Here is a 52019-nt window from a genome sequence, read left to right on the forward strand (position 1 = left end):
GACGCTGGGGCTGTTTACATTCCCCTGCTCCGGTCCCAGAGCTATTGCAGGACAGTTTCTTTTCAGCATCTCACCAGGCTGCAGAGTTTGCAGGCTCCCTGCTCGCGTTGCTCCTGCCCTGTTGCCCGTGGCACTTCCCTCTGGGCGCTGCCGCCACAGCTGGCTGGAGACGGCCGACAGCCCAGTGTCTCTCGAGGAGCAGAGCCCTGCGCTGAGTCTGCTGCCCCGTGTTTCATGAATGGAGAGCCCTGAACGGGCGTGCGGGGAGCTGTTAGCCCTGTGGCCCCACGTACCTGAGCTGACCAGAATCTGTGATCCTCCAGAGCTGAAAGGCAAACTCTGGACTCTGGGGGCTTGGAGGGACTGCAGTTAAGAGACATCTGGTTGCATCATTAGCCAGCAGCTGCTGCCAGCACCCAGTGAGTTGGGCGAGAAGTTGCCCAGGAAGACTGAAAAGGAGGGAGCAGGGAAAAGGAGGGCGAGTGGCACAGTCCTGGTGAGGGGAGCAGCAGGGCATGTGGGGAAGGCAGTTGGAAAGACAAGTCTTGATGTCCTCTGTACACTCAGCTAAAATCTCACTTCTCCTGCTGGAGAAGTGCAGCACAGGTAATGTGGAGAGGGGGGGTCTCTCTGCGTGTCCCTGAGCAGCTGGAAGGAGACTGCCCTGGTTGTCCGCAGCCGCTGAGTGTTGCGGGGCTGGAGCTAGACCCTCTGCCTTCCCCTCCTCTGCAATGGCCACAGATCGTAGCTCTGTTTGAGAGAGCTGCCTCCTGCGTGCTGCACCCTGCTTCCCTAGTGAGGCATATCCAGTTCATCTGGGAGACGCTTGGCTGTGGGGGCTTCCCAGCTGGGTGCACAAGCAAGCGAGGCAGTCGGGAGGACTGTGGATGGTGCTGCAGGCACACAGGGGAGCTGAGCAGGGCATGAGCTGGCCAGCTGAGCAAGAGAGCAGCACATACATTTTCTGGACCTACAGAAGAGCTGAAACTTGGCTCACCTCCTCAGACAGCTGCCCAGGGTAGCATGCTGCTCTGCTGTCAGGGATGGCTGCTGGAGTCACCTCTTTCCCTGTCCAGGTGCAAATTACCTCCTTCAACCCAATTAATTTTGCATTTAAGATAGCTGTCCCCTGGGGGGCTGAATTTAATCCCCCAATCCCTTCAAGTACTAGTGTAAGGGAGATGGAGGCAGGAGGGAGGCTGGGTGAGAGTCCAGGAGTGCTGGAACATTGTGTGCTGGGAGGCTGTTTGGATTAGAAACTCTCAGTGGATCAAGTGGGCTGGATGAAATGCCAGGGAGGGGAATCAGAGTTTGCTGAACTCTAGTAATTGGACTCGTCTGTAACACCCGGATAAGAAAAGTGAGCTGTTCGTGCTCAGTGCAAATGAAGGGAAGGAACCAGCATGCAAATGCCAGCAGAGACACAACCTTGTAAGAATAACAAGGCAGGCTGTCAATACAGAAGTTACTGTCAAGACTGGATAGGCAACAAGGGAAAAAGCGGTGTAGGGTTGTCTTGTCACCGGGGGCCTAAGCCACTTTCTGAACACAAGTGACTTTGAGGAGCAGTTAAAAACTGTGCAGTGTGTGGCAGTGGGGGGGACACAAACCACGGTCCAAGGGGAAGGATGCACCACAGGTATCTCTGGTTTAATATGACTGCTCCTTGGAAGGTCCATGTTCAAAGGCCAGAGTTAAAAACATGGGAGAGGACTCAAGTAAGAAGCTATTACAGCCACAGTAACAGATATGACTGTGCAGCCAGGGAGGCAAAGCTGTAAAGAAGCAGGAGCGAACGTGCTGAAGGGCTAGAAGTCCAAACTAGTGTTTTCCGCATGCTACAGGGAAGAAAATAGGTCACTTAGTAAGTTAAAGGAATGAAAATGGTGGGCTGAACCAAGTGCTGAATGCATGTGTAAAATGTGAGCTTCTAGGAAAAAAAGACAAAAAACGCAAACAAAGAGCTGATGATCAAAAGCAGGTTTGTGAAAAACTGGAAAACTCAGCTCCGTGGGTCTGGATAAGCACGCAAACGTTGCCTGAGTCATCGGCAGTTTTAGCGTGCTTGAAATTCGTGGCTGACTCTGCAGGTACCAGAGCAAATGTTTTCCTTGACTTCGTACATTTTCCTGGTAACAACTGTCCCTGGAGCTGGTTGTTCTCGGTAAAGTGTAACTTCTGTAACTGTCCCGATGGACTAGGGGAAACGGGCTGGGTTTGCTAAGGGGTCCTGGCCAGGCTAACGCAGCCCTTTGGCAGGTGCCCAGGGGGAGAAACAGGACCAGTTTGGTGCCTCAAGTTAGCAAAGCGTTTGATACAGCTTGCCAGCTCGAATGTATGTACACCTGTCCCTGCCTGAAAAATACCTGATGGCTCATCCTTACGTCAGCACGAGCGCCCGTAGGCAGATCGGACTCTCAGCCAGGCCTCCGCGATACCAATACAGTGTGGGATCCCTACAGGAAACAAGTAGGCGGTTCTGAATCCCTGGGATCATCTCTGCTGCCAGCAACTTTGCCGTCCGTCCCCCTCCTTTGTGTAGCCTTAAAATAGAGACCGAGGCTGGGAAGCGGGATGGGTTTTTTTTAGGGCTTGCTGTGGAGGCGACCCACACTAAAGGGCCAAGTGGGCCACACAGCCTGGACTGCCCCTCGCCCTCCCTGACCTCCGGGGAAGGGAGAGGAGGCATGGGAAGCTGGCATTAAAATGCCTCTGCTGCATATGAAACCTCACCCGCCGGCTTGTAAGTCTGCCACAGTTCCCCAGATCTCCTCTCAGGACGTAAGCAGCTGGCAGCAGCAAGTTCAAAGGCCAGGCTGGTCAGGAAGAGGTGAGGGAAGCGTGGGAAATAACTGAATATCATGTAGGAAAACAAGCCTGAGTGAGGGCCGAGGGAGCATGGTGCCGGGCCGGCCAGATGTTGGCCAGGCACCATGCGCCACAGCTGGCAGTGCTTCACGAACGGCGCGTCAGGCCTTCGCACCTGGAAAAAGCGTTGGCTTTGCTCAGCGCCGCGGCCACGAGTGGCCAAAGCGGGTGAAAAGCCTGCCGGCACCAGGCGGGCGCCGTGCCGGGGCGCCATCGCTGCCCCTGGTGCGCAGCGCGGCCCGGCTCGGCCGCGGAGGAGGCGATGCTGTGGGGCTGATGGACGCACCTCCCTCCAGGCTGGGCAGCGGGTTCAGGGACACTCCCGAGCAAAGCTGGCATCGCCGCTGGCGCTCCAGGAAGCCGGCCCCGGGGGTGAAACAAAGCACGGCGCAGCCGCTTTGTGGTCACCGAGGGGGCCGTGACACTAGCAGTCTGGGCCGCTTCCTGGTCACCGGCCAGCTCGTGCAGTTCCTCCGCCTGGGCGCTCCCCGCGGCTGCAGCTGGGCGCCAGGCTCACCGGCGCTCATTGTCTGCCGCGGCGCTCGCGCGAGCCGCGTGGCGGCTGCCAGGGCTCGGAGCGAGGCAGGGATGAGCCATCCCTCCACCCCCGGCCTGGGATAGGCTCCGGGATGCAGCCCTGCCGCTGCACACGTTCGCGCCTGCCAGGGTGAACCGGTGCAGAGCCTGCGTGTGCAGTCCCGGCGCACGTCGTCCCGCGTCCCCCTCCCCGCCGGCAATGCCAGCGAGCAGAGCTTGGAAGCAGCCCAGGCTGCTGCCCCGTCCTGCACAATAGAGGCGACCGCTGCTCCCCTTCTCCTCGCATGTTTGCCCTCAGAGCCAGGCAGAGTCCTGCCGTCCCTATTATTTTGCTTTGTGTCAATATTATGACAGCTAAAAGCAGGAGAACTGCATCCACATGATAAGCAGGCAGAGGCTCTGGGCTGGGCGTGGATTGTGTTAGACTTTGGCAGGGCAGAAAAGTGCCTGGCAGCCCCTGCCCACGGGCTCCTTGGTCAGGAGAAGCGGGAGACAGTGGGGCGACAGGCTGGGGCAGGGTGACAAGCGATTTTTGCCCATGCATCTCTGCCCAGGTAAGCGCTCCCTGCCCCTTTCCCAGGGGAGGTGGTACGCACGGCAGATGTGTCCTGAGGGGAGACAGCCACAGACTGCTTTGCTTTCTGATGGAAGAGTAACCTACCTCTCGACCCAGTCCTGCTTCCAGGGAGAGAGGGGCTGCTGAGCCCCTGTGGGGAGAGCCCCGTCCCTCCCACCCTGCCTGGGCTGGGGGTTTTCATCTCCGCCGGTGGCGGAGGGCCGTGCACCCTCTCTCCGGGTGCCTCACCCTGCTGCAGGGCTGTGCCCCGCTGCGAGCGGCTGTGCCAAGCAGTGCCGTGGCTGCCCACCAGGCACGCAGGCTGCCTCGCGCCACCCTGGCGCTGCTGCATTGCGGCCGGGCTGGTGGTCACTCACCCTCCTATCTGTCACCCTCACTGCTTTGCCGCCTGCCCGCAGCTTCGCCCGCGTGGGAACATGGCTCTCCCCCGCCCCGGGCTCAGCCTCAGCGTTAAGCCAGACGCGCTGAAAGCGGAGGCATGCAGCTGGGCAGCAGCTGGTGCGGCAGCCGCCGGACCCACTCCCGGGGCAGTGTCCAGCCCCGGCCGTGGCCCCCTCGGGAGCTGGGGCCGTGGCGTGCCGTAGAGCACGGGGCCCCTCCAGCGGCAGTGCGGCGTGGGGAAGGAGCAGGTTGGCGGAGTGGACGGAGCACAGCTCTGCCCCGGGCCCAGGTCTCTGCGGCAGCTGGCGGCAGTTTCAGCCAGCCCTACGGAGAGGCTGGGGGTCCCCAGCGGGGGCCGAATCCACCCCGAAGAGCAAAAATAAACAGCGGAGTTCCTGCCACGTGCAGCTGGGGCTGAGTCACGCCGGCCACTTCCGGCTGCCCCAGACGGCAACAACAGGCGCTGCGAGCACAGCGCTGGGGGCGCGCGGCACAGCCCACTTCCCCCCATTGTCAGCGCCTCCTCGGCAAACAGCCCCCGCGCACCTGGGCTGGGGGCCGCTGCGACGCCACGGGAACCCACGGCGAGGATGAGGGAGGTGCAGCACGGTCGCCCCCGCGCCGGGGCGAAGCCCCTGCCTGGCCGTGCCCGCCGCTGTCTCCTGTTCCTCGGTCCTCTCCCACCGCCGCACACAGGTACGCCTGGCTGCGGCCTGGCGGTCGCCAGCCCTCTGCCTCCTGCTTCCTGCCTCAAAGCCCTGCTCTGCTGCTGAGCCATGATCTGCAGAAATTTGAGCTGGTTTATCTCGGGGCTAGATAGGAACTGGCGTCCTCCCATTGTGATACAGGATCGTAGGAAAATAAGAGCCATATCACAGGGCTAGAGAAAGCAATCAAATCTAATTAAGGACATCAGTGCTCTGGGATAAAGCATCAGCCTGAGGAGCCCGGCGGGCTACATTTTTGTGCTGCTTTGACCTTGGAGAGTCTCGTCGCGGCACAGTGCAGATTGGCTGCCAGGAGGCGGTGGGAGCTCGGAGTTGCCTCCTGCCCGGTGAGGAGCAGGGCCCCAGCGGCCCGGGGGTGGCTTCGCCGGGCACCAGACCACACGGGTTTTGCCACTTCCCCTGGGCGGAAGCCTCCAACCCTGCTCAAACTTTGTCTGGTGTCGTAAATAGCAGCAGCACAAAAATAGTGACCTGAGGTTTCGGGGGCTGTTCTCTAAAGGGTTAGCGGTGGTGCAGGAGGTCCTGGACACTGTCAGCTCGAGAGGAAAGCAGGTTTTCATTGACCTGTTTGCATTGGAGATGCTGAAGGTGGGATTTTGGAGGGCAGAAGATGCCTGTGAGGGGATCTTGATCCTAAAATGAGTGTGTCATAGAAAAGAGGACTTGGCGAGAGCTGCAGCGCACAGCCTGCAGCGAGTGGGGGGCGGAGGAGCGGCTGCCTGTGCTGCGCTCCTTCGGGGCTCACAGGCAGCCCGGGCTTTGCCTTTGTGTCCCATCCAGAAGACGGCAGGGCTGCGCGGCTGCAGCCGGGTCCCGGGCCCGCTGCCCCAGCCAGAGCCGCGCAGGGATCAGATCGCCTTCTGCCCCTGAGCCTCGTCCCTCTCCTATTCCCAAACCCCAGCTCTGCTCCCCGGAGCCTGGTGGGAGGCAGCCTGAGAGAGGCAACGGTGCTTTTATAGCATCGCACTGGACAGCCAGCCCCGTCCCGCGGCTGGGGAAGGGTAGGCCTGGCCCGGAGAGAGCGTGACAGGCTGGAAAGCGAGCGGCTGCAGCCCCAACCAGCTGCATGTTTCTCCCGTTAGCAGGAGGATGTTGCTGGTCACAGGTTACCAGTGTCCAAATATTATTTCTCTGCTCGTGTCTCTGCTCCTCGCGGCCCAGAAAGGGGATGCTCATCCCAGGAATGTAAACTCTGCCCAAGGCCTCTGAGGAAATAGCTTCGGCCCAGGAACAGGACTGCACTCAGCAATTAAGGGCTGGTCTCCCTGGCCGCACAGCTCCTGGGGGGAGCCCTTTGCTCCAGCGCCACGGGCTGGCCTTGTGGCTGAGAGGTGGCCCCAGGGGACCTTCCTGCAGGGACAGGCATGAGGCCCTCTGTGGTCACGGTCTTTGCAACAACAGGATCCAGCCTTTTGAGCAAGCTGGCAGCGTGCGCTGCTCAGGGCAGCCCTGTGACGGGGCTCTGGGATGGAAGGAAATGCTCCCTCCGCTCCCGCAGCCCCCAAAGCTGTCCTGGGACACCGGGGGCTCACCTGGCCCGGGGGGCAGCGGAGGGGGAGGGCGGGTGGACGGGGCAGCTGCAGGCGCTGCAGGGAGGGCTTCACCTGCTCTTTGCCGCCCGGCGGGGCGGCATCCTCAGCGGGCAGCAAGCCCCACGGTGGCAGCCTCAGGCAGCGGCAGCGCTGTGCGGCCGAGCAGCGGTACCAGCGCCCGGGGGCCAAACGCGCTGGTGCTTGAGCCACCTGCACGGCCCTGCGGCGCTGGGGACAGGCAGGCAGTCGGCGTCCCCGCACTCCGGGGCAGACCCAGGCAGGGAAGCCCTGGAGCAGCTCCCCGCTCTCCCAGGACGGCCGAAGTGTGAACGCTGGCAGGGAGCGGAGGCAGTTATGCATGTCCCCGAGGGATCGGGTTGCCTGCTGACATCTATTCGCCCCGCATCTGCGGGAGCTGCAGCTTCGGGTTGCCTGCTGACATCTATTCGCCCCGCATCTGCGGGAGCTGCAGCTTCCCTGGCTGCCCGGGCTTAAAAATAGAACAGCAAAGGCCACCGGGCTCCTCCGTGCTCGCCCGCAGCAGCGGCTCTGGCCTGGCCGCCCCAGACCCACTCGGGGGACTCGCTCGTGGCCGGGCGTCCCCACCCCCCGGCCGCCGCCTGGACCGTGGCCCGGGGCTGCCCGGGCTCAGGCGCCCCGACCCCGCGGGAGCCCGGCGAGGCGGCCAGCGCCGCCGCGGGGACGCGCCGAGCTCAGGCGCAGCCTGACGCGGAGCCGCCGCCGGCGCCCGGTCCCAGCCCGTCGCTGCCGGTGCGGGCGGCGGCGCCGGGCACCTGCTCCCGCCCGCGGCCGGGGCGGGCCGGGGCGGGCGGTGGGGGGGGCGGGGCCCGGGGCGGGGCGGCGGCGGTGAAATAGGGCGGCGGAGCGGGCTCGCTCCCATGGCCTGGCGGCGGCGGCGGGGCGGCCGCTGCCCGGCGGCGGGGCGGCATGGCGTGCGCGGCGGCGGCGGCGGCGGCGCGGCGGCGGCGGCGGCGCTGAGGCGGTGCCGGGGCGCGGCGGCAGCGATGCGGCTGCTCGGCGCCTTCCTGCAGCTGCTGGTGGCCGGGGCGCTGGGGGCGCCGCCCGCCCCGGTGAGAGCCCGCGGCGCCCGGAGCGGGGCCGCCGCCCCGAGGGAGGGGGCCGGGCGGGCCCGCGGGGACAGCCCGCCCCGGGGGAGCGGCGCCGCGGGGGAGCCCTTCCCGGCGCTGCGGAGCGGGGTCCGCCGTGTCGCCCGCCCCAGCGCCCGCCTTTCCCTCCCTGCAGGGCCCGGAGGCGCGGGGAGCCGCCGGCTCGGAGGCGCCCGGTGAGTTGGCAGCGGCGGGACTCTCTGCCCCCGTCCGGGCTGCGGGACGGAGCCGCCCGCCTGTGCGGGGCAGGGCGAGAGGGGCGGGCGGGCGCCTGCCCCGCGGTCGGTAGCCCTGGCCCTGCCGGCGGCCCGCAGCGATGCTGTCGGGGGCGGCCCTCGAGCGGCTGCAGGCTGGAGGAAGCGGCCCCCCAGGCGCCGGTGCCCCCTGCGCCCCTCGGGGCAGAGGCGCGGACGAGGCAGTGCTCGGCTCTGCCCTGGGCTTGCAGCGCCCGCGGTGATGGGGGGCTGCTGCACTGGGGCCCTTCCCTTGGCCCAAAACAGCGGCTTCACCTCACCTCTGCTCTCCCCTGCTGGGAAGCCCAAGGGAGAAGGGGGCAGCAGCAGGTCTCCGGGCCGTGGGGTGGCTTTCCTGTGTGCTGTGGGACAGGACTGCTGCCCCTTCCAGGCCTGGAGAGTGGGCAGAAGCGGGGAGCCAGGCTGCAGAGCGAGGAGGCGAGTGGGACAGACTGAGGAGAGATGGAGCTGGCAGGCAGAGGCAGAGTGCCCTTCCAGGTGGATGTGGTGACTGCCAGTGCGGTGATGGGCTTACTGAGGGTGCAGGGGGGTCGTCTGCATCCGACCCTGCTGTGGCTGCTGCGCCTGCCCCCATGAGGTCCTGCTCCGGCGCTGAGCACTGCATGCCAGGGTTGGGCTGGGGTCGGGCTGTCCAGATGCCTCCTTACGCCCCTGCGGGTCTCTTCCAGTAGTGACCTTTCGGGAGATCTGGAACCGCAGTTTCTGCCGGCCTCTGGAGCAGCTGGTGGATGTCATTACCGAGTTCCCCAACGAGGTGGAGTACATCTTCAGGCCCTCCTGCATCTCCCTGCAGCGATGCGGCGGCTGCTGTGGGGACGAGGGGCTCCGCTGTGTCCCTGTGGAGATGAGCACGGTCACCATGCAGGTGAGTGCCGGCTGGGCGAGGGCCTGCGCAGCAGCTGGGGAGGTGGGCTCCCTGCCAGGCGCTGCGAGGCTGAACCTTGCAGCTTCACATCCTGAGGGCATCGTAGCCGTGTGGATAACAGGGGTTGGGGGAGTCCGGCCTACTCAGGACTACTAAAACTCGTGCCACACCGGCGGGGTGCCTCTGCCAGCTTTTGGGGCTTGTCCCTGAGGGCAGGCAAGGCTTTTGGCAGTACCAGCCTTGCTCCCTGCTGCCCTGCCCTGCCCTGCATGGCCTGGCTTGCCGAGTGCTGTTGCCTTGCTGGACCTTCCCTGGGCCCTGCTGCCGGGCTGGGGGAGATCCTGCAACCGGGGGCTCTGCCCGCTGGGGCGAAGCAGGGAAGGGCGTTCCTGCCTCCCAGCTCTGGGTGCCGGGAGATGCCTGTGCGGTGCAGCCAGCAGGTGTGTGCTGGATGCTGCGATCTGGGGGCAGGGCGAATGCGAAGGGCTGCGCGTGCTGAGTTTCCAGTGCTGTTGTGAAGTGGTGGAAAGTCCTGGAGTTCGAACAAGCTGTGAGTTGGCTGCCTCTTCCCCGTGCACGGAGCTGCTGTCTTCCTCTCTGCAGCCCTCTTGCTGCCCTGTGGCAGACTGACCTGCCGTCACCGCAGGGAGCAGGTGAAGAGCTCTGCTTTGCCATGGGTGATGGACTGGAGGGTGCTGGCAGTAAATCACTAGCCCTTTTGACCCCTCAAGGGTCAAAAGCATGTTGGAAGGCAGGGCTGGAACTTCTTAGCAATCTTGAGTTAGGTGGAGCAGAAGCCTGAAATAAATAGGAGGCAATTCCCGAGCTCCAGGGCTGGGCTCCCTTCTGCGGTACGGATCCAGCAGATGTGTGCGGGATGGCAGTGCCAGGTTAGGGGGTGCCCCTGTGGGGTATTAGAGGCATCATGCCACAGAGGAGTGTTCCCAGGTGTCTGACCTGAACTCCAGGCTGGTGTGGGCTGACACATGACAGGGCAAATCCTGTTCCCCCAGGCTGGGCAGCCCTGAGGAGGCTGTGGAAAAGGGGGCCAGGAGGAGGCAGCAGCAGTGGGAACGGTCTAGAAGACATTACCTAGAGGGGTTATTTAGTTCAGAGAAGGAAAATGTGCCAAGTGGTCAATTAGGTGAAAGGTTTCCACGAAGGCAGAGGCAGGAAATCTGCTCTAAGGTTGAGAAGTCCCAAGAACTTAAACTTCAGCCCTGAAGGCAGGGCAAGGCACCAGGAGAGGTCCTGAGCTGCCGGGCCACCAGACCTGGCCCAGCCGCCAGCGGAGGCTCAGCTGCCGAGGTCCCAAGAAGCAGGTCGGACACGCATCTGCCTGAGAGGCTGGGGTGACGCGAGGTGGAGGAGGCGAGACAGTGCCTTGCGAGCCCTTCCAGCCACGTCTGCTCCCGCACGCCAGGAAACAACCTTTGTTCCTCTTCCAGCTCCTGAAGATAAAGCCAAGCGGAGAGGCGCCCTATGTGGAGATGGCCTTCACCCAGCACAAGCGCTGCGAGTGCAGGTAGGGACCCTCGGGCTCGTTTGGTGCCACTGCTCTGGCTGCAGGGGCACAGCCTTGGCAGCTTGTGTCACTGCTGTGCTTGCGTGTCCCAGGCACCCGGCCTGCGTGTGCAGCCTGGAGAGAGCCGGGCAAGGCCAGCAGCCTCGGCGTTCGGCATCGGTTTGGGGCAGCTTGGCCCGGGTGTGGGCTCAGTGCAGAGCTCCAGCCCAGCGCACCTGAGCGTGGCAGTGGCTCAGGGAGGAAGCTGGAGTGCTGGGCTCTCCATCCCAAATGGAAATGGTGAATCTCCACTTTGAGGAGGCCGTCCTGCCTGGGAATGGGGACTTGGGGCTGACCCACAGGGGGGGATCTGCACGGACAAACAAAAGCTTGAAACCCCCATCCTGGGCTGGCGCAGACGCACAGCACCAACCTGACCAGGCACGGATGTGCAGCACTGACCTAGCATGGGTGTGTGGCACCGACCTGGCTCGAAGTTAACCTGTCGCGGTGCTGACACCGCTGTGTGAGCGGCACGAGCTTGGGCAGGCTGGGCTCTGCACACGCAGCCCAGCGCTGGAGGGCTGCCCGCAGCAGGAGCAGCGCCGGCCCTTGGTGCAGAGCCTCTCCAGCACCACCTCGTGGGCCGCTCTCCTGTGCGGCGGGTTCCTGGCATCTGCTCTCCGTCACAGCCTGAGGACAGTTTATTATTGCGAAAACTGGGGAATGAGTGTCCTGTCGGGCAGCTGCTGGATGCGATCCTTGCCTGGAAGAGCCTGAGGATCCCTGTGCTGGTATTCCCCCTGCAGTTGTGAGCGTGGCTGTGCTGGAGTGGACCCACGACCCTGTAGCTCAGCGCTGTCTCTAGTCCATCCGTCAGTGGATGTGTGAGGAGGAGTGGGAACCAGCACATGCCTTGCTTCCCCCTGCCTCCAGCTATTCTCCCTGCAGGGAATTTCCTGAGCCTGTTTTGGTTTTCCTACTTAGGGTAACTCCCAGTGGATCTCTCACAAGTACTTGTGCAGTCTGCCTTTGAACCCATGTAAACTTTTTGTCTGCAGCTCCCTTTTGGCATCTCTCAAAGCAGCTTTCCTTATCCTTATGTTGTTCCCCTTTGAATTTAACAGAAGCATGGTGGAAATTCTGGCGTTGGCTCCTGTCGGGAATAGCGAGTCCAAGTATGTCATAGCTGTTGAACTGCTGCTGAGATTTTTTGAAGCAAATCCTGTGTGTTGCTTGGGACCCTGCATTTCCATATACCGGCTGCTCTGTGGAAACAGTCACTGAGAGCAGTCAAAAACTGAATCTGTGCTTCATGTCCTGATGGGTGAAATGTCATGGTCCACATGGGGGTTGCCAGAGCTGGTCATCCCCTGCCCCTGTGCTGTCTGTTTTCTTTCTGCATATTGCAGTCTGCTCATGGGTGAAGAGCTGATAATGTGGGGAGAAATCATATTGGGTCTATTTTAAGCTTGAGTTGTAGCACAATCTAGATTGTGCTACATGCTGAGGTGTTTCAATAAACCACCCCCAGAAGCATAATATACAGTACTGCCCAAATAACCTCTTCACTCCTCTGTTCTTTCTCCCCAGACCGTGGCAGGACCTGGTGAAATTCGGGAGGTAAGTGGCACAGGGGGGCCATGCTGCAGGTGGGGGTGCTGCGTCTCGCTTCCCACACGTCAGTCTCTTGTGCTCCTTTTCCTTTTGAAGGGGGAGATCAAAGGGCCGAGGTAAGAGAAGACAAAACAAGAAGAGACGTAAAGACTGTGAACTGTAAGTGAGCAGGGGCAGATATGGGCAGTGTCTCTTGGGTTAATTTGTTCAGAATAAATGGTTAAGTTTTTAGGTCTTTAACTGATGCTGTGAATAGTGGTGCAAAACAGGGGGCTGGGGAAGTAGGCCTTTTACTGAAGCTCAACAGATGCTCAAAGCTGCCCATCTTTGGGGATGGGTGGACTGGATGATTTGATGGTGTGTAGATAAATTACCATCACAGACCACTTTTTTTAATCCATTAATTTCCAGTTTCAGCCTCATCTTACTGCCATCCTTGGCTAGCCGTTGTTTGGGTTAGTCTGTCCTTTCCGGCCTTGTATTTAGCTGACCCCTGTGAACAGCTCGATGCAGCAGTCTATACCGGACTCTTGTTGCTGTGGACACCTCTGGGGTAGAGAGCCTGCAGGCAGCGCTTTCCTGTTGTGTGTTTTCCCTGCTGTGTGACACTTGCTGCTCAGGGCTCAGCCAGCACTTGCATCCCAGCATGCTGGGCCCAACGCAGCCCTATCCCCTTCTCCCTCCTCTGTGAGCCCCAGCCCCCTGGGAGGCTGCTCACAGACCCTACCCACAGCTCCGGGGCAGAGGCAGGGCATGGGGCGGCCAAGCCCGGGTGCTTGCAGCTGGGGTGAGCATGGACCTGTCTGTGTCGTGCGCAGACCCCCGGCCCCGCGGTGCTCACCCCGTGCTGTGCTCTCTTTGCAGATGCGGCACGCCGCGCAGGTAGCCTCCGCTGTGCCCGTGGCCCTGCTCCTGCTGTCGGGGTTTGAGCCGATTGCATTTCTGCCTAGCGCGTTGGAGCTACGGAGCTGCGCCCCTCTGCAGCCTGGAGGCAGGGGAGCGATGGCTGCCGAAGGGAGCAGCCGGCAGGAAAGGGCTGCCCGGACTCTTGCTTGCTCCTGGCAGGAGCATGGCCCTGGAGCTGAGGACTCTTCCTTGCCCCCATCTGTGCTGTTTGCAGCAGGGACAGAAGGATGCCTAACCAGGCCTGGGGCGAGGATGAGGAGCGAGAGGTGCACGTCTGTGCTCAAGGGAATGCTGGGGGCAGGGAGCTGGTAGATGTGCAGCTGGAGTGGGCTGGGGATAGTGTGATCTGACCCGGGGAGCCGGCTCCAAGAGTGGCAGCAGCAGAGTCACTGCACAGCTGGGGAGGAAGGAAACCTGGGACAGGCAAGGCTGCAGGACTGCATCTGCCCGAGCCTTGCCATGGGGCAAGCCTGGGAGGGGACCTGGCCTGGGAAGCCCTCTTGGTGGGGAATGGAGGAAACTGGGGGTGTCAGGGGCCCCTCATGTGCTCACAGCCACATTCCAACCTTGCTGTTTTCAATAAAACCTGGCTGTCAGAGCCAGGAGCTGGCAGCATGAGCAGTCCTGTCTCCTTCCTGACAGCTATAAAGCTCTTTTCTGCCAGCTCCTGGTCAGTCCTGTGCTACTGGCACCTCAGCATGCCCCAAAGCTGAGTCCTGCATCACCTGAGGGACTGCCCTTGGTGTGATGCTGGAGATGGGGTAACCAGCAGGCCAGGACTGGCCCCCTGTCTGGCCTGGGGGCTAGCCCCTGTGCTGGAGCTTGGGGAGGGGGGGGGGGCTGGGGAGGGCCTTGGGCCATTGGCCCCTCTCCTTCATGCCATAGTGTGGGGCCTGGGTGCCTCTCCCTGGTCACCAGCCCCTTCCTGCTCTGACCCCAGTCTAAGTAATTAGCTGAGGGCTGGTGCCAGCTTGCTTTCCCATGTCCTTCTGATCTCACCTTCCTCCTTGCAGGCACCACAATTTCACCCCATCCTCCCCTTCATCTCTGGGCTCCTCTGTGCCAGTCCTGGGCTCCTACCCTGAGGTTCTCCAGTCCCTGGCTGGGCTGTTGCAAGGCTGGGAGGCAGCAGCAGCCAAGCTGCCCATGAGCCTCTCCACCCAAGCAATACCTCACCAAGGGTCATCCATCCTGCCTTGTTCCTCCTGTGTGCAAGGTCTGCCAGGGGCCTGGCTTGCTGGGGGAGCCCCTCTCTCACTGGGAGCCTCCTGGGATGTGTGGGGAGGCTGATGTCTCTCCATTGGGGTGGCTGTAGGGGCTGCTATTTTCTGCTTTCCCATGAGTTGCCCTAGGAGTGAGGTACCTCTGTGGGGCTGTGATAACCCCCATGGCTCCCCCAGGTAGGGGATAGCCCCAGCTCTGCCCAAGCCCCTGTTTCTACCTTCCTCCAGCAATGTCCCTGAGCTCTTGCCCAGCTGCGATGCCAGCAGCCTGGCCCTGGGCTGCAGCATGAGGATGGGGGGATGCAGCAGGTCCTGTGGCAGCAGGTCCCTGGCTGAGGAAGCTGGTGGTGCGTGTTCAAAGTGTGTGAGCCTGTGTGCTGCCATGGCATGGCACGGCCTGTACGAGCTGCCCTGGTGGAGCTGGGCATACCCTCCCTGAGCCCCTCTGAGCCCGCTTTGAGCCCATTTACACTTCTGGCTTCCATAATGTCCTGGGGCAGAGTTTCTCAGTAAGTGTGCTCTGCCTCAAAAACTTTGCATTAAGCTCCTACCTGTTTGGGTCATAGAGCATCTTGCAGCTTGCAGGGTGGGTAATGGGGACTGCCTGCTCCCCTTCCCACGCGGTTCGGGTCCGCACGGGCCGTGCAGCCCCCCGCGTCCGGGGGCCCTTCCCGAGCTGGCTCCCTGCTCCATGCAGGCTCACTGCCTCTGTGTGCTGTGTCGGCCTGGCTGGGTGTGCTTTGAGGGTAGTGAGAGCTCTGCGCAGCGCTCAAGGGACACAAGGGTTCGTACAGTGGCACAATGGTGGTTTCTGTCTTGGCTTTAATACTGAAAGTTTTGCCATGGTAGTATTAAACTTTTAAAATGGAAACTACTTAAAAATGAGGATATTAATTAATAATAATAAAAAAAATTGCCAAGAGTGCTTATTAGCATGTTAAAAAAAAAAAAAAAAAAAAAAAAAGCCCAGTGGCATTTCCTAAGACTGTGCAGTGCTCAGCATAACCTTTTTGGCTATTGCTCCTCGCTGAGAGTTTTTGGACAACTGCATAGTGACAGCAGAACTGAGTCCCTGCCTCACACAGGCACCTAGCGGTGTCCCCTCCCTCGCACAGTGCCTGAGCCACCTCAGCGCTGGGTGCGTGGCCTCATCCGCTGCTCATCCCACAGTGTCTGGAGCCACGGGGCAGTGCAGGGATTGCGGAGCGGGTGGTGGGGCCATGGGCCTGTGATGGAGAGGAAGATACGAGATGCAGAGGAAAGGCTGGTGCCAGAGGGATGGGTCCCGTCTCTGGGTGCCTGATGCAGCTCAGGGCCACTGCCAGCTCCCTTGGAGCTGCTCTTGCAGTGGCCATCACACACGGTGCTCATGGTGCTGCCCCTGCAACCCTGGGGGTGGCCCTGGTGCTGTGCTAGCCCTGCACAGAAATGGTGCGGAGCAGGCATGGGGTTTGGAGGATGGTCACACCTCGCCCCATGTCCCCTGGGATCTGCCTGCATGCATCTGCAGGGTGAGTTGGTGGGCCGGGGTCTCCTGTCTTAGGTACGTGAGCGATTCCCAACAGCCCGAGGGGCTGTTCCTCTGCGCTCTGCGGGAAGGCTGCTGCTATTTTCAGGGCTTTGCTTTGTGCTTATTTAGACAAACCCTGCTGCTGTCAATGTCTGAAATCCCCTTTTTCGGTGCTGAGGCCATGAGAGGGCCTGTTCCCTCATGAAGCCTCATTTATGCCCAGGGCTTCCACTGGTGATGCCCCAGGGCTGTGCACCTGTGCCCTGATCTGTGGCCGGATCCCTGTCTGCTGCCTCTGAGTGCTGCTCCACGTCCCTCCATCCCTCCTCTGCGCCAGGCGGTAGGGCCAGGGCGTTCCTCGTCCGGCTGTCCCGCCCCCCCGAGCCACGTAGAAGACAATGAGCTGTGTCGCTGCTGCCAAGTCACCCACACATCTGGGCTGCAGGGGACCGCTGCGGACACGTCGCTGCTTTCACCAAGGAACAGCATGTGCGAAAAGGACTGGCTGCTCCTCAGCAGGGTCTTGCGGTGCCCAGGTGCATGTGGGCACAGGGCCATGCACTGGGGTGCTCCAGCAGGTATGGGCACGCAGGATCCTGTGGGGTCACCCCTCTCAACCCCCTGGAAGTGCCCTCAGCAAAGGGGGGGTGGTGGTGGTGCATGCTGGCACACAGACCCTGCAGCGAGGGGACCACAGGGCCTGAGGCTGCCCCAGCTAGGTGGCTGTGGCAGGCCTTGCTGTGCAGGGAAGGGCGCAGGACGTGCTGGGGATGGTGTGCAGGCAGTAGGGATGTGGGTGTCTGGGCAGGTGGCAGGGACGTGGCTGTCTGGGAGAGACCAGGCTGGCGTGTGCAGCTTTCCTGCTGCAGCTGATAGGAGGACAGTGCAAGAGCAGCAGAGGCACCACCAGCACCAGGAGGTTTGGAGTCTGCATCTCCAGGTGTCACAGCTCCCTCTGGCTCCGGGATCGTGCTCAGGAGACATTTACTGAAGCCTCACCAGCAAGGGGAAACCAATGAGCCTTAGCACCTCCCTGATGCTCCTTGTGGCCCTGGCGCTGCCACAGGCATATTGCACCCAGGTGAGGAGCAGCTCCTTTCCCTGCCTCACCCCATGTCCCTCCCTGGAGGGGAAAGTCCTTGGGGGGGGGGGGGGGGTCGCTGAGACACCCCCCCAGCCTGCAGTGTGTCCAGCTGGGACAGCTCCAGGGTGGGCATCTCTGGGAAAACTCCAAGGCTGGGCTTGAAACACAGCCCATCCCTTGGGTTACAGGGACATCTCCCAGGCCCACAGGAGCCAGTCCATTTCTGGGCACACAGGTAACTTCCACCAAGAGGAGTGGGGCCACTGGCTCTGGGGATGTGGGCCCTGTGCCGCCTGCAGCTGCTCCTCCAGCCAGGGCATCCCCCGAGCGGAGCCCCATAGGCACAGCAGGACCCCAGGGCTCTCGACTGGCAGGAGGGAGATGCCAGGAGAGCACAGCAGGGTTACAGCCTATCGCCTGCAGCAAGGGTATGTTCAGCGCCATCCGGGAGGCCCTGCCCAAAGCCCTGAGCAAGTATAAAAAGCTCTGAGCTGCAAGCAATGTGTGTGCAGCACATCCAGCTGAGCTGTGAAACACTGCACAGCCAGGCACGGGTTTCAAAGACCTGTCTCCTGCCTGCGGGGAGAGCTGGCTGGGCCTTGGGGCCCGGACACTTTCTCCTTCAGAGCTGAGATGGAAAAGGAACATGTTGGAAGAGCTATAGAGAGAGGCTGTAAAGGTGCCTAGGCAAAATTCTTTGAGAACTTGGTCTAATACCTGATTTTCTCCCTGTAATGTTTTTCCCAGCTTTGTGTTCAAGAGTAGAGACTGATGTCAGGCCAGAATAAACACCAGCTAGTTTTATCCTGTGTTGGAGGCAAATGGAGATGTGAAATGTGGGGTCTTCCAGCTCTGCGGAGGGATTCAGCCTGAATGAAAAGGGGTGTGGGAAGACAGATGGGTATCCTTTGCCTGGATGGTCTGGGTGGCTGGGAAGGGTGCTCTCAGAGCCAGGCTGTGAAGATGAATGCCCTCTGTCAGCAAAGGGACACCCCAGAGCACCACTGGGGAGCAGGGACAGAGCAGTTTGGACAGCCAGAACCCAGGAGCCCTCCTCATTCCAGGGTGGCAGGGATGTCCAACAGGTCATCACGCTCTTGTAGTGGTCACGAACAGTGACGTGGGGGTCAGGATGGGGTGGGGAGATGAGCTCCATCCCAGGGATCTCCCTGCAGCAACCCTGCCCTCCACCCCCACTGCCAGCCCTGGAGCTCACTGCTCTGTGTTTCCATCCCCAGCAGGAGGATGAGCCTCATGATGATGCTGGCTTGAGCAAGCAAGGTGAGTCTGTAGCTACTTTATTTGCCTGTGGCGGTAACCCAGGCCCTCGTACTGTGGGAGCCCACGGCGAAGATACCCCACAGTTTTGTCTGCCAGCACAGGCGGGATGTAGGGTTGCACCTGGAGGTAGCTTCTCCATCTCTGGGGGCTCCAGGGCCCGCACAAGCTTCGAAATGCTTAGTGGAAGAAGGAACCTCCTCCCCAGGGTCAGGTTTATCCACACTTGTGGATGAAAAATAGCCCAGCCACTCACTCACTGTCCCAACTGGGACATGGCTGTTGAGACAGGACAGGGAGGAGTTGCTGGAGCAGCTGGACACCAGTGAGCCAGCTGGGGAGGTGTCTGGAAGCCTTCTGGTCTGGGCCTAATGTCCATGAGGGGGAGAGCAGGGCTGGCCAGTGTCAGCTTGTCCTCCTTCTGCATTTCTTCCAGATCTGCCTTTTTTGGAGGTTTACAGAAGTAGCTTCTGTCAGCCCTTCCTAACGATTGTGGATGTTTACTCCGAGTACCCCGATGAGGTCACCTACATCTACAAACCCTCTTGCGTCGCTGTGCAACGCTGTGGAGGCTGCTGTGGAGATGAGGGACAATTCTGTGCACCCGTGGAGATGGAGATGGTCACCATAGAGGTAAAAGCCAGGCTCCTAAGGACTAGATGGTTGTGTTTTGACCCTCAGTGGGAACCTGCTCACTGCCAGGGGCATGCTGGTGGCCTTGTAAAGGGAACCGGAGAGACTCCATCCCCAAAGCTAGTGGTGAGCAGAACAGCTCCACACTGATCCTCTGCAGGCAGGCAGGCAGGCAGCAAATGTCCCAGCCCCAGAGCTACCGAATCACATGTCCTTCTCCTGGCTGCACATCCCTTGAACACAAGCAGCTGCCTCATGGGAGCAGTGCGCCACTGGGTTATCAGTGTGCTCTGGCTCTCTGTGTCTCCCAGCACTACAGGGCAAAGGTTTGTTTAATAAAGCTTAAAGAGCCAGAGCTACAGCAAGAAGGTTTGGAAAGAGAGATACAGGGAAGATGAAACATAAGCTGGACTCCAGGCTGCATTAGGAACAAAATCTTGTAATTTTGGGGAGTATTCCAGAAACGGTGATGGGGAGATCAGCCCAGAGAGCTGATGTTACAGCTTTGCTGGTAACTCCTGAATTCCCCAGTCCTGGGATGCTGGCTGAGCACTGCCTCCCCTCCTTCTGCTTCTTCCAGACATACTGGTCTAGGTTTCCCTTGTATCTCAGTGCAAAGAAAGAGGCATTGAGTTCCTAAACTCTCAGTTGTGATTAACAGTATTTTCCATCCCTATAAAGTTGTGCACAGCCTTTCTGCTTGTTTCAGTGAGCAACATCTGCGGTCTCCAGTGAGTTTTGAGCTCCTGCCAGCCCTCATGTGGGTATTTTAAACTGATTGTGAGACAAATGGCGGCTTTCACGCCCCTCCCCATTATTCATATTTGTTGTCCTTGCTTTGGAACTTCCTTCCCACCCCACCACAAGGGCCATGGGTTCTTCAGCAGGTTGGTCTAATAATAACCGCTAGAATTTAACATCCCCCAGACAGAACAACCATGGAAAACTTGAAGCCCAGAGATTAAGGGCCACTGTGCCTCAGGGGTCATGTCTCATACTTATCTTCTCCCCTTGTGAGGCTCTTCCTCACAGGTCAGTCCTTTGGGGTACTAAAGGGTGATGACTTTGGCTCACTGTCTTCTGTGCTCCCCCCTCCTTATCCCATCCACCTTGCTGATTGCTGCCACATTTCTGGACCTCGCCAGAGTGCTGACGTGGATGTCAGCAAGGGGGGGGGGGGGGTCACCATGGCGTGCTGGACTGCTGTGGCACAAAGGAAAAACCCTCCTAAAGCAGTGAGGCGAGCTGTTGCTGGGTCTCCATCCTGGGCATGCCAGGGGGTCTGTGCGGGGCCGGTTTGTTTCCCCAGTGGCCCTAGCACTGCTGACAGGAGGAACATGTGGGTTCACCACTCCTTGGAGTGTGAAGGGGCTGGGTCAGTGCTGGGGCAGGACAACAGAGGAGCTGTGTGTCAGGGATCCAGAGGGGCTCTGGAGTATCCTGGACAAGTGACCGTTCAGCTTTCTTTTCCCCAGGCCTGGGGAGCTGTCCTCCCACAGTCCTGTCCAAAACCAGCCCTGCAGTCCTAGCAAAAAGGCAGTGGTCACAGGGATGTCCCTGCACTGCCAGGGAGTGACTGCTGCTACCCTTTCAGCTTGTGAAGATTTCTCCGAATATCAAAGAGACCACCATGGTCAAAATGGACTTCTTGGCGCACAAGCAGTGTGAATGCAGGTAGGGATGCACTGTGCTTTGCCGTGCCCCTCACTTCACAGGCCTCATGGCTGCCCTATGTCTGCAACCACAGCTCTCCTCCCTCTCACCCCACTCTCCTCCCCATGGCCCTCTGCGGGTACCTGTCAGCAGCAGTCCTGGCACTCACGGTCCCCTGTTGGCCAGTAGCTGTGACTGCTGAGGACTAAGTGAACCCAGCATTTCCCAAATTCAGCCCCACTCATGTCTGCAAAGCTCCACTCCCCAGTGAGCCCTAGGGGGTCATTACGGGCTCCCAAAATGAACAGCCACTTTCTTTGGCTGTGTCTGCCTTGGTGGACACACTGACCTGTCAAATCACCGGTTTCTGGCATCTCCCTTCACTTCCCCAGGACACATTGGTTTAAAAGAAGCAATAAAACTCTTTAAATACATAAAAGATGTGTTTGACAATTAAGTCACTTATGTTTTGCTCCCCTCCCTGTAGGGTCTGCAGACTCCTCTTCACTTCCTCTAGCACTATTACCCCTAATATCCAAACTCTACAGATCCCTTATACAAGGTTTTGCATTTTAACTGTGCTCCTATTCCTTCCAGGCCTATATTGATCAGCTGAAGTCAAGAAGGTGAGTTGCGTTAGCAGTGCCTCTACTTTTACCCAGGGCGCTGGCTCAATTCCTGCATGTTCAGATTTTTCTCTTGAAGGAGGAGACCCTGGGCTTTGGTAGGAGTAGCAAGGCTCTAGACATTGTGAAGTATAAATGAGCTGGGCAGAAAAACAAGTCTCTGTTAGGTTAATATTGGCTGAATAAATGGCAAAAATGTCTGCCATGTCTCTGCCATTAAGCAACACTAATCAAGCAAACATGCTGAAATTTCTGAGACTAGGTATCTTGGGTTGCTTTGTCTTGTGGTGAAGCACACAAAAAAAGTTGGACCAGAGCCTATAAGTGTCATGAGAGGAAAAAAAAGAACAAAGAAAATGTATTATATTTGGTCAGTGGGTTGTCTTCAAAACAGACCTAATTAAATCTTACCAGAAATGTCCCCTAAGCAATGTTAGGTTTTTCCACTCCCAAGGAAATGGCTTTAGCAAGAACTAGTGTGTTTGTCTGGTTGTTGAACACTGAGCTGAGCAGTACGCACGGCTGTTAATTTTTCTGTTTTGTTGTTAACAGATCGGCCAACTCAGAGCTGACAGAGGTCAGCTGAGCCAGGGGAAATCCCTTGTCATCAGCGTTGGCAGGGTATGAAGTAGCAGGACGGTGCCAAAGGGATGCTCCCTCTGGGCATCCTGGCCCGGCTCTGGACCCTTCACTCTTCTTCGAGCTCAGGTCCCATCTGGTTGCTCCAGTCAGGTCTGTCTCCCTGGGGAAGGCTGAGGCCGGTCAAAATTAGTCCCACAGCAAGTATGGACTTTCTCAGCAGCGACCGAACACAGTAGCTGTCCACAGCTGGCACAGCTGCAGTGGCACAACATGGAGCCAGCTCATGTCAAAGTGAAATTTTCTTTTTAGAAACATTTCCTGTTGAAAGGGGACAAGCCCAAAGGTTAACAAAGGAAGGGCGAAGATGCAGATGTCTACCTCTTAGTAACAGATATTACGATTTCTTAGGTCTGACAGGATATCATTGGGATTTCATTCCAGCTTTTTTTTCTTTGCAGGCCCCCCCCACCTCTCCAAAACAGATGTTATTTGGACCTGGACTGACCATTCCACAGAGGCAGTAAATAAATTGGCCTGAGCCGTAATTGTTTGATTGTTCCTGATTCAGCAAACCTCCTTCGCTAATAGTTGCCGTGATCTAGGGGGCCCTGCAGACCTGGCTTTCCAAGAAAAAGCCAGAAAAAGAGGCCAGGAACATGCGCTTCCAGGTTAAGTTGAACAGCAGTATTTTCCATGTGAATAGTATTGGCTAACCACCAGCTGGGCTCTTGACTACACTGTCATTTTCCTGGGGCTTAATGCATTTGTGCCAACATTTCCTATTCCATGTATTTGAGTGAAGTTTGTAAAACCAAATGAGCCAGCAAGAGTTAGTAAAATGGCCAACCAAGAGCCCAGGGTTAGAGGGGCAACAGCATTCCTTTGCAACATGCAAATAGGAAAAGAATCTGCATTCGTTAATTAATTGAGATGGGGAAAGATATATGTAAAAGAGGTATGGTAACCCAATTGCATTCCTGTCGTGTTAAATAGGTTATCAGGGAACTGTCTGGAACAAGTAGGCCCTTTTAGATGTGGGTAGATGAAAAAGTTATTTAAAACACAGCTGATTATATGTTATAAGAGAAAGTAAATAGGGCTGTAAAGCCAGTATTTAAAGAATGAAAGCTTTATTAATTAAAGAGAATTTATTGTGAATAATGATTATGATAAAACAAGAATACAAATGAAACTCAAAATAAATTAAAGAGATAAAGAGGTGTGATTGATGTTATATCTGGTTGTGGAAACCAGAATTGAAAAACAGTTTCTAAAGCAGTTACAATAAGAACAGTTATAATATTGGTAATTTACACACCATTTTCAAAAGCATGAATGAAAAGCAGCTCAAGATTCTCCAGTATGTCAGAAAATACCATTAAGCATAACCAAGGATCGAGGATTTGTGACGTTCAATTTTAGTCAAGACTTATGTTACCTACATGAGAATTATAGAGTATCAAGACCCACTCTTGCAGCATTCAAAGCATTTTGACCTTGCTTGCAATGAAACCAGATGTATTTTACCTGACTGCTAGCCATTCATTTGATACATCACCTAGAAGAAGGGACAGAAATCTGGTCCGTGGTGGCCTACCATTAAGAACCCCAAATTTAAGAAATCCTGCAGACGACACAGCAACCTGTGGAGGACTTGGAGCATCTGCAGCTGTCGCGTGTGTTTGGGTGCGGAGGCAGGAGCAGAGCCCCGACTGGGCTCGGTGATCTCCACGCAGAGCCGGTAGCAGCGGCGCAGCCTCTCTGCTCGGACCAGCCTGCACAGAAGGCGCGCTGCGGGCACGGGGCAGCCGGGGGGGGGGGGGGGGGGGCAGCCGCTGCCTTGCTTCTTCCCCGCACACCTGCTGCCGCCCCGCAGCGCCCCGGCCCGCGGCCCCTTTAAAGCGCCGCGGCCCGCGGCAGCAGCGGGAGGGGATGAGCTCATCCGCAGCCAATCAGCGCGCCCGCGGCGTCCCCGCCGCACTGGGCGCGCGGCGCGGCGGCGGCACGCTGGTCCCGCCGCGCGCCCCCGGCGCCGCCCGCTCCGTCGCCCCTCGCGGCCGCTCCCGGGCAGCGCCCCGCCGCCGGGCCGGGGGGAGGAGGAGGAGGATGCTGGCGGGAGGGCTCCCTCAGGTGCGTGCCCCGCCGGGATGCCGGTGCTGGGCTCGCTGCGCGCGGCCCTCGGAAGGGAAGGGAAGGGAGAGGGCGGCGATGCCGGTCACTGGCGGGGGCGGCTCCGGGCCGGGGCGCGGGGCGGGGGGGCCGGGGCCAGGCGAGTCACCTTCTTGTCTCCCGGTGTCGCAGGGCGGCGGGGGCCGAGCCGGCGCGGGCGCCCAGGACGCGGCGGGGCCATGAGCAGGCCGTGCCGAGAGCGGCCGGCGGCGCTGGACGCGGAGCCGTGCTCGCGGACGCTGGCGCAGGCCCGCGTCTACCTGGAGCAGCTGCGGGGCCGCGTGTCCCCGGGGGGCCCCGAGGGCCCCGGCGCCGGGCGGCGGGACTACCTGGTGGAAGCGGCGCGGCAGCTGCGCCTGGCGCTGGAGCGGGACGTGAGCGAGGACTACGAGGAGGCCTTCAACCACTACCAGAACGGCGTGGACGTGCTGCTCCGCGGCGTCCAGGGTGCGCGGGGGGGGGCCGGCGGCGCCCAACGGTCGCCCGTCGCTGCCTCCCAACGGCCGCGGCGCGAGGAGGGGGGGGGGCGTCCCCCGCCAACGGCCGCGGCGCGAGGAGGGGGAGGGGCGTCCCCCGCCAACGGCCGCGGCGCGAGGGGCGCCCAATGGCCGCCCGTCCCCCCACTCCCAACGGCCGCCGGGGAGGGGCGGCCCCGGTGCCCAGCAGCCCCGGGGCAGGGACGCCGGCCAAGCCCCGGGGGAAGGGGGCCGAGCGTGGGGGCTGGTGGCCGTGGCAGAGGCGGCCTTGCGGGTGGTTGGTGCAGCTGGACAAGGCACCAGGGCGTTATGCTGCCCTGGCGGGGAGGCATGAGGGGATCCTGCAGGGACAGAAGTGGTGACGGGGAGTGCCGGGGGTGTCAGACGGTGGGCAGGCCCCTGATGCCCGCCTGCTCTCCTACCTGCAGTTGACCCCAATAAGGAGCGGCGTGAGGCTGTGAAACGGAAGATAACGCAGTACCTGAAGCGCGCGGAGGAGATCTTCAACTGCCACCTCCAGCGGACTTTGGGGAATGGCAGCCCCACAGACACGGTGAGGAGCTGGGGCTGGATGTGGCCTCCATGGGTCAGTCATCTCTGAGGGCCAAATGCTTGGGGATGACCTGGCCAAATCCTGAGGCAGAAACCTGACCAGCACACACACACACTGGTTCTGGCTGAGCCCAGATAGTAAACCTGAGCATGTGTCTGCCATTGGTTGGGGGGGATGAGGCAAGGGCTTGGGCTGATAAGGGTAGGACTCTGAGCCCAAGGATTATGGAACTGCTGGTATGTAATAGCAATGGCTCCTTGGTACAGGGAAACCTGGTGGTGAGGGACACCAAAGAGGCACCTTGGTGTGTTAACACATCCATGGTGAACGTTCTCAACCACCTGTGTACAAATGGCCAGATACCATGGTCAGGTAGTGTGGAGAAAATGACAGCTGTGTCAGCTGCAGAGTGTCACTGGCCTCCTGAGGGATGCTGGTGGCAGCCCTTTTCCCTGTCTGGAGTGAAGAGTTGAGCTGTGCCCAGCTTGCTTGGGGCATTTCCAGGACTCTTGCAAGGTGTGTTATTTAGCTTTTTATCATTATTCTTAATAGCAAAAATTGACATTTTGATGGGATGGAAGCCAACAGGGGCAACCGTCTTACTAGATGTTACAAATGTTTTCTTCCTCTCATTGTTCCCATCTGGATGGAAAACAAGCTGTGTTCAACAAAGATAACTGCAGTTCTCCTACCATTGTGGGACCAGATGGGACATGAAGGGACAGGAGAGTGAGGCAGGACAGGATAAGAGCCTGAGGAAGGGCTGTTCAGGAGGATGATGGGAGAATGGCAACTACACTAGCATCTCTAGGTCCCTCATCCTTTTTTCTAACTGTCTTGCAGGGTTACAGCAGCCTTCGCTTCCGGCCAGTCAGGACGCTAAGCTCGGCAGTGGAGAACCTGAGACGGTGTAAGGTTGTGGGAGTGATTGATAAGGTAATGACTGTGTCTGGAACTGGGAGGGGGTGAGGCTGGGGCTGGGCCAAGCCACATGTAGCCTGGAAGGTCTTACCAGCTGGGATGCAGGTGACTGCCTTTGGTGTACTCACCAAGGAGCATGAGGGTTTTCATCCAAATCATTCCCACCAAGGAAAATCCTCAGGGGAGGGTAGGAGTCCCTTTGTCAGATGAGAAGTCTTTTAGTGTCCCCATTACTTGTGGTTACTAGAGTTCCTAAGATACTTGCAAGAAAGCTGGCATCTCCATTCTTTCCAATGTAGAGAATCAATCTTGATGCTTAGGTACTGTGATGGTAGATACTTACAGATAGTCTAGACTTCTGCAGAAGACAAGCTTTCTTCATGAATAAACTAGTTAATAGTTCATGATCTTGGAGTGAAGATGCCAGGCTTACCATCTCCATGCATGCACTGACACACTGTTCTCTTCTGTGCATCACACACCCCAGTTCGTCGAGACTACGGTGTTTCTCAAAACCTGCTGAGGCCCAGGTGGGCAACCCAGCACAGCAAACAGAGCCCAGAAAGAGCAATGTGAATACTTCCTTGGTGAAGGGAGCAAAAATGGTGTGGTAGTCACCTCTTTGGTTAACTCTCTAATCCCTGGCTCCTTGGCTATCTCAGCAGTAATAACTATGTTTGGTATTTCAAGAACAGAGGTTTGAGCAACACCAGACTCTGGTAGTTGAGTGGGAGTTTGTTTTAGTTCCAGAGTTAAGTCTGGGACATTAATGTAGGCTGTGAGTTGAGATGAGAGCAGTAACCGCTTTTGACGTGTTCTGTGTATACTGCTCATAGGTGCAGATAGTCCAGGATCCAGCCACCGGTGGGACCTTCATACTTAAGGTGGGTGTCGCCAGCTTCACATCTCATCTATCTTCATCTCCTTTGGGTGACCATGGGGAGAAGATATCTTCTAGTCAATGTGGCTGAGTGGGGAATGCTCCTTAGCTCCTTTTAGATGCAGCTCAGCAAAGGGAAGCTTTATGAACATCAAACTTCCTCTAAAACCTCTGTGATCTGCTATTTTTTGTTCACTCATCTCCCTCATCTGTCTTCTGTGATCCAAAGGGAAGCAGCTCTCCTTCTTCTGTCAAGCCTGAGCTGTGTTCCTTCTGTTCCTCTCTTGGACTTCAGCCTTTCAATGGCACAACCCAAGCCTTACACCCATGTTAACCTGAGCCCACCATGAAATGGATGGTGGATGATGTGGGGTGGAGGCTGCTCAGTATAAGTTCTAGGGCACTCTCCCAGTGCCCTTAGGCCAGCTGTTTGCTAAAAATGAAGGACTTCAGTAATTGGACAAGGAGGCCCTGGCATGACAGGGAGATGCATCAGTCCCAGAGGGAAAAGTAGAGGGAGCTGGAATGGTAAATTCCAGTTTTAACTCATTTTTTGAGTCAAAGTTTGAGTTGGTGCAGTTGTGGGGGATGGCAGTGCCTGTATTCTCTCTGGAGCAGCAACGTGACTTGCAGCTGGAGAGTGTTGTGCATTGGCAGAGCTTTGCAGAGCTCTGCATTGCCACAGCTGGATGCTAGGGACTGACAGACTTGTCTAAGCACGAGCTGCAGGTTTCCCAGATGGAGGGCTCTGTTGTGAGTGACATGGGGAGGACAGCCATGGGGCTTGTCAGATGGGACTTACCAACAGGTCTTTCCAGCTGACCTCCTGCCCTGCCAGGTGCTAGGTTCCAGGGAGTCCAAGCGCCTGCCCCGCTGTAACACCCACCTCCATTTACCTCCCTAGAGCCTCCCCAAATCCCATATTGAGACTCGTGAGCGGCAGACCATCATTCCCCATGGAGTCCCCTTCATGGTCAGGCTGCTGTGCTACTACGTGAGTGAGGACTCCATCTTCCTCCACCTGGAGCACGTGCAGGGTGAGTGCTTTGTTGTACTTGCTTGCTGTCCACACAACATCCTGCTTTCAGCCTCCCTTTCTTTTGATCCCAAATATGTTTCTACTGCTGGTTTGGGACTGCTTTCCATAGTGACAGCACAAGTGCTTTTCATTAGAAAGGTGGCTGAAGACTTTGTGGAAGGAGCCACTAAGCTTTACTGAGGATTCAGGAGTTTTGGTAAGAGCTGACTGAGGAAGTAAGCTAGAAATGGAGCTATGGAGTCCTAGGAGGAGAGAGAGGTTTGCAGGGGAAGAGGGGGGATGTGGAAACTAGCTTTAGCTTCATTAAGTCCCGTGGGAGGGTATCATAGTATGATCATACCTCGCTGTAAGGAAGTTGATATGGTCTGGCATCTTCTGGCATGGTCAGAGATAGGATGGAAGCAAACCAGCAAAGGTTTTTGGAAAGAAAAACCTCTCTTTCTTGCTGGCACAATTTGGCTATGACAGCAAGGTGATGGAAAAGAAGATCCAAGTGAGGTAGTTCACTCGGACATTTTGAACAAGGCATTCATGGTAACTGGTTACAAAAAAAGAGGCCACACTGGATTTTGAGACCAGACCAAAGAGGGGAGATGGAGAGTCAGGGGACAAAGGGCAGGGAGAACATAGGGGTTTGGGTAAAGAAGAGTGACAAAGTGGAGGCTGGTTAGGAGTGAGGAGCTTCTTTGCTCTCTGCCAGATGAGTGGGTGGGTAGGAAGCAGCAGGTGGAGTCCATTAATGACATACACAGTCTGACGTGTGCTGGAGAACAGCCTCAGCTTCTCATGCACTGCTGTACAATGAATTTGCAGAAAACAACCAGCAGCTGAGTTTAATGAGTGCCTGTTGTGATCAGTGGGTCCACCAACTTGCTGGAAGCCCTGGCAGCATGCTCTGGGCTCCAGGCCTTGCTGCTCTGATTCATCGCTGACCCGAGTGCTTTGTTCCATGCTGTGGGCTCTCTCTGGCAGCACTGTTGCTGGGGTATAGGGAGGAAAGGCTTTCAGGGGAGAGTAGGGATGACTGCAGGATCAGGGGCATGTGTGAAGATGTGGCTGGGATCAATGAGACTGCAGAAGGGGTGGCAAAAGGCTGCTGAGGGAGAGAAGAATGAGCTGCTCATGTGCTGGGTCACTGAGGAGTATGGAGTTGAGGGACCTGTGTTCATAGGGTTTGGGGATATTCTGCATGAACTTCAGATTTACCTCAGGAGAAATTAAGGCCTAGTCCTGTGTAGGGTGTGTAGGCCTTGACCTGTGCCTGAACGGGCAGTGCCCACAGAGCGGGGAACCTGGAATGCTTTCTACCCTGTCACTTTTTCTTCTTCTCACTCTCCAGGGGAGATGCTGTGGTCTCACCTCCGCTCCAAGTATTGTGTCCAGCAGGGCTCCTCTGATGGCTCTGGTTCCCTGCATTCAAAGCACATTCCAACCCTGAGGGACCGTGGCAGAGAGGAGGCAGTGGGAAGCTTCCGTGGGAGCGGTCGAGACTGCATCTTCTCTGCTCGGACAGGCAGTGGCCCCCTGGGCTCTGCGAACCACCACCTGTTGGGAAACACTGACCTCTCTCCCCTTCGGGAGGAGTCCCCTGACAGCACAGACCCCAGACCTGGGAGTCGCTGCCGGCTTCTCTTGGCTCCTGCTGGCAGCACAAAGGCTGCAGCTGGAGGGCAGGGTTTAAGTGTGGTGCAGGCTCTGCCTGGCATCATGGACCATGTTCTAGCAGCATCAACCAAAGGCCCCAGCCACTTCAACGACCAGGGTCTGGTCCTGTACCCCCAGGACTCTCTGACCAGCAGCAAGGCTGTGGGCAGCATATCACAGAGAGCAGCTTCCCGGCAGGATCCCAGGCCACTTGCTGGTGAAAGGCTTCCCCAGATGCCTGCCCATATGCCAAAGACTGTGACTGGAGGCCATCCAGGAAAGGGGGAGTCTCAGCCTCATCAAGTGTCTGAGGCCTGCTGGGCTCAGTCCCTCCTGGCTTCCTCAGGACAGAGGCAGCTTTGTGCAGGAATTGCCATGCACAGTTCTGGCAGGCCCTGTGGGCCTGACCCTGGGATGCAGGAGCCCCTGTGGGGAGCAAGCGTGACCAGTGGCCCACTCAGAGAGGAGCCAGTATCAGGACTGTGCAGGTCTCTGGCTCCCTGTGGGCATAACCAGAGAGCCTGGGCTGTGAAGGAGGAGCAAGTCCAGCTGTGGGCAGCAGAAATCCTCTTGGCCTTAGAGGGACTTCACCAACAGGGTGTATTGTGCCGGGACCTCAACCCCAGGAACCTGCTGCTTGATACGGCTGGTGGGTAGTGCCAAGGCTGCTGCCTCAAGGAGGAGGGAGGCCTGTTTTCTGGGAGGCTCCTGTCTGTCCCATTTCCAGGAGACTTGAACCCTCTTGAGTTTGCTTTGGGGGAGGGAGGGAGACTGTGGAGATTTGGATGTCTCTGAGCATGGAAGTGTGGTCTGGATTGGGGTTTCCAAGAGATTATTACAAGAGATGCCTCTGCAGAGGGAGAGTAGGGGCCACAGCCACAGGAATGTGATACTTCTGTTCCCATGTGGGTCTGGTTGCCTGGGAAATCCCAGCACAGGGAAGCTGAGACCAGCTGAACTGTGTCTGAGGTTAGTGGAACTGTGGTTTGCCCCTGCCTATAGTTACTGCCCCCCTGGGTGTTCCTGAGCCTGTCCTTCCCCTCAAGCCATGAGTTGTTGCCATCTGTGCATGCCTCTTGAGTGTGAGTCCTTGACCAGCTGGCAAGAATTGGGGCAAGCTAGAGCTTGCCTTGCAACATGCTTAGGTGAAAAACCAAGACAGCTTTGTGAGGGGGAAGCTAAGCTTTCTCCCTTTGGCACTGCCTCTGTTCACTGCAGTCTGCCCCAGGGTTGTTGAGCTTGAATCCGCTCTAACCAGACCCACCAGCTGCATGTGCCTGCTGGACATCTGGGGCAACTGTTGGGTGGCTGTGGGGGACACAGCCCCTCTGTGTTCAGGGTATGGCAGGGGCCCAGCAACTTGGCTTTTCCCACTGATGTCTCCTGCTCCTAGTTGAGGGGAATGTGTCTTGGGTTTGTGCTCCTGCTGGAGTTGCTAGTTTTGTGCTAACCTTCCTACTCTTGGCTCTCGTTCTGGTCTGCAGGTCATGTCCGTCTTACCTTCTTTGGCCAGTGGACAGAGGTGGAGCCACAGTGCTGCAGCCAAGCTCTGGAGGAGCTCTACAGTGCCCCAGGTAAGGGAAGCTTGCCCTGCCTTCTCCTGTCCTCTCCCTGCTGCCATTGACCTGGGGGGAGAGGGATACTGCATGTAGCGAGACTTGCCTAGCATGGCTGTCACTAGCAGCCACAGGCCCTGGTGTCTCCAGCTCTAATTCTTCTCTGGCTCTTCCTGCAGAAGCAGGGGGCATTTCTGAGCTGACTGAAGCTGCTGACTGCTGGAGCTTTGGGTCTCTGTTGTATGAGCTGCTGACAGGAGTGGTAAGAGGCAGAGGAGCTGTGTACGTGTGTGGAAACCTTAGTGGAAGAGCGCCTGTCTGTGCAGGGGCTAGGAGGGTGAATTCCAGTGTGGGCACATCAGCTGTGTGCCAGATTGTCTCAGGTGTGTGATTCTTCATGCCTGGGTCTCTGGCTGCTGAGGACTTGGGATTTTAAATGGTTGTATGGTGGTTAAGTCTTAGCAGGATGTTACTACTCTAGTCAGTGCACTTGCTCACCATCATCCTCTGCCTCCTGCAGCCCCTGTCCCAAAATCACCCTTCAGGGATTCAACCTCACACCCAGCTCCACCTGCCAGAGGGACTCAGTCCAGCAGCTGCATCACTGCTCACTGAGGTGAGGAGTTGGGGTGAAGGCTGGCGGAAGGCAGGGGCCCAGCCTGGGTAGCTGCTTTCCAGTGTCTCTATCTTCCCACCCTGGTGTCCTGTTCCTTTTCTCTGCAGCTCCTGCAGTATAGCCCTAAGCGGCGTTTGGGCTCAGGAGGAGGTGGAATTGCGAAGCTGAAGTCCCACTCCTTCTTCAGCACTGTCCAGTGGAACAAGCTGGTGGGCTAGGCAGGCTGGGGTGGGAGCGGAGCAGGGCCAGGGCTTCTGTGACCCTTCCTGCGGGGTGCAGGGTAGCTACTCCCTGGAACTTGTGAACCCACGTGGCACTGGCAGCTCTGCCTGCTGGGGGAGGTTTGCCTGCAAGGGCTGCCCTGGGGTGGGGGGGGTGGGGGGGTGCGCAGCGCATGAGGTTTTGCAGCCTTAGATGTTCTTCTGTCTCTGCTTGCACTTCTGTCAGTGTCTCTGAGCGAGCAGGCTGTGGTCTGGGACAGGCGCTCTCTTACACTGGGTTCTTCATGGTGGGAAAGGGGTCCCACACCCTGAGCCTTAGGTACACCAACCTTCCCGACCCCCAGGGAGAGGCCATGCTCCCCTTCTGGGGCTTCCTGTCAGGCACCAGTGTCCCTTCCTCTGCTTAGCTCTGTGCTGTGGGATTCCCTCCCTGAGGTTTTTATCTCTGCTGTTACCCGAGTTGATCTCCCCCATTACTTTTTGTGGCTTCCAAGTGCGTTTCCTCTGGGCCCTGCTGGCTAGTGCCCAGGCCTGTCTTTTGTGCCATTCACTGGCTGCATGTGTGTGGATAATGCCTGCTGCAGGGAGCTGGGGTGGGAGGGGATGGAGCCCCCCCCCGTCTTTTCTTGGTGGCTGTTTGAAAAGAATAAACCACTTGTCATTGCTTGCAGAAGTGTGGTTTTGTTTCTGAGTTGGACTAGCCTGGCCTTGGCCCAGCATGCCAGGTGAGGGGGGGGGCTCCAGATCTGGCTCTTAAACCTGCCTGGGAGCCCTGGGCTGGAGTTTGAGTTTTGCCTGTTGCAAAGAGGGGGAGAGCAAGCCTATCCCTGCCAGGGATGGAGTTAGCATGGCTGAGGCAAGTGCAGCCTACAGCTGCCCCACTACCTCACAGTGCCCTCAACCCTACTGCTGCCAGAGAAACAGGCTCATCTCCCTCAGTTTGCTGTGCTTTGAGCATGATGATTCCTTGCAGAACAAACAGCAAGGGTTTGAAGGGATGAATTCTGAGAAACTGCAACTGTAAGGAGGGGATGTTTAACCAGCAAGAAAAGTAAAAAAGTCAGGATGGAAGAAAGGAGAGTGAGCAGGAGGCTTCTGCTAACGGTCCAAGCCAGAGACTTCTGTGCTCAGTCTTGCAAGTCACAAGTAGCTGGAGGCTGAAGGACTATCTAGAAATGCTCACACTGTCATGAAGCTGCTCAGAGCCCAAGAACTTACTTGGGTGGGCACAGCAGAGCACTCCTAATGTTATTTCTTGCCCTCCCCCTCCCAGTTCCCATTGCTTGAGCCTCCCCCTTGCAAATGTTACTTACAAATATTAATTGCAATTACAGACCCCAGTGACTGTGGGCTGTGGCTAGCTGGTTCCAGCTTCTGTTTGCTGCCAGCAATAATGCCTAGCTCCTTGCTGTCCCTCCCCTTGGCTCTTGGGCAGCAGAAGTGCTGTCCACCAGGGGGAAGCAAAGCCTAGAACACACAGCTTCTCCAATTTAGCAGATGCAACATACACCTCAAAGGAACAGCTGTGCAAAAGCAGACCAGCTAGCTGGAGAAGCTGAATGCAGGAGGATGAGGAGCAGGGGAAGAACTAATACCAAAGAAAGCCAGGCACAGTGGAGCAGGAAACCTGGGGATTTTTCTAAGGCAGCCTCTCCAGGGCAGACTGCATTGGTTGAACCCTGCCAGCCCAATGCTAGGCCACAGCAGGGCTTTGTGCAACACGGTACCCTGGGCTTTGCCTAGGAGGGTCAGAAAGGTAGTGTCAAGTAGAGCAGCTACATGACACTCCTGCAGTGAGCCCCACCATGAAAGACCAAACAAGCCAGTTTGCTGTGCTGCACCATTGTAAGAGCTAGACTGTCCATTCACTTTCTGTGTAGTTCAAAGGCCTCATTTATTGCAGCTCCAGAGAGAATACAGGCACTGCCTTGCCTCAGACCCAGACAGGTAAGGTGGGCCCTCTGTATTCTAAATGTGCGTGGAGACTAGGGTACAAGCAGCATTTTATAGCCAAAAGGCTCTCTTTAACTCGATTTCTTCATGCAAGAGCAGCTAGAGTCTCCTTTACAGCATGGGAGAGAGGTGGGTTTTTTTGTTTTGTTTTTTTGGTTTCTTTTTTAAACCTTCTACCTCATTCCAATCCTGCACATATCAAGGGAAAGTGCAAGGAAAAGCTGATTTCACTCACTGGTCTATGATGGTCCATAGCTGCCAGGAAAGGGTAGGAACCAGTCCTACAAAATACTTATTCCCAGTCATCAGCATCACAACTGTGGGTGCAATGGACTACTTTGTTAGAAGTGGCTGCCTTCACTTTTAACTGGGAAGTGCAAACCATTCCCTGAAGTTGATGACAGAGCTGGAAAAACCCTACCAAGGTCCAGGAATGATTTCTTACTGTTCTAAGAACAGGCACCACTCCTTTGGGAAATGGTCTCAGCACCACAAGCCAGCCACAGCCACCTTTTCCTTTACATTTCATCTTCCAATTTTCTCCTTGCCTCCTTTCTCCCTTTGCAATGTTTACATTTTTTCCTGCTTTCATGATTTACAGTTAACACACTCCTGTTTTATCAGGATACCCTGACCTGGTTTCAGCTCCATAATCGAGCCAGTCTGTCCTGGCTCTTCCTCTTGTCTATCATCCCATTTAGCAACTACTGGGATTTCTTTGCTGTTGATATTGCCAGACCACGAAAAGGATTCCTTTCAGTCCTGAAAGCCTTGTTACTGGGAAGAGGCAATTCAGTACCAAAGAAGGTTTGAGAACAGGAGTGTTCAGAGCCAGAGAAGCCTCAGTTTAGTAGCACCTAGGGAAGCACCGAGCTCATGTTTCCTCTTTTCTCTCACCACTAGGTAACAGGCTTCTTATGCTAAGCTAGGGCTGCTGCTGATGCCTGAGCCTGTGCACAGGAGCTTCTCCTTGCCTCCTCAAACACATCCCACCTCTCAATTGTTGCCCAGTTTTATTTCATTTAAAATCTGCCATGTTAAATATTTTAGTTACAAGTTCTGTGTAGAGGGTAATAGACTCTGCAGGCACTAGCAACCCTCTCACTTCCCAATACATATGTGCGCTATTGGATTAAGGACTGCCCCCCCTCCCCCCTCAAACCAGCCACCTTAGACTGGGATATACACATTACCCTTAAAGACCTGGCCTTCCCCACCTGTCTCTTTGCCAGCACCAGGCCAAACCTTTGCACGCAGGAAGCCAACAGTTTCATCCACCATCAGTGAGCTATGATTCAAGGACAGCTGCAGGGGGCTGTTTCTTCCCCAGTGTTGGACACGTAATAGTGAAAGGGTTGTGCCCCCTGGGAACAGTGCTACCTCCACAGAGATCACAGGCTCTGCGCACCTGGACGTGAAACAAAGAAAAGATCTCCAAGGGAAGGCACAGGAGCTGCGACCACTGTGTTCCTGTCTGTAGAGGGAGTGTAACTAGGCAGAGGCATGGCACCCACCTCAGCCCTGCTCTGTTCAAAAATGCTGCTGCAGTCAGCCTGGGCATCCCCACACTGCTCTTGCAGGACTGATGAGCATGAAATACTTTCAAGCAAAACAGGGACAGAACAGGAGTAGCCTTTCCTTTCCTCTCCCTCCCAGGAACCTCAGTACTAGGAAATAAAGCTGAACCTGCCTTGGAGTTGCAGGGAAAGATACCCTAGCACAGCAGCAGCAAGCAGTTTCCAGTGGTATAGGACAAGCTAGAGGTGAGAGTTTGGTGCTGTGAACGAGAGGATGCCATACAGATGGCCCTGGAAAGGCAGTGCCATTCAGTAGTTGGCCCACTGTATAGCCATCCTAGGGAGAAACTGACCCTTCTTTAAACAGAACAGGAAAGGAGATAGGAGCTATCCCCAGGATTCCCTCTGGGACACCTCCAGTCACAGGGAAGGGAGGGAGACTGGAATGACCCCTGCCAGTTCCTGAATGCCCTGCATTGCCCCTGCTGGTGCTGTGGCCCTGCCCTGGGTGGGTTGTGTGGGGGTACTGGCTGCTCTACAGGTCAAGCAGCAGCACGCGGGGATCCTCCACCGCCGCCTTGATCTTGCGCAGGAAAGTCACTGCCTCTCTGCCATCAATCAGCCGGTGATCATATGTCAGTGCCACGTACATCATGGGCCGCACCTCAATCTGAAGGGAAGGAATGAGAAAGGCATTGGTTAGCTCAGCCTGTCTGCTCACGTGCTGCCCTCTGGCACATTTAGGGAAGAACTGTTTTTTTCCCCCTATCCTGAATGATGGCCTCAGGCCCTCCCAAGTGTGTCTTATCTGGTGGGGCTGCACACCCCCACTCATTCACCCAGGAGCCGACCACCAGCACTGGCCAGATCCACACCACAAACAGAACCCTCTTCCCTTCAGGGTCTGTTTTCTGTCATGAAGATGACAGCATCGCTGCCTCCTCCTCCTCCCCATACCTGAACAGATTATCCCATTCTCTCCCTTACGGACAGAGCAAGGCCCCCTGCCCACCTCAGGTAAGTACCACTGCCAGCAAAGCTGCCCTTCATCCATTCATCTCAGCTTCTCCTTCACAGGACAGCTTTTTAGGAGGTGGCACCAGCCCACAGAAAAAACTGTATACAGACTACAGCCCTCATCCCACTGAGCCCTCCCCTCTGCTCTCTGAAAACTGTGCAGCTCCACTTACTTTGCCTCCGACAGCCACAGGTCTGTCGAAAATTGCATGCATGCCTAAGATGGCTGACTGGGGTGGGTTAATGATAGGTGTCCCAAAGAGGGAACCAAAAACCCCTCCGTTGCTGATTGTGAAAGTGCCACCATCCATATCTTCAATGGCCAGTTCATTCTTCCGTGCCTAGAAGAGTAAGGTCTTAGAAAGCTGCTCAGACAGATCACAGAAGGCAAAGTATGATGGTTTGAATGTTCACCCTCTCCAGGAATGACTGCTGATGGCAGAAGCCTCACTGACTGATCTGTTCAGCTGAAAAGTGAATTACTCTGAAATGCATCCCATCTTTAAATCTGAAAGTTTACTGGCTTGGGGGCAAGATTCTCTTGTCTTAGCTTCCAACTCTTTCTTTTGCAGGAGACACACAGGGACCTCTATCCCAGGGCAGCTCAGCTTTGGCCTCCAGAGACAAAGGTGAAGACACACTATACCACTAAAGCAGCATTTGAGGTCTCCTGGAAGGGCAACAAGTAGGTAGGTCTGTCCCGTAAGGCACGGGCACAGCTACAGCTGTTACTGGATCACACCCCACAACACAGTTCAGTGTGTTAGAGGTCAGAGATGATGCCACAGAGGGACTGAACCAGTCCCTGCATATCCAGCAGCCTCCGTTCTTTCCATTCCGCCAAGCCCTTTACAAGAACATCTCCAGCTTTTCTTACCTTCTCCCCCAACTCGTGGATAGCACGTTCTATGTCAGCGAAGTTCATATTTTCTACATTCCTAATGACAGGGACCACAAGACCCTAAGGGGAAGCAAAGTGCATGATCAGCAAATTGACTGCAGTGACAAACAGGGATAACTGTTACTGGGCAGGAGCCTAGTCTTGGCTCAGAGTTCCTGCCTTCTGCTCAGCCCAGAGCAGGTGGTTGGCACAGCTGCCTCACATCCTGGCAGCCTGCCAGGCAACCTGGCATGATGTGCACAAAGGGCCAACACAGTCAATGAGAAAGGTCCATGACAACTTCTTTGCCTATGAACCCATCACCTAAAATCAATTGGGTCTGTCTGGATCCGAAGTCACCTTCCTAAAAGCAGGTGAGGCATTGGGCAGGGTTCAGTTGCCACCTCTATCTGCACAAGAAGAGTGGAGTCCCTTTGTGCTGGACCTCCTCTAGAACTGGGAAGCAATGAGAGCGCATCAGTCCTGGGCAAACCTCTGCCTCACAACAGAAACAACTAACTCAACATCCATATCTCCATTCCACGCGCTCCCTGACCAGAAACAATCCTCTGAAGCAGCAACATGTTTTACAGAAATGGCATGACAGAACAGCAAGGCTAGCCAAAAGACAGGACATACAAAGCTTTCTCTATCTATGCCATATCACCATGGGTCCAAGAAAAAAGGGTTTCCCATAACTTGAGCTTTCCCACTAAGCACTAAGATCTGTATGAGCCTTGTCACTGCATCTCCTAGGATGGTGGCAGAATATTCCCAGTCCTCCATCTTCTTCCCAAACCCTCTTCAGCAGCCCACGACTGCTGAAGCCTTCTCATCAGGAAGACCAGTTCTATTAATATGTTTCTGCTGCAGTGTTGCTCACAGCTGAGTTGCCTCAGAATACATGACCATCCAGACCCAAGCTGCAGGAAGCACAGCCAAAGCATATAAAGCACTTACCCGGGGAGTTGCTACAGCGACACTGATGTCCACGTAGTCCCTGTACACAATTTCTTTGGTCGTATCATCAATCACTAGGAGAGGAAAGAGGCTATGTCACACACAGAGTACCCAAAAACAAGAGCTCAGCAGGCCAGAAGTAGCCACAGACTCAACAACTTGCTCATCTCTAGCTTAAATATAGCTCCAAAGAGTGAGCCCTTGCTGCCCCTGTGGGAAGAGTGCCAGGGGAGAGAAAGAAGAAACACTGGCCAGTCAGTTCAGTTCCCTCAGACACTGCCCTGGTTGGTCTCCTCTTCTGGGTTTGAGCAAGCAGCTCCAACACCCCCAGGAACTGCAGCACACCTCCAACAGTTACCTCCATGCCACCCAGCAGGGCTGTGCCCACTATGGGCTGGGTGAACACCAAGTTACACACCGCCCTGACCCACTGTCCTTGCAATCCCTCACTAACAGTGTCCCTCTTGGCACGCTGTCCTCTGCCTACCTAAGTTGTATTAGCAGTATCAGCTGCAGCACATAGGACTTTGTCCCCCTTTGCCCTGTGTATCTGACTGGCTTGTGAAATCTGTAAGCCCTGCCCTGGGTTTGGCCAATGCCGCCCACCCCCCATTCACCAGTGAGGTTCACAAATTACTGGCAAGGGTCACTGCTCACCTGCATTCACAACAGGCTGGTCGTGCAGAGCAAAAGCTGCAGCTTTCACAAAAGCTGACATGAAACCTAGCTTCAGGTTGTGCTTCTTCAGGAAGGGATCCCTGTGCTGGGCTCGCATCTCCCGAATGTTACTGCAAAACACATGACAATGCTGGTCACCAGAGACTCCAAGGAAAGACTATTCACTTGCTTTGTAAGGGACTTCAGCACCAGCCCGAAGGACTGCAGACCTTCACCACCAACTGGCAAATCCTCAGCCTGCTGAAAAATCCTCCAAAATGCCATAGATAGAACAGGCTGAGAGAGGCTCTAAGACCCATGCCAAACGATGCACAGGAATTGGCACAGGACCACAAACTCAAGAGGACACGGTTAACCTGTATGGCCATGCTGCCAGGCACAAAAGCAAGATGGGGTATGACTTACTTCCTGCTTAGGCCTGATGTTGCAAAGATCCTCAGTGATTCTGTGCAGCCACTGCTACTGGTACCAGTGTGGCACTGCAGATGGCAACATCAGATGCAGCAGGGCCCCAGGACAGCTGGGCAGCCCCAGCAGAGTGAAAACAGGAAATACCAAGAGCAGAGAATATGCAGGTGGTGACCACGGCAAAAGGCTTCACCCACCATGCGAATCCAGCACCGACTGGCACACTGATGCCTCTGGCACACTACTCTAGCTTTGGCAGCAGAGTGAACATGAAATAAACCTTCTCAGATGCTATGGAGGGGCATGCTGGCCCACCCACAGTCCTCAGCCAGAGTAGTGTTTCCCCACTGCTCATTTATCAGAACTGAGGACATTTACAGAAAAGCCTGTGGCTACGAGCTCTGTCTATTCTGGGCGAATACCAGTTGCTGTGGAATTGCACTGTCCGGCCCTTCCCCCTCCAGAGACCTTAAGACTTTGAAGAGAGTTTCAGCAAGGGGCAGCCTCCATGGTTTAGAGTGTTTGTTTTCCTGTGCCTAACCTTGTTTAGGGCTAGGATTACTGCCCAAAGACATTAGTGCCTCCCAAGACACAGGGCTGCAGCAATGAGGATGAGGTTTGCTATGAAACTGGCTCATTATGGCTTCCTCCTTTCAGACGTTGACCCCCCATGGGGAGCACGAGGCCCCAGCACAGGCCCTCATGAGTCAACAGCACAGCAATCGATCCAAAACAGATTATCAGATGCAATGAGAGCCCACAACCAGCGTAAAGCGACACCTCAATGAGCCTCTGAGAGGAGATAAAGCTGCAGCACTTCCCCTCCAATCAAGACTATTTTGCCAACCTTATTGTTCTGAGACCCAAATATTTACATGTTTTGTCTTAAGGAGCAGAATAGGATTTCACAGGGCAATTTGATTTGGGCACAATTTCCCCTTAATGCACTGTAACATAAGCTGCCCACCCTCCAAAGCCATTAGTGCGCTCAGTCCATGCAAGCACTTGAGTCCGGAGACCCCCACCCACCCGGAGGGGACAGTGAGGGATGCTGGTCTGCCTCTGGAAAGCTGCACCATCTGACAACACGGGCCTCAGACCTCTGTAATGCTCACCTGAAAGGCTGATGAGCCCAGGGGAACCAGCTCATGGGAGGCCAAATATGCCTACCTCCAAAAGCAGTAACCTGGAGGGGTGGCAGAAAGCAGATGCTACATGTTGGTGTCTCCTAGTAGCCAGTATACAAGTGACGCTGATCACGCCTGCTCTTCTGCTCAGCATCTACCAGTCCTCAGCCAAGAACTGCACGGATGAGGAACGAGGTTGCTCCCTTTTATGAACATCAGAATACACCCAAGGAGTGAAAGGCCATTAGGAAGTTATACACCCCTCACACTGCAACACCAACACGCCCTGATGAAGTTGCACAGACAATAGTGCACATCGAAGGGGCCCCAAAAGACATCGTGCCAATTTCTCCAAGGAGAATCAGCAAGGTCTTAGCTATTATTTAAGAAGACTGCCTGCATCTATTTCTACTTGTAAAGGGGGAAAGAGGTCTGATTCTCACCTCATATCGATTTCATTGAAAGTGGTCAGCATGGCACAAGTATTTTGAGCCTCTTTCAGACGCTGAGCAATACGCTGACGCATCCTGTTCATTTTCACCTGGAGGGGGAAAAAAAAAAAAAAGAAAAAAGAAAAAAAAAAGGCAGAAGATGCCTCAACTCAAGTTCATCCAAGGAACAAAAAGCACAAGAATATCAAAGGGCCGTTCTTCCCATCTGTCTGACTAGCAATGAGTGCTTAGGGCTGTTTTCATTCCAGGTGTCCCTGAGGGGTATGATAGGCTGAGGAGCTGATTTCACTATGGAGCTACCAAGCTCAAGAAACAGTTTCCTTGAAAGGCAGAGCCTAATCAGCCTGAGGTGGAGTTATGTTCCCAGGAACTCCAGGCATAGGTAGGTTTCCAGCACAAGTCTAACGAGAGAAGAGCAGACTGCTAAGAACAGTCAGTGGGAAATACTCTTAACACTACTTATTCTAAGCTGCTCAGCCACGTTCTCTTAACGCATAAGGCAGCTGCAGCATTCCCCAGCTCTTCACTGAGCCTTCTGTGGTCAGTCACCAGAGCTCAAGACAAAACTTTTGTCTAGAAATGACCTGCATCAAGTCAGAGCTGGCTCTTCCTCCACCCTACCCCCTAACTGGTACCCTCAGGTGGAGCATTTCCCCATCTGTCACAGCCCTACTGAGCTGGGTGTGAACACGTAGATATGGACATATCCAGAAAGTTCAAGGTTTATCCCAGAACAGGTTGCTACCCAGCAGTTGGTGAGGCCCCTATTCCTGCAGCTTACCCTATGCTCTGATCTGGCACCTTTGCTGGGCACTGCCTCCCCAGGAGGGGCTGCCACTGGAGCTGCAGCCGGCTTCACCGCAGACACTGAGAGTAAAGAACACATCTGTCAAAAGGTATCAACCACAGAAAAGCCCAAGCCTGACCACAACACATTGGGGTAGAAGACCCACTTGAGCCCCTTGCTCAAGCAACACAATGTGTGAGCAGCCTTGAATTGGGCTGCGCAGGTTCCAGGCACAGCTAAGCTCTCCAGTCCAAAACGTGCAGGGAGGCCTTCACCGTGAACGCCGTGGTTGTTTGCTACCTTTAACTTTGTATACTCTCCCCAAGAAGGAGAGGCTTGAAAAAGCTTTGGATGGTTGTTGCCTCACCTGGCTTACTGTCGATGGGCTGAGCTGACACAGGGGGCACTGGTGGCATTGTAGTAGGAATCGGTGCTGCAGCAGGGGGAGGAGCAGTGGCAGCTACAGCTTCAGGGGCTGCAGGAGGAGGAGGGGCTGCTGGTTTGGCCTTGGCAGGAGCAGCTGAAAGACAAAGAGAAAACACACCCTTGTAAGGGCAACCACAAGAAGCAACTGGAGCCTCTACTGCCAGGATCTCTGAGTCCAACCAACCCGGTAAAAGTTAACCCTCTGACATCAGATTTCCTTTAGGTGTTCAACACTACTGAACTGACAGGAGCCACCATAAGAGGATCCCATGGTGAAAGCGAGACACAGAGGTTTTACTCCTTTTAGCATACTTGAGCATGCTGAAGTTTGCAGAAGAACAAATGGAGAAACCATTAATACTACACAGGTACATGAGAAAGAAACTCTTGTTTTACAGCTCAGTTTGTTCATATTTAAATTTCCCATTTCATTTGTGCACATACAGCAAACAAGATTGCTCCTCATTCTCACTACTTTGCTACCAGTTCTTGCTGGAGAGCTTGGATATTTCAGGAAGTGGCTATCTGCATGTCTGCTCATGACCATCCACCATGGAGCCTGCATCTCCTTGTTTCATCTCACCAACTCGCTAAGTCTCCTTACTGTGCAGAAGACTGGATGCTAAAGAGAAGCAGGCAGAAAAGAGAGTTGTGCCAAGGGAATTCTCAAGAATTAGTTTTAGCTTAGCGCTGTAGTTTCCTCCAGAGGCACCAAAGGGAAAGTTTCCCCATTACATTGACTAAAACTATGCTTCTCTATCAGGCAAATGAATATGAGTATATCCTTCCAACTGCAGAGAGAGATGGAGGACACATGTAGCCTGCCTCAGGATACCCCCAAACACCTTGCTTCTATCTTCAGAAAAAGACTGGAGGAAACAGGAAAGCCTGAGCTAATTATACGTTTCTGACTTACCTCCAGTTTTCCTGAGTTTGAAGAGAGGTGTGCCCCCTTCCACTTTGCCACCATCAGGTACCAGAAGGGCTTCAATCACACCAGCTGCTGGGGCTGGAACTTGCACTGATGTCTGCAAAAAGGAAAATGAGTGAAACCCCCCCCATAGCCACTGGAGGGGGAAAAGTGCCCAAGAAAAGATGCCAGTATGCACAGATATGCATTGTAATTTGGCACAGACAGCAGCTCTGTCTCACACCATTTCCACCACTTCTCATACCCTCCACGAGGTTTTTGTGTCAATACTTAGAAGTTTTTGGAGAAGCTGGCAGTGTGATGTGTAGCCCGATCTTCCTGCTTCAGGGCACAGTCCAGAACTGACTTGCTGCCAGCATCTTCCTGACAGCAACACTGGAAACAGAACTTGGCAGGGAGCTTTAGCAAGAACTTTACAGCTTAAGATTCCTTCAGATAGTGAATAAGCTTAAAGGCTAACTTTAAAATAATATGAAGATGACCGGTGGCACTGCAGTTTTCTCCTGTTTAAAAACAAATGGGTTTCTCAGCTTAGAGCCCCTGAACTGGAGGGATGAATAGAACTGCATCTCTCACAAACATCAGCACCATCAAATGTATGAGGAAAGGAGAGTTTAATTCAAGTCAAGCTCTCACTTAATGCACAGCCAGCATTCATACTAAATGAGAAAAGCTTTTCTCCATGAACAGAGCAGGAGACACAGGCAGGGCCTCCAGGCTCTAGGAGCTCTCAGCTAGAGAGGAACCATACAGGTTACTCGCTAGAGATCTAGAAAAAGTTTTGGTCTGGAAAACTCCTACCTTGTCTGTTTCAATCTCACACACCACTTCATCTTCCGCCACTGTATCTCCAACAGCTGAATGATAGATATGAAGACGACTGTGAGGAGGGCGGTGTGCTCTGGCCTCCCCTCTTAACCCACAGTCTCCCGCTAACCCAGAATTTTCTCACCCCAGTTCTCCATAACTTCACCACAACAGGAAGGTACAAATGCAGTAATTGCGATCCTTACTCCTCAGGAGAACTGCAATTAACCCTTGCTGCCTCAATTGTCATGCTGACAGGCATAGAGCAGGCCTTCAGCCAGCAAACTACAATTCATCCCAGAGCTGTCCAGTGCAGCAGCAGTGGTACTGAGAACATCAGCAAAGAGACAACTACTTACCTTTCTCCCACCTGACATCTCCTTCTGTGACTGACTCTGCAAAGGCTGGTGTGTTCACTGTAATCACGTCATCCCCTGTGAGAGATTGACAGACAGACAGACTGGAATGCATTCAGAGCTCAAAACACACAGCATTGCTTCATTCTTGTCACCAGGACTCTGCTAGAAGGGGGTGGTCAACAGACGTAAAATGTTGGCCTTCTCCTTGCTTCAACACTGATTAACAATTAAACATGAGAGAAATTCACATCTGACTGAAAGTCACATTGTTGCAGGAATACCAGACAAAATCTTTACGGCCTATATACCCTCAGCCATCCACTGAGGCGGGACATCAGTGAGACTAGACCAAGGATGGAAGCTTCAGCTGTTGTAAGGATAGCAAAAAGTAGCACAAGAGTCATCCCACTTACTCCTGACTCTTTACTTACTATGTACTGCAGTGGTTCTGAAGTAACGGACAGTGAAGACACTGGAGCTATTTACTCTGCAGAGAAAGAGAAAGAAATGAATACAGAAGAAAAAGCATGTTCCCCTGAGGGCTGCCAGCACCAACCTCAAGCGCAGTTTACATTTGCTTGTTTAACTGATTGGAAGGCTGCTCAGCTGTCCTGATGTGTATATTTGTTCCATGGGACCCCTACTTACTGGTTCAAGCTGCAACAATCCCGCTGAGGATCAAGGAAACATTACAGCTTACTATTGCTAGTGCTCTCAGGAATCCAGTGAGAACTGACACTTAGGGCATTTTAATCTAGGGAGATGCCCCCAGAAAAGCTCTGTGGTTTAAATCCTGATAAAAGGCTGACTTAGCCAGCCCACCCTACACCTAAGATTAGCGCCATAACAATTTTTTAGCCTCTAGATCAGGACTATCATCTCTACAGGAGTTGTTAGACTGCTCCAAAAGGAGGAAGCATCACAAATGCCTATGGCAACCCAACCAAGAATCAGCTATTTGTCTCCATCGTGTCCCTTCACAGGGAGTAGCAATCCCAAGCATTCCAGAGGATGTTGTTTCCACCTGCTGCCACAACATTTGGAAAACAGAAGCATACATGCTTTAACATTTTTTTCTAACACAGACTACAACACTTGGTGCAAACAGCCCAGTGTTTTGGGCTCTCATGGATGCACTCTTAGAGCAAAAAGATTGCATTTGGGGAAATACCAAGATGACCTCAACAATGCAAACTTTGCCATGTGAACAAGAGCTCCCTGAGCCATCCCACTTCTCCTGCAAAAGACCACATTTTCACACATCCAACAGAATGCCCGCTTGGAGGCCACCATTAAATACTAGAGCAAACAAGATTTACAGTCAGATAAAGGATAAAGATTAATTTATCACTAGTCTCATTTCTGTCCCTTCCCTGCCTGAATATCTGGTTCCAAACAGAACTTATTTGCCTTAAACATGCCAGAGCTCCTGACCCTCAAAAGCCAGAGAACCCAGATCTTGCTAGGACTAGCTTCAAGCTCCTTTGATGTGCACAGGGATTTCATGACAGCTGAACTGATCCTGCCTCCCACTCCCCAAATTGTACCAGGGCTAGAGCAGCCCCAGCCCTGACACACCACAGCTTTCCTATGGATACTTACGCAAGCTTCCTGCTGTTGGTGTAAGCCAGTTCCTGGTTCCCAGCCACACCTGTGAATGAGAACAGTATTACCCCACAGGACCATAATCCAGCCCCCAACGGTCCTTGTCAGGTAAAAGAGCACAAAGGACACCACTGTCCACCCCAGAAGAAGCCTGGGACTAAGTGGGGTACATAGCCATATAGAGGCACCTCAGTGCCAGCGACCCTACCCAGACCTTGTCAAGAACAGCGGTCTTGTTTTCATTAGATTTATACAGATGGAAGGAGGGGAAAAAACAAAACAAACAAACAAAAAGCTATACCTTGAGCTTGAAGCTCCTAAGGATAACTTTGAAAAAAGCAAACAAAGTAGCAGCTACTCCAGTCAGAACAAAAACAGGAAACAGCCGCAAGGCATACCTCCAGGACTGCTAAAGCTTCACAGCTGCTGGTGAGTTACCCCCGCCAGCATAAGGGGGGGTCCTAACAGGAACAAGGCCTCAGTCATGAGACTTCCAGGAGGCACTCTCAGGAAACCTCATAATCATGTGAACAGCAAAGAAGGAAAAATATACTGAAAATGGGGTGTAGGGCAGAGTAGCAAGCTACTGTCATCTCTCTCTCTGTCCACTCCATGGCCCAGCAACATTTCTTTTCCAAAATTCACACAGGAGAGATTCAGTCATACTTGCATAACTTCTCTGAGTTTCACATACCTCACTGACCCCTTCCTATACTTGCTCATATGCCCTCACATTGCAACCTTTATCACACGCTGAACTCCTGCCCTTTTCCTCTTTTAGGGTACTGGGCGTATTTCCAAACTGATCTTCAAGAGAGTCAGCACAGCAATCAGAGAACATAACTATCTCAATTACACAAGCCTTGCAGGAAGAACCATTTCCCACTTGATTTTTTTTTAAAAAGGTGGTATAACTTTGAGACCATCCCCAGTTAAAGAGCTAAAGCTGGAATTGTAAAACTGGAAAAGGTAAGCAGTTTTAATTTGTTCCTCAAAGCAGAATCAGAAATGAGTGGTGGAATGCTATATAAAGACAGTATGGCTAGGAGAAAAAAAAAAAGCTTTTGGGAAAATCCAGTTCAAGCACAGAAGAGGAGTTCAAAGGTACACTCAATTTGACATTTGACTTAACATTCACCCACCATTTTCAAAGAATTATTAGAGAGCTATTCTGTGCAACAGCATGTGTTTCAATCAGTGCAATGCTTGAAATACACTGTGCTGCTGCCTGTGAAATCTTCATTCTAGCTGAATGGTTCAGTGGCATTTAGATCAGGCAAGTGAGACACCCACAGAGAAACACATGGCTCATTTCACCGTTTCTTCATTGTATGATTGATAGGAATAACCCCCTATCAAACCTATTATCAGTTTCCACAGTCAGCTCTGTTCTCTCTAGGTACTTTGAAATGAGATAAAAGCATAAGACTCACCAGACAGAGAGCATCTTGCCAGCGTACAATTCCCCTGTCAGAGAGAAGAGGAACTATCAGTCTTGCAAAAAGGCAGACCACCCTAAAAGGATTTGGTTTTTCCCAAGAGACCTGGACCAGCCATGGCACCCATCATTCACATGCTCCAGACTACCAGCATGTTACTTTCCTAAAGCGTGGTATAGGAGGAGATGGCCAGAGCAGCAAAGAGAAGGATATTCTTAAAGCTTTGCTTCCTTCCAGAATACTTTCCTGTGGAGTGGTATTAAACCTGATGTATTTGGTTTTTAGTTGTAGCTCCTGCTGTTCTGACCTTCTCATGCCAACGTTCCTCTTTAAAAAGGAATAGATTTCTAAAGGCCCATTTATTAAAATTTGCTATGAATGAGAGGGTCAAGGGTATTGGACGTGATGAAAAAATGTTCCAAGATGTTTACTCCTAAAGTCATGAAATCCAACATACAGCATCTGTTTTGTCTGTTTGTTTGTTTAAGGTTGTGGAGCCTTTGAACTCCAGAAGGCCAGATTTTCACTCAGCGGCAGAATTCCTATTGCCTTCAGTGAGACAGGAATTCCACCTTCTGGTGACCTTTCATTTAATACCCACATAATCATTGACTGCACCTCTAACTCAGCATAACATTCCTCAGAGGTCAAAGACATGTCAAGATATTCCAGTTTCTTTCCTTATTGTTATTATTATAACTTACACCAGCATCAGATCTCAGATCTGGAGTACCTGTAAACTCTTTATAAGCTATAGCAAAATACCACTTTAACCATGACTAAATGAAGCCTGCTCTGGATTGGAACAACAGCAGCTCAAAGCACCCTCATCCAGTAGCCAAGACAATAGGTAAAAACTCTATTTCAGTCAGATCTTCAGCTTCTGAATGAAGTTTGTGTACAAACCTTGACTTCAGCTTCACCAGAAGAAGCAATATGGGATATAATTAATCTTAAACATCAAAATAAGCTTTGGAGATGCATGCAACTAGACAACATAAACATCAAGGGCCAATGAGATATTCAAGATGGTCATGCAGTCTACAGGATTAAGTGTAGTAGAACAAAATACATCCTGTGAACATTTCATATTGTGAAAATTAGCGATAGTTCTAGAATAGGCACCTTGGCAATTTAATTATCCAGACTTCCTGATGGGTTTACCGTATCTTGTTATGTGGCTTTTCGGATACTAACAGAGTCAACCCAGTTATCTATAGGCAGTTCAGCAGGGCTGTGGATTAACCGTAGTAAAGATGCAGGCACCCAGGCTAACTTGCTGCTAAGCCAGCCTGGGTCTGAGAGAGCTCATTAGCTCCAGCACAGCACCATGCAACTACCCTGCTCCTAGGCCCAGCACAGGGATCAATGAGCCTGGATCGACATCAGCTTCAAGCAGCGCCTGTCAGCTGCCCCAACCCAGGTCTAGTTTGGGAAGGGAGGGAAGGGAGCACTGTGCAGACTTTGCAGAGTCACCATGAGCCCTAGAGAGCTTAATCTTGTTTCAGTGTTGGCCCTCTGCTAACTCAGATCTGGTGCCTGTAAAACCAGCCCTAAACTGAAATCAATAAGACGGACTCAACTCTATATGGTCAAGGGTCATTGCACCAAGATCCTGAGCATGCATGTTTTAATCAAATTCCTCCCACTTTCTGAAGTGTCCCAGATAACAGGAAGCTAATTACAAATAAAATATTAAGCAGCACTGGCTCCCCTCTACACATTAATGTTTTCCTGGATGCTTTATGAAGAAGAGGTAAAGATAAACCTATAGGTACTGGCCCAGACTGAGAAAGAAACAGCAGATTTTATTTATTCAGGACCAGTTTATTATAAGGTTAAAAAGAAAAAGCAAGCTTAGCTCTGTCCTACTATAAATGGTTGGGAGAAAACCCATCTGCATATCTCTTCCATGAGAAGTGCCAAGTCTGTGTTCCACAGCTGCTGCAATATTAAGAAAAATTTAGTATTACTCTAATACTTTTGTCTTTTAGGTAAGAAGGGATGGGTTTCATGTGAGGCAGAAGCCACTAATAAAAGATACTGAGACTCCCTCTTCTGTCCCTCTCTCTTAGGTTCTTCAGCACTTCTTTGTGTCCACCCCTTATAACCACAGTATGTAGCACATGCAGCTTGAAGAGGACATATGACAGGGGTGTTTCCCATTCCCTTTTTCTTGAAGGAATCACTGTGATTGCATCTATTCCTCATATCGCCTGCCTAGATCTGCTCTGTAACTTATCTCCTGAAGCTTCTCCAGTAAAAATGGAAATAATTTCTCTCTCGCTAACTGACATCAGTACTCTGGGTCACTTTAAAGACTCAGCCTTCACTTAAGAGAAATAAGCCTTGGTCAAATTTGCTAGTGACTCACATACCAAGTGATTAACTTTTTCCCCAAGTTTCACATGATTTCTCAGAATGGTTTTTATAGTGTTATTAGGCCAAAGTGAGCCTGCCACACAGCTTCCCAGGCCACACTTTTTAAGGAGCTGTCACCTTCTACTATGTCACTACACACTGAAATAAATTATGGAATACATAAACTAAAGGCAGCCTGTAACCTACAAATTTCTTCTCCAATAGTAGAAACAGGACCAGTTCAGATAAGGATGCTAAGTGAACAGGAGGAGTGCACAGTTAACTTCACAGAGCCAAGACAGAAGCCCAGTGCTGGGCAGCTCTGATGACAGGCAAAGCAGCAATCAGTTCTCCAGCCCTTGCTTCTTAACAGCAAAGCAGTTGCTGCTTTAATAACCAGGATGAGTGCAAGCCTCTGCTACACACAAAAGACCCACTGCATCTTTTTCACTGATTTGGACACAATTATACACAGCATCAGAAGGCAGATGCTAAGATAGGATGGAGGTAACAGTCCTGAGTGGGAAAAGGATGCTGTTCCTAAGACAACAAGCTGATAATTCCTCTAGTATGCAGAGAGGATCAAATGGGGAAGAAAGATTTTTTTTTTTATATAAACCCTTTCTCAGATAAATAGAACTTCGCTCTCAAATAACTGAGCATACCTCCTGATCAAACTAACCTCCTTCAAAGGTTATTCGCTTCTCTTTGGGTTTCTTCAGGGGGACCTTCAACACCGGGAGCTCCCCACTGTAGTATCTAACACACTCAAAAACAGGCCTTTGATGTACCTTCGTGAGTTCTATTATCAACTGACCTCTTCTTATTTTTACAAGAGCATCAAAATCCAAATGTCCCTTTTTTACCCTTTTTGTTGCTTGCTGACTCAACCCTACACTCTTGAACTTCACACATCTTCTGATTTCACTTCTCCCATCAGAGGTTTGCCAAGTTATGTCATTTCTTTCTACATTTGCAAAAAATCTGCATCTACCCTGTCATCAAAACTCGGTTCCCATGTCCCTAATCAAATGGAATCCAAATGACCACCCCACCTTGATTTCTCATCATACCTCTTTTCTAAAGCATTCAAAAAAAATTAACTAAAATTTTCTTCCCTGCCTAGTATTCAGCTATGTCTGTAACCACATCTTCCTCTCCTGACTTCCAGACTTGTTTTGTAACAAGTTTCAATGCACCACCTGGCCTTCCTCCCTGTTCTGTACAGTCATACAGTGTTATTGATAACAGACAAAAGTGAAATATTGTTAAATGTCATTTAAATGAGCTTACTTTAAAATGCACTGCCATCAATTCAAAGCTATTAAAAAACAAAACCACATTTGCCATTTAAAAGAAAGATTGGCCAGAAGTCAGCGCACCCCGGGAAACGACTGCCCAAGAAGAACGCCAGCCCTTCGCTGAAGCAGGCCGGCTCTGACTACCAGACTCCTCTGCAGAGCAAAGAGCAGGTTACTGCCGCTCACATCGGCCCGGCAGCTAACTCAGAGCGGAGGAAACCGGGAACTGCAGAACACCGCAGAGGACGGTCTGCTCGCGGCTTCTGCACAGAAGCGGCCCCGGGAGGGCGAGAGGGCTCACTCGCGGGGCGCGCAAGGCGGCGGAGCGAGGGAGGGAGGCAGGGCGCCCCCGCGGCACCCGGAGGCACAGACAGGTCCGGCCGCAGCGGCAGCACCGCCCGTGCCCGGACCTCCAGCTGGGGCCGGCTCCGCGCTGCCGCCTCGGGGGCCTCGCCCTTCCCGGCACACTGGCACACGCCGGCGGCCGCGGGCCCGCGAGGCGGCAGCGCCGGGCTCGGCTCGGCTCGGCCCGGCCCTCCGGGGTGGCGCCCCCCCCTCCCCGACGGCGGCGCCTCGCGCCCAGGCGGCGGCGGGGGGAGGGGGCGCGTCCCGGTGCCCTTGGCGCCGCCGGCCCCGCCCGCCTGCCGCCCGCGGCGCCCCCCCCAGCCGCGGCGGGCCGTACCTGCCGGAGGGCGCGCAGCGAGCGGCCCAGCGCCCGGCCCAGGCAGCGGGACCGCGACAGCAGCAGCATCGCGGCAGCGGCGGCGGCAGCGGCAGGAGCGGCCTGAGGGCGGACACCGGAACCAGGCCCCGCGCGAGCCGGAAGTGCGCAAGGACGGACCAACCTCTCCGGAACGGGGGGGGCAGCGCCAGAGGGGCCGCACCATCTCGGGGGGTGGGGGGGGGGGCGGAACAGGGCTGGGGACGGGCCGCGGGGCGGGGACAGGGGCAGGGGCAGGGGCGGGCGAGGGGACAGGTTGTGGGGCAGGGACAGGCGAGGGGACAGGTTGTGGGGCAGGACTGAGCCACCAGGCGGACCTAGGGATGAGGCCATCGCGCTGGACTAGGCCAAGGGGCAGGAACGGCCTGGGGATGGAGATGAGCCCCCTCCAGCACGCCCAGGGTGGCAGAGTCCCTGCCGCGAGGGTCTCTGCCTCCCAGGAGCCCTGGGAATGGCGACCCACAGTGCTTCCCCAACGAGTTAATTAGCCAATAGCGCTCATTAGCGCTCATCCTTCATGCGGAGGACACCTCAGTGGCCCCCCGCCGTGGTGGGGTGCTCACAAGGGTGGTGGCAGCAGTGGGGTGGCCTTGGGAACCCTGCTGCTGGTGCAGGAGGGTCCGTGAGTTTCATGCCTAAAAGCTGTCTGCAGGGGAAGGCCAGAGGTGACACATGCTTGGAGGAGATCTGAGGGGGCTGAAGGGAGTGGTTGCTTTTAGGCCTCAAACAT

The 52019-nt window shown here is 54.6% G+C and overlaps 4 protein-coding genes across 10 annotated transcripts; 3 read left to right on the top strand and 1 right to left on the bottom strand.

The window, feature by feature from the left end:
- The first annotated feature begins 4774 nt into the window (after window positions 1-4774).
- On the top strand, window positions 4775-15042 carry PGF (placental growth factor). Of its 6 annotated transcripts, none has more exons than XM_064512297.1 (8): window positions 7475-7714; window positions 7887-7926; window positions 8673-8869; window positions 10318-10394; window positions 11501-11551; window positions 11967-11996; window positions 12087-12149; window positions 12855-15042. In XM_064512297.1, the coding sequence occupies exons 1-8, from the start codon at window positions 7523-7525 to the stop codon at window positions 12874-12876; spliced, it is 672 nt and encodes a 223-aa protein (XP_064368367.1). In that variant the 5' UTR covers window positions 7475-7522; the 3' UTR covers window positions 12877-15042. The 6 variants fall into 6 exon arrangements, with proteins under 6 accessions (XP_064368372.1, XP_064368367.1, XP_064368368.1 ...); XM_064512298.1 differs by having other exon boundaries at window positions 12087-12106; XM_064512299.1 differs by having other exon boundaries at window positions 8676-8869.
- A 1788-nt stretch (window positions 15043-16830) lies between these two features.
- LOC135328468 (vascular endothelial growth factor A-like) lies at window positions 16831-22622 on the top strand. Its single transcript, XM_064512306.1, has 5 exons — window positions 16831-17994; window positions 18428-18624; window positions 20219-20298; window positions 20875-20903; window positions 21456-22622. Exons 1-4 carry the CDS (start codon window positions 17859-17861, stop codon window positions 20891-20893), a joined length of 432 nt encoding a protein of 143 aa, XP_064368376.1. The 5' UTR covers window positions 16831-17858; the 3' UTR covers window positions 20894-20903; window positions 21456-22622.
- An 816-nt stretch (window positions 22623-23438) lies between these two features.
- Window positions 23439-32233, top strand: RPS6KL1 (ribosomal protein S6 kinase like 1). Of its 2 annotated transcripts, XM_064512303.1 has the most exons (11): window positions 23439-23615; window positions 23787-24101; window positions 24559-24683; window positions 25527-25619; window positions 26441-26488; window positions 27389-27521; window positions 28863-29816; window positions 30652-30741; window positions 30903-30985; window positions 31244-31339; window positions 31447-32233. In XM_064512303.1, the coding sequence occupies exons 2-11, from the start codon at window positions 23834-23836 to the stop codon at window positions 31555-31557; spliced, it is 2001 nt and encodes a 666-aa protein (XP_064368373.1). In that variant the 5' UTR covers window positions 23439-23615; window positions 23787-23833; the 3' UTR covers window positions 31558-32233. The 2 variants fall into 2 exon arrangements, with proteins under 2 accessions (XP_064368373.1, XP_064368374.1); XM_064512304.1 differs by lacking the exon at window positions 28863-29816.
- A 2276-nt stretch (window positions 32234-34509) lies between these two features.
- DLST (dihydrolipoamide S-succinyltransferase) lies at window positions 34510-51415 on the bottom strand. Its single transcript, XM_064512305.1, has 15 exons — window positions 51251-51415; window positions 46901-46934; window positions 45465-45513; window positions 44294-44349; window positions 43863-43937; window positions 43498-43553; window positions 42682-42793; window positions 41707-41859; window positions 41334-41419; window positions 40544-40641; window positions 38545-38675; window positions 37888-37961; window positions 36925-37008; window positions 36221-36388; window positions 34510-35700 (listed from the first exon to the last, which is right to left on the bottom strand). The coding sequence occupies exons 1-15, from the start codon at window positions 51317-51319 to the stop codon at window positions 35566-35568; spliced, it is 1380 nt and encodes a 459-aa protein (XP_064368375.1). The 5' UTR covers window positions 51320-51415; the 3' UTR covers window positions 34510-35565.
- Window positions 51416-52019: the final 604 nt, after the last annotated feature.

This window comes from Dromaius novaehollandiae, chromosome 5 (assembly GCF_036370855.1).
Source record: "Dromaius novaehollandiae isolate bDroNov1 chromosome 5, bDroNov1.hap1, whole genome shotgun sequence".
Classification (NCBI taxonomy): Eukaryota; Metazoa; Chordata; class Aves; order Casuariiformes; family Dromaiidae; genus Dromaius; species Dromaius novaehollandiae.

What these genes read in the sequence shown, in the direction of transcription:
- PGF (XM_064512297.1), top strand. Translation starts at nt 7,523, where the DNA reads ATGGCCTGGCGGCGGCGGCGGGGCGGCCGCTGCCCGGCGGCGGGGCGG. An exon ending in TGGGGGCGCCGCCCGCCCCG is followed by an intron (nt 7,715 to 7,886) that starts GTGAGAGCCCGC and finishes CCCTCCCTGCAG; the next exon opens with GGCCCGGAGGCGCGGGGAGC. An exon ending in CGCCGGCTCGGAGGCGCCCG is followed by an intron (nt 7,927 to 8,672) that starts GTGAGTTGGCAG and finishes GGTCTCTTCCAG; the next exon opens with TAGTGACCTTTCGGGAGATC.
- LOC135328468 (XM_064512306.1), top strand. Translation starts at nt 17,859, where the DNA reads ATGAGCTCCATCCCAGGGATCTCCCTGCAGCAACCCTGCCCTCCACCC. An exon ending in TGCTGGCTTGAGCAAGCAAG is followed by an intron (nt 17,995 to 18,427) that starts GTGAGTCTGTAG and finishes CATTTCTTCCAG; the next exon opens with ATCTGCCTTTTTTGGAGGTT. An exon ending in TGGAGATGGTCACCATAGAG is followed by an intron (nt 18,625 to 20,218) that starts GTAAAAGCCAGG and finishes CTACCCTTTCAG; the next exon opens with CTTGTGAAGATTTCTCCGAA.
- RPS6KL1 (XM_064512303.1), top strand. Translation starts at nt 23,834, where the DNA reads ATGAGCAGGCCGTGCCGAGAGCGGCCGGCGGCGCTGGACGCGGAGCCG. An exon ending in GGAGCTCTACAGTGCCCCAG is followed by an intron (nt 30,742 to 30,902) that starts GTAAGGGAAGCT and finishes CTCTTCCTGCAG; the next exon opens with AAGCAGGGGGCATTTCTGAG. An exon ending in ATGAGCTGCTGACAGGAGTG is followed by an intron (nt 30,986 to 31,243) that starts GTAAGAGGCAGA and finishes TGCCTCCTGCAG; the next exon opens with CCCCTGTCCCAAAATCACCC.
- DLST (XM_064512305.1), bottom strand. Translation starts at nt 51,319, where the DNA reads ATGCTGCTGCTGTCGCGGTCCCGCTGCCTGGGCCGGGCGCTGGGCCGC. An exon ending in ACCAACAGCAGGAAGCTTGC is followed by an intron (nt 44,350 to 45,464) that starts GTAAGTATCCAT and finishes CTTTCTCTGCAG; the next exon opens with AGTAAATAGCTCCAGTGTCT. An exon ending in CTGTGGCTGTCGGAGGCAAA is followed by an intron (nt 35,701 to 36,220) that starts GTAAGTGGAGCT and finishes CCTTCCCTTCAG; the next exon opens with ATTGAGGTGCGGCCCATGAT.